We start from the raw sequence: 72,089 nt of genomic DNA, 5'->3' as shown, positions 1-72,089 counted from the left end.
GCTTGTTTACCAGCTCTACTCACAAGTTATGGCAGGCTTAGCCAGCATGGCTAGGTCTATGATCCAGTGTGGTATCTCTGTTTTTTATAAAAAGAAAGGTCATGAAAAAGGTGCTTCTTTTAGATTTGTGCAAATTTTTAAGACCATACTTTATAGATTTGTGCAAATTGTTCTACTATGTTAATATCTATAGAGAGTGTGACAAGTGGCATCACACTAGACCATGTAGTCTTTTTCACACGCATCACTGACCACCTTTCCCCAACTTTTTGTTGTTTGCTTCTTTTTCTATATTAACAAAGTGTTGCTTTATCTTTTGCTTTTTTTTTTCTTAGGGGAAATTTCATTGTACCTCTTACTCTTTGAGCTAATTCGTTAGAACCACTGGAGGTTTGACAAATACCAAAACTACAGTTGCCTAATTCATTGGTTTCAAGTTTACCTTTGGATTAACTTCCAAGAAAAATTTAGAAACATGAATGGATGCTGAGTTAAAAGATGAGAAACCTGAGCAGGCCACATGCTTTTAAAATGTAACAAAGAGACGTGAAGCTATTAAGTTGGTTCTCTCTCTCTCTCTCTCTCTCTCTCTCTCTCTCTCTCTCTCTCTCTCTCTCTCTCTCTCTCTCTCTCTATATATATATATATATATATATATATATATATATATATATATATATATATATATTAACAAAGAGAGAGAGAGAACCAACTTAATAGCTTCACGTCTCTTTGTTACATTTTAAAAGCATATGGCCTGCTCAGGTTTCTCATCATCTATATATATATAGGGCAATGTTTTAGTAGTGGTATCATTATGTACAAAAGAGTTTGGATCTCTTATGTGCAAGTTGTTTTGATCCAAACAGACATCATGAATGGATTCAGCATGTTCAAAATAGCAGAAACCATTTTTTGGATTTTTTAATGAAAGAACACAATTTTATGACTGAGAAAAGTATAGCTTATTGTAGGGTGTCGATTTTTGAAGCCTTATAAAATCCTACCTACTTATCATAATAGGACGATTCAAAAGCCGGTTCTCACTAAGTAAAACATGTAAAAAAACATCATAAAGAACAACCAAAAATATTTAAAAAAATAGACATTTGTAAGTAATAGTGACAATAGCAAATAAAGGCCCATATATATATATATATATATATATATGTGTGTGTGTGTGTGTGTGTGTGTGTGCATGCGCTACTCTCATGATTAAGGAGTTGGAAGTCATAGGGGGAGGTTTTTTTGACCAAATTTAAAACCATGGATGTGTTCAATATAGTAAAAATAGTAGGTGTCGACCCTTGGATTATATTTTTTATTTAAAAATACATTTTTTTCAGGATTGACAATTCAGTATATTGTAGTCCAATGTTTTTTCAACCCCAAAAAAATCTAACATTCATGTCAAAAAAGAATAATGTAAGGGTTGATTTCTACTAAATCCCACATCTGGAGGGTTAGATGTTAAAATAATAATAATAAATTTAAATTTTTCACTAAGGGGTTCCTTAACCATGAGGGTATATATTTGCTATTGTCCATTGTATGTATAATTTACTCAATTCAACTTTTTTGATGTGTTCAAGATAGTTTGTTTGCTAGGGATCACACTATGAATTATCTTTTTTTTTATAAAAATATGATTTTTTTAGTTATAAAATTTGGTACATTGTGAACTAACTGCTGACTTTTAAAGGCAGACAAATCTAAGAATTGGACTTGACAAATTTTAAGTCATAATTGATTGTCCCTTTCAAGTATGGAAGTATTATCTTTATATGATACTAATGGTCATGTGTTGGTTCGTGCATAAATTGCCATGCTTTATTAATAGAAAAGACAACATCAAGTTTAGTAAGAGTAATATATTGAAGGGCAACAACCACACTTCAAGCATAAGCTCACAACTGAATTTGGAATAAGTGACATTGGGAGCAACCGGTGTAATCATTTGTCTAGATTTTGTCACCTAAGTTTTTACCAAAAGATCATAAATATATTTTCTTTGAGATAACATGAGTCCATTTGCAACCTCATTGACTTCAATCCCTAAGAAGAAATGTAATTCTCCAAGGTTTGTTGTAAATACTTACAACTAAAGTTATCAATAAGGTTTTGAACTTCGTTTTTAGAGCTTCCAGTAACTAGTGGTGGCAATCGGGTCGGGTTGGCGGGTCAGCATACCTCAACACAAACCTGACCCATTTATTAAACGGGTCGGTTGTGGCAAACACGAACCCGACCCATTTATTAAATGGGTAACCCGACACGACACGGTTAACTCGTTTAATAAACGGGTCAGGTAAATGGGTTGGTGGGTTAGCGGGTCGGGTTCGAGTAAACGAGTTGGCGGGTCGGGTTTGAGTAAACGGGTAAACGGGTTGGCGGGCAGGTCGGGGTCGGGTAAACGGGTTGGCGGGTCGGATTCGGGTAAACGAGTTGACCCGCCCGCCAAACCCGTTTATTAAACGGGTCAGCCGGGTTGGCAAGTTGGCATACCCCTAACACGAACCCGACCCGTTTAATAAATGGGTTAGGCGGGTCGACCTGTTTATGACACAAACCCGTTTAAGCCAAACCTGACTAAGAAGCGGATTGGCGGGTCATGTCAGATTTTGCCACCCCTACCAGTAACTATAATATCATCCACATACACTAGAACATACATAAGTAGATCTTTAAATCTTTTAATAAACAATGATGAATCGACCTTAGATTTAATAAATTCAAGGCCAAGCGAGTAGTCGCAAAGCCTTTCAAACTAAGCTTGTGTAGCTTGCTTTAGCTCATAAAGAGCTTTAGTAAGTTTGCATATATGATAAGGAAACTTTTTATTCTCAAACCCAAGAGGTTGAGCTATATATACTTTTTCCTTTAAAAATCTATGCAGAAAAATATTTTTTACTTCTAATTGATGAATTTTTCAACAAAACGGGTCTAATAGTGGTTAACTTAATCACCAGAATGAATGTTTCAAAATAGTCAACTCCGTTGATTGCACCCTTTGGCCATGATTCTAACCTTGTAACGAGCAACCCTACCATCAATATAATATTTTATCCAGTTATCTATTTTCACCCAACAATATTATGATCATTATTTGGGAAAACTAACACCCAAGTATGATTTTTGTGCAGGGCCTCTATCTCTTCTCTCATAGCTTGGATTCACTTTGAGTCTAGGAAGGCTTAATTGAGATCATATGGTTCTTTTTCTTATTTAAGTTAACTCACTAGTGAGGGCTTTAGGAATGAAGTGAATGCTAGCAAGGTAAGACTTAGGTTTTCTGGTCCCATCCTGAGACCTATTGATCATGTGATGGATCTAAATGAAAATTTGAGTAGAGAGGTCAACCGCAAGATTTATGTCATCATTTTGGTTTTGAGGGTTTTGAATATTCAACTCAGGTTCTGCAGAAGATTCATGGGATTCGACTTCAACAGTGGGTTCAGTTGACTCGAATCCAACATGCATTTCATGGGATTTGGTTTCAGCAATATGCTTGGCTTGGTTAGGTGAGGCTTGAAATTGATTTTCAGATTTGCCTACTTGATGCTAAAAATTAGGTGTAGGTATTGGAGTAGGTTGTTGTATGAGGGTTACAATAGAATTGGTAGGGGAAGAGATGTCATTTTGGAGCCATAATTTTGTAACTATTCATTCACCTTTTTATCAATATTGGTTCTAGAATCATAACAAATGAAGCCCATATGGCAAGTCTCATACCCACTAAAAACACATGGCCTAGAATTAGAGGGACAACTTTGGCTAATTATATAGGACAAGATGAGGATAGCATGTGCATTGAAACACCTTAATCATAGTGAGGAGACCTTTTGAAAGACAACTCAAATGGAGATTTATTATTTAAATTGAAACTTGGTAACCTATTAATAATGTGTACTGATACTTTTTTTTAATGACACCATTTTGATGCGGTGTATGCGGACATGAAAACCATCATTTAATACCATGTTTTACCAAAATTCAAAAAAAACTTGTACTTAAGAACTCACCACCATCATCACTATGAAATATCTTGATCTCATACCCAATTGCTTTTTCAAATATATTTTTGAAGTTTTCAAAACACCTTTGAGTCTCAGATTTTCTGGTTAAAAGAAAGAATAAAGAAAGTCTTGAATAGTAATCCACTAAGAGAAGATAATAGCTAAAATCCTCTCAAGATAAGCAAGGAGAAGGACCCACAAATCATAATGAATCGATTCAAGATGTGATGCATGAAATTCAACATATTCAAATGGTAACCGATGCATTTTAGCAATCCAACATGTAGAGCAAAAATTAGATAATTGGACCTTCTCAAAAGATATAATATTATTTTTCTTAAGAGTTTTGAAAACCTTATTCCCTAGATGGCCTAAGTGACAATGTCATATATTAGTTGTTACTCATTTTTCCTCTATCAAAATATAATCCTCTTTACCCTTATTATCGTGTTTCTAAGGAGCTTCAGACCACACATATAAACCGCCCCTACTTGATCCTCATTTGAGGATAGTTCCTTTCTGCAAATCCTTTACAGTGAACCAATGAGAAGAAAAATCAAATGTGCAATTGTTATCACAAGTGAACTTGGCCACATACAATAGGTTCTTTTTTATGTTAAGAACTTGCAGGGCATTCTTTAAAATAAAAGAATTCAAATTTTATTTGAGAATGATATTACCAATATTAGTAATAGGCAAATTTGCTTCATTCCCAATTGTGATAGTGTCATTCCCTTGATACTCTTTATTATCAATTATACTTTGATCTTGAGTAGTCATATGATTCATTGCTCCATTGTCAGGATACCAAACATCATCTTGAAAGAAATTTATTGTCATAGCAGTAAAGGCCTTAGGTATGTCATAACATTGATATGTAGTGTGGTTTTTACTACCACACAATTGACATATCACACAACCATCATAAAAAGACTTAGAAGCTTAATTAAATCCATTTTTCTAACCTTGAAAATTATTTTGAAAGTCTCTTCAAAAACCTCAGTCTCTTCTTTTGCGTCCTCAAAAATTATTTTCATTCTTTGAGAGAAAAAAGCAATCAAGGTGGATTTAATTTGATGAGGTTGTTTTGGCATCAACATTTCCAGTCTCTTCTCTGAGGATCATGTCAAACACTTCAACAAAGGATGATAACTTTACTGATAGGCAGACAATAGTAACAAAACTTCTATACTCAACGGGAAGACCATTAAGCATGTACATGATAAGATCTTCATCCTTAATTTCTTCACTAATAGCACTTAATGAATCAACAATAAACTTTACATGGTTGAAATATTCAACTGTGGAGTTTTCATCTTTCTTGACATTTTGAAGGTCTTTTTTTAAATGGAGGGTCCATAGCTTCGATTGAGAAGAGTATGAATGCTCCAAGCCGAGCCAAGCCTCATGAAAAGTAGAGAATCTTATTATTTGTCCAAGAACATGCTCAAAGACAATAACTTTTATCTAATTGAGAGTTATTTGGTTGTCTCTTTTCCAAAGAAAATAGTTTGGATTTGGAGAAGATTACTTACCATAAATAATAAACAGATTCAGAGGTAGGAATGAATCATCAGATTATTTGATTAGATTTTGGCTATACATAACTAATTTTATATGTGAAGGCTATAATAGACAGTTGTGAAATCCAAATTAATGAAAACAAAGCTTGAGAAAGCATTTCATTGAACCACAAGATTGAGAGAGAACAAAAGACTGAAGGATAAACTTGAACCGGCCATGAAAACATGTTTAGAACACTCACAAACAACCCATAAATATTGTGATTGTGAGTGCTCTGATACCATGTAAAGATGGTAAAGAAGCAAAACACTCATAAAACACACGCAATAAGAATACATTTTACGTGAAGTAAAGTCCACAAAATTTCTCAGTTTTATCAGTTCAGAATCAATCTACTGTTATGAATTATGAATATTCAGCAATTCACCCTCTCTTGCAATTATTTAAAAAAATTAAATTGAGAATTTTAGAAAAAATAATTAAATAATAATAAAATAGAATTTAAAAAATAGATTTTTTATGAGAATTTTTATGAGAATTTTGAAGAAAAAATATTAAATAATAATAAATATTAATTTCAGCAAAAATAAAATTGTAATGGTACTTTAATACTACTTGGGTCAAATTTGAGGTCTTTTAGATCTGTTGTTAGCAGACCTGACCCAAATCAAATCCAAACTTGATTTTGGATCCAAGAACCAAGTGATGGATTGGGATCCATTTGGATCTCATCACCTATCAACTCCCTCCTTTTCCTCCTCATTTCCCTCCATCCTCTTTTCTTCTATAAAACCCTCACCAAATCCTCTCACACCCTCTAAAATCCTCACCTAAGGACATCACTATCCTCTAAATCCCTCCTTTATTTTCCTCTCTTTTCTCCTATAAATACCTCCATTTGCAACCGCTTTCTCTCATTGCAATACTTTGTCTCCTCTCTTTTGCAACACCACCTCATCCACCTTGCCCTTACTCCACCAGTACACCTGATTGCACATTGGTGCAATTGAGTGGTTGAACCCCAACTGAGTGGTGCTCAGGTCAAATGAGCCCTTGAGTTTGGTTCCACCTTACTGGCTGGAGAGCAGCCTCCCTCTTGAACTAACACCACCAGTTTTGGTGGTTGTGCGGGACACAACCACTGGCAATCGTTGTTCTCACCAAAGTTTTGCTAGTCTTGCATATTTCGATGTAGGGTAAACTTGCACTAACTCTGGTGTTTATATGATTCTAATGAATGCATGTATTATGTTGAAACTGTGTATTTTCTAATTAAGTTTGTATATTGTTATATACATATAGTGCATGCATGAAATGACCCATACTTTGGAAAATATATGTATGAGCTATGTATATATGACTCAAATCTTGTATGCATGACTCGAGTTACGTAAAAATTTTGTATGCTTGAAGTTTATATATTTCGTACTATAGAACACACATGCTCACGTATGCATACATGAAATTTCATGATCTTATGCTTTGAGGTTCAATTTCTGAGCATATGGATTTTTATGTGATATTATATATGACTATGATATGATATCAATGCATGCAATGATATGCTTCTATATTGAAATATCACATGATGTGATATATGCATGAAATGATGAATGGTATTGTGATTAAAATACAGAAATAAATTATACTATATTTTTGTTGATATTTGATCAATTGATTGTTCGAGCTCAAACAGGTGGCTCATGACCTTTTGTATAGTTAGCTGAATTAATATGTGTGTATCTGATAAGGACGGGGACGGGGATTAGTATTTTGAGATGAGGCAGGGGTGGAGTTCCAAAGTCTCCCCCGCCACGGGGGTGGACCGGGGATGAAGGTTAAATTTTAAAAACGGGGCGGGGGTGGAGACATTGTCCCCCGCCCCGCCCTGGTCCACTGCCATCCCTAGTTCTGCGTTTGCATGTAAATTTCATTCACTGGTGCATGTAAATTTCATTCACCAGTGAGTGCATCTTCCCTGTCCAAAAAGTGCAAGTTGTTGCGATGGATGGATTTACCTAAGATTAAATCTATGGGCCATGACATCATCTTCCATGAAAATGAATAAAGAATGATATCACTATGTAAAAGGCTTTTCACAAGGAGGAGTGGATATATTTTAATTGGCCATGTTTGTTTTTGTTAGTAATTATTAGGTAGATAGAATTTTATTAGTTTCTGAGAAAACTAATCCCTACAGGCTCCAAGGCTTTCTGGTTTGGCTCAATTTGACAGGCTCAGCAGCCCAAGTTCAGACAAACTCACTTTGTGTTGTCTGTAATTGGTATATATATATATATATATATATATATATATATATATATATATATATATATATATATATATATATATATATATATATATATATATATGAGAGAGAGAGAGTGTGTTGTTATTGACTTTCTAGTAATTTTCTCATTTCCATATCATCATCAGCATCATCTAATGCATGCGCATGTAGTGATTTTGTAAGACCGTGATGCCGATGGCCCAATATAGCTGCCTCTTGAAACACAGATAAGGTGATTACTCGATCACCACTATGCAAAAAATGTCACTACATAAGAGAATCTATCCTTTTATTGTTTTTATTATGATTATTATATTTCTAGTTGAAGAGGATAGCCGCTTCCTTTCCACATATTAGCATTCATGTGAGCAATCAATGCGTTCTGAAAATTGAAAAGGCTTCATGCATCTATGATATATGAAGTGTTTGCAAGCAAGGACAAAGAGTGCTTGTTCCCATACCTACTAGGGCTTTGGTAAGGATGACTTATAAAAGTCACCAAGCGGGACATCATGAGTTCAAAGCCTACGGTTTTTTTATGCATTCTCTTGCCCTCAGACCAAAGCTGGGTGTACTTTCTTGTGGCAAAGAGAACATGAGTTTTTTTAGCGGATGAATTCATGAGTGAGGATCAGGTGCAATCACATTGAACACAAAGTGTGCTACTGCACCCACGAGCCCACCATCTTGGGATAAACAAAGATGCTTGTTCCGATCATTAAACCAAAGAAGAAGAAAAAGGTGCTTGTTCCCATCCCCTCTTTTCTCTCGATAAAAAGTTAGTCCATGGTGATTAAACTGAGAGATGTTGATAGGCCACTAACTGTGACAAGATGAGGGGAATATGTATGCTTTTCTCCAAGTGGCAAGAAGACAAAAACACTTTCATAACCAAAATAATGTCTTTTGAAACTTGGCATTTATGATTTGACCAATAAGCAAATCTTACTAGTCAATAACAGCACAGATGCTGATGTTATGTATAAGATTACAAGTGGATGGATTGCATAGAGGGATAGATTGGATGTAATAACATTGGAAATATGGCTCTAATCGAAGGTGGATTGTGGTTTTCCCAACACCCTCTGTTATTTAGGAGCAGTAAGTTGCAGTTTCCACAATACTATTCTTGGTTGTTTGAGAGCAGTAGTATTGCCAAAACAGTGTTCTGGAGATGAAGTTAGCAACTCCAACATCACATTTCAACACAATTTTTTTAATGAAAGATAAAATTTTATTACCAAAAGACCCTAGTTTGTGTGATACACTAATTTGTAGGGTAGCAATTAGCCCTGAAAAAGAACAACATAAGGCTTAAGCCTCCAGTTTCATACTATGAACTACAAAGTTCGCAAAAATAATCAGCTAGCCATTTAGCAGTGATATTTAACATCCCTTTCATTCCTTTAGGCTTATGCATTTTCTTGAACTCTCAGGCACCGTTTCAACACCATTCACAAGAGGATGTTTTTGGCAACTTTATCCCCAATACAACATTTTGATAGTACTATATTTTGGCAACGCCATGTTTTTACAGTGCATGAAATGGTGTTTTTATTCCAATGCAGGGTCTCAAACATAGCCTAAATCAGTGGTGAAGATTCATGCATCAGAAAAACTTTACTGCACATGATGTATTCAACCTAAAAAAACAGGTGGACATGATGAGACAGAGGTCAAACTTCACCATCAACTGATCTTAAATGAAACTCACCTAAACATGGCTGGCTATAAAGACTAAAGTTGGTTTTCCATTGTTAAATAGTTCGTCCTTAAATGCCTTCGATTTTTTTTTGTTATGCCATGGGGCTTTCTTTAGTGGATCAATCATAAATAGTACTGAGTTTAGGGAGGTGTATATATATAATATTGTGTGGTAGCCATCTCATTTTGATGGGCTGAAGGCCCCCCACATTGGATGCAAATTCAACTTGCAAAGTGTAGAATCAGAGAAGAACGAAGACTAACTTACAAAACGTCTCTCAAGGTACTCTAGCCTAAAACGAATTTAGGTCAATGATTAGCTCGTGGCCCATAACTTTTTGCTTATTGGCCCACACAACACTATTCGGTGTTAGTTTTTTTCCTTCCAAGTATGGCTTGAGCATCTAAGTCTATAAGAAATGGTTGCTTTTTCTTGTAGACTATGAATAATAGCAGCTGAAAACGTAGTTGTGTAATCTTGTAACCAAATTTCACAAGATTCAACGCAAAAACAATCACAAGTACTTTTCTTATGTTTCGCTAACCTTAAGAAAGTGTTGTGACTGATTCATCATATTACAGGATCTTGAGAAAATCCATAGGGATGGTAGTGGACTAGGGCGGGGGCGGGGGATAAGGTCTTCACCCTTGCCCCGTTTCAAAATTTTGCCCTCTATCCCCGCCTCCATTCCCGCACGGATTTTGATTTTAATCTTCATTATGCAGCATTCAATGTTTCATGTCCTTCATCCCGGGTTCATATGGGGTGAGAAGGGGTGTAGCTCCGTTTCCTTGGTCCTTCCGCCGCTGCTGCCTTCCAATGTTAGAGAAAGGAGAGGAGAGAAATGGGTGCTCGCGTGGCTATTTAGAGGAAGGAAAGGAAGAAGAGAGGAGCGATTGGAGAAAGAGTTTTATGTTAGGGTTATATATATATATATATATATATATATATATATATATATATATATATATATATATATATATATATAATATGTATAAAAGTATAATAGTAATTTCTTAATGGGGATTGGGGATAGGGCAGGACAAGGTGAGCCGGGGCAAGACTAAGTCCAACCCCGCACATATTTTGATTTTAACTTTCATCCCTGGTCCATTCCCCGTTTCATGTCCTCTATCCTCGGTCCAAACGGGGCAAGGCGGGACGGGGCCCCATTTCTCTCGGTCCACTGTCAAAAAACCATTTTGCTCACTGAGTTCATTTCTATCATTGGCTGAAAACCCATGGTCCTCCTTGCCAATTAGAGAGCACATCCTGCTTTGCCCTCATGGCAAAAGATGTGTCTCTATCTGTTTCAAACTTATTGACACACCCTGTCAATTTAGTGATGTTCACCGGTTACGCCTGCCAGATGAGTTGTGGGCCACAAGAAATCATAGCTTGATATAGCTCAAAATGTAAATACCTGGCATGTGGTTTATATATACATCATCAAATGTACTGAGCATTAGGCTAAGAACTTTTTTCTTCAATCAAACCCAATACGAGCACATCCGGTACACAAGCTAACCAAATCTTTGGGATACTTACATTGATGGAGTTCAAAAGCCCACATCCTAATTCTAAATCTTATAAAAATAGAATCAGGGCTAGTTGAAGCAAAACTTTTGCTCTTTATAATTGTTTTTCCTAAATGTGGTACATAAGGCTGGGTGGTCGTGTCCTGTCCTCAACATGGAGTTTTACCTCACAAGAAGGCGGGCCCATTAAGTGACCTGGTTCTGGGTGAGGGTTCCTTCATCATAAAATATAATAATAATACCAACGGTGCTCCGTTTGTTTGGTAGGAACAGCTAGTTCATGTCACCTTGTGTTGGGAGGTTGCAAGTTCAAATCCCAATGGTATCGTTGTATAACTGGTACGGGTCTGGCCTAACTTCTGCTTGCCTTTCACATAATAATAATAATAATAATAATAATTTTCTCAAATGACAGGTCTATCATGTGTCCAGTGAATAGAAATGTAAATTTGTTGGCATTTCAGCTAAGTAATTTTCTAAAAAAGATTTGCTCTTTATAAAACGTTTTCAAAAAAAGAATGTGTTACTTACACGGTTCACCATTTGAATTAGGCAACTTTTCATATTCTAAACATCTCTCTCTCTCTCTCTCTCTCTCTCTCTCTCTCTCTCTCTCTCTCTATATATATATATATATATATATATATATATATATATATATATATATATATATATATATATATATTGAATCCTTTCCTTCCACACACACCCCACCCCCCCCTCTTTAAAACGTCTAAAATCAAAGGACAATGCCCTCCATCTCTCCTATAGCAAGAATTTCTCTAACTCCCTTCTATATGGGTTACTTCTTAAGTTCACCTTTTAACCATGTAAGCATACTTTCTTTGTTTACCATTTTTCATGCTACAAGTATATTTAAATTACTTTTTTTATTTTTACTCTCTCATGACATTAACGGATAATTTTTTGTTAATGAAAAACTTGTCACTCTCTTCCAACTCAATATGCCTTTTTTCACTTTTTAAGTTTTATTATGGTTTATATGAACCTTTTTTTGGATAAAGCTAGATGGGGTTTGGAAGGCCCCAACCAGATCAGAGTTTTATTACAGGATCAAAATGAAATGTACCATCCACAGCTACATACCACGGAAGCCTATGAGTCCTGTTGCAACTAGATCCACTAGACTACAGTGGCTACCCCAACAATGGAAGAACTGAATCCAAGGACTATCGCTTCTTGTTGACCAATATATGAATCCTTTTTGCTACCATGATATTTATTTGCTTTAATTCTTTTAGTTACATGTTTCAAATTTAAACATATGGTAAGAAAAGTTTTATTTGCTTCATGTTTAAGTGCTTTAAATTAAAATAAAGTATGATTTGTTTTAATCATATACATAATTTCATTCTTTGTTTATGTATTTATCATAAAGATATGAATACAAGAATGATATATCTAGGCCCAGCCATGTGGACAAGCCATCAAATTATTAATAATAATAATTTTCTTTAGATGCTTTTTCTATTGCACAATTCACTACGAGTCCGTTTGTTTCACCCCACAATGAGGGCTGGCAAACAAGCCGAGCTGCTCATGGTTTGGCTCGGTTCGGCTCACCCTGAACTCATTCATATTCGGTTCATGTAGCTGGCGAGCCGACCCCGAGCAGCTCGTTAACCAAAAAGGAGCCGAGCATGAACAAAGGGTTCTCGGCCCTGTTCAGCTCGTGTATACTCGTATGAATATAATATATAGAATGTTAGTGCAATATTTATCACAAAAAGTTTGTTAAGTAATATGATTTTTAACAAGCCAGCTTGTGGCCCGGCTCAGCTGACTTGAACTCAGCTCGTCTATTTATGAACATGGGCGAGCCCGAGCTGACCTAAATAATAAATGAGCCGAGCCTGAACATGATGGGCTCGACTTGTTTACCAGCCCTACCCACAATATGGGAAAGATGCCTCTTTCTCATGAAAGTGTGCATCTTTTTCACGGGGCTAGCTTGAAATAAATGCCTTGAGAAAACTGAAGCATGTGGCCCACTTTATTTCACACGAGAAACACCATGTTCATATGAAATCCGGTCACAATTCTCCCACGTCCCATGGACCCCACTTTCCTACAAGGAAGCATATAACAAACACCTTTTACCCACCCCCCTCCTCCCATCTGTAAAAACCAATTTTAAGCTGGGTTTTGGGCATAAACCAAGTTATACGGTAAAAAAAATCAGGTCTTGTTTCAAAACTTAGTTTTTTTTTTTTAGGAATAATCCAAGGGAAAACTCCCCATCACCCGCCACACTCCGGACCCTTGAGGTGCCCACTGGGGAATACAACGAGCTTCGACCTTGCGGCAAAGGGATGCCACCTGTGGGTTTTGAACTTGTGATATCCCGTTAACTTGATGACCTTTTGCAAGTGGCCCCTACCAGATGAGCGGAGCCCGGGCTTCAAAACTAGTTTTAAGAAAACCCTGCCCCCACAAAGCTTTTCAGCCTGGTTTATCATACTACAGAGCTAGTACAAGTGAATGGTGGAATGCACCCGGGATCAAAGCCAAAAGATGGCCACAGAGATAGTGGTAGTGGTGTCCCCAGAAAGGAAAAGACAACAGATGGTCTCAATTCACAATGAAAAGAAGAGGGCTCTGGTTGTAGATCCAGCAAAGTAAGATGCCTAGCGTAGGAGAGAGAAGAGACTACCTACAAGATGGTCGTTCCATCACTTCAGATGTCTGTAGGAGACAACTTTTCGTGTGGAATATCTTTTGCAGCTTTTGCAAAACTTTCAGTGTCCTCATGTGAATTCTTTTTCTCTTGTGCCCATATTGTTTTCCACGTCTTTTCCCGTTCCAACACAATTTCATGTGTTTTAAAAGAATAACAATACTTGCTCTTGCATGGAATATGACTTGGGTGCTCAAAATTTCACATCCAATTCCAGTCAGAATTGCACCTCCTATGTATCACAATCCTAAATTTGAGATTGCTTAATTTTTCAAAGCGATTCCCTCATCTCATTAAGATTTAAGAGGTCATCTTTGCATGAGAGAGAGAGAGAGAGAGAGCAGCTAGGAGGGGTTTTAGATGGGGAAGAGCTAATGTAATAACAGTGCAGAATTGGCCCTTGAGTTGGGTTTCCTGTGGTTTAATGACTAAGAACTGGCCACTTAATGAACCTGCCCCTGTGAGGCAAACCTCCGGTGAGCCCACGACTAGGGGTGTCAACTGGTAGGGTTTACCCGGACCTGACCTGAACCAAACCCTATAGGGTTCAGGTATGGTGATAAATAATAAGACGCAGGTCTGGACCCAAAGGTCCTATTAATACATGAACCTGGGTATAGTTTGTGAAATTTTATACCAGACCTAGACCCGACCTGAGTTCTGGTTAAGACTCGTAAATTTTGAGATTGCTTGAATTAGACGTGTAGAGATGTACAATGTTGAGATTGGTATCTTGTTTCATTTTTCTTTTATTAGTTTTAGTCTGTTGGGGGTCACCATAGTCTTTTGTTTCTCATTTTTATTGAGTTAGTTCATATGCCTTTTAACGAGGATTTACTTGTTGATTCTCTTCTTTTGAGATTTGGCAAATAAAGTATCAGGCTCATATTAAGTGGACTGCACATTTAGATGATGATGATGAGTATATATATGCAAAAAATTAAAAGTTGTTATCCTTGGCATGTTTGTAATTGGTACAGAGCAAATAGGGCTTTTGTTGTTACTCGGCGGTGTTCTGATTTTTATCATATATGTTATAATCCCAATTTTTTTACAAACTAAATGTCATCTTCTTTGCCTGATACATAAAAATAACAGTTTTTTATTTTAGTTTTTCAAATTTTATCAATATTTAATTAGACTTTCTATTTATTTTTTGAGCTTTTGTATTCAATCAACATCAAACATGGTTCTATGAATGCATGCTTAATTTTAATTAGAATTTTAGTTTTTTTTAAATTAAGGTATATATAAATGATATTTGTTAGGATTTATGATTTTGATTTGGTTCTTTTAAAATAGCATAAATGTTTAGTTAAGATATTATGGGCCTTTTATATATTTTTTTTCAATTACCATTAGGCATGAATCCATGAATAATGAACGCTTGATTTTGGTTAGAATATTAGAAACTTTTTTCATCAATAAGAATTTTGCTAGGATTTAGGTTTTTTATTTATATTGTTCAAGTGACATGAATGTCTAATTAGGGTTTTAAGGGTTTTCTATTTTTTCTTTTCAATTAGCAATTATCATCATTTTATGCTTGATTTCTAGTAGTATTTTAAGGTTTTTTGTTTGTGTAATTTATTTTAGTCTTTCATATAACTATACTTTTATGGAAGTAGCTTGACCATTCAATTATTTTTGCAATGTAGACATTGATTTTATAAAATAGCTATTTACATTTTTTGAAAACATATTATTGATGTAGTTTATTAGTAATTAATTTGTTTTTGCTAATCGACTATGCCCACCCTAGTTTAGATTCATGGCTCCACCCCTAGTTGAAATATGAAATTCAGTTATTTTCTTGTTTTCAGTTATTGCCTTACATTTTCTTAGTTATTACATGTTTTACCTAAATAATTGTATTATGGTAGAATTTTGATGTAAATCGAGTTCCATTTGATTTGCATCAACAAGTATAACTTTGATATTTCTTTTTGCTTTATATTTTCATATATAATGCTTTATATTTTCATAAGAAAGAAATTTATAGTCAGATTTTACCTTTCTCACCAACAAAATTTCAATACCAAACCAAGTTAAGTGGGCCGAGTTCAAGCTAAATTGTTTATAGAAAAAAAATTGATTTATAGTTAAAAGAAATATGATTACTATATAGGGTAACATTAAACTAGTTATGTTTAACATTAGATGAATTCAACCTTATAAAATTATTAAAATACCCTTAAAAGAGTGGTACTTTTGAAAAATACATGGCCACTTTTTTCAGCATTATAAGTCTTTTGAACTTGGAGGAAATTGAAAAGCAAAACATTTTCAAAAAACTAACTTTATGAATCTATCAAATTTGCTTTTTTCACCTAAAAAGTAATCATATATTTAAACAATTGCCTCTCTTTTAATGATATTTTAATTAATTTTATAATATTTTTTACTTTTTAGTGATCTTATGTGAATCAAGTCGAGCTATATATTTATTGTTTATATTCAACTTACCGAGCCTATTTTATGAGTTTAAAAGAGCTTTTTACAAGTCAAACATGAGTTGAACCATGAGCGGCTCAGCTTGTTTTCTAGCCCCATTTTATAGGGTACCAACCCACCATGTCACAGTGACTCGTCTGATATTTAAACAATGACCTATCCTAGCGTGGTGAATTTCTAGTGAGTCATGCTCTTTCAGAAAAAAGGCATTTTGGGCATTAAGAAATTCCCTTAAACTTTCAAGAAAAGACATTGAGAATAAGGGCATTGCCCTCAATGATGTATGTAGTTCTTTCTTTTCCTTTCATATGGAGGGTATATTTTTCCTTAAATACCCTTAACTCAATAAAGATTCACTGAATTGCCATCCCACAGATGCAACTTTAGGGCTCAACTTATCATTAATGCATCACTTTCTTCTGCATAAAAAGTCAAGTTAAACCTCCATATAAAATGGTGAAAACACCTTTCAGACATGTTTGAAAGTGAGAAAAATAATAGGAAAAGTGAGTAAAAATACAAATATTATAAAATTTTCAACGATTCTAAACAAGATAAAGTTTTTTTAAAAAGTTTGATTCTTAATAAGAAAAAATTGACCACTTAGAAAGGTGGAAGGATTGTCCTATCAAAAAATTCATTTGCATTAAAGCAATCATTTATGCACAATACATCTCATTCCATGGGATGTCATAAGAAGATCATTCTTCCTCTTCATCATCTTCCCACTCATCATTATTTCCATCTCTCTCTCTCTCTCTCTCTCTCTCTCTCTCTCTCTCTCTCTCTCTCTCTCTCTCATTTTTCTCACATTTTCTACTTCATTTTTCTTATGCTATACAAATAAGTAAAATTATTTCATTTGAAAAAGTTGTCATATCAAAACTTCTTATAGGCAAATTGTCTTTTTCTATAAAAAATTTTCTTGCTTCCAAACATGATATTCATCAAAAGAATAATGATTTCTCATAACCTGGTATAAAGGACACCAAATTTTTTTATGTCTGTTCTTGGTGACATAAGCAGCCACCGACACATATTGTCTTTATTTTAATATTTAATAAATGATAGGGAGTATCATCAGACGTGTTGGGCATCAAATGGGGTCGGATGTGCCCAGCACATTCACATATTTTTTTAGTGTTTTGGACTATGAGTGATGGTCATGACAGTCGTTAAAGGTCTGGGCAAAAAAATCACATTTAGGATGTTCTAGAAATGCCGCTAAAGGCACTTTTTTTATATAACGATGTTTTCCATCACTAATCTTGCACGATCAATAGTGGAAAAATGTCTGAGTATCATCAAACACTTTAAGTGTTTGATGATACACTCATCTCTTTTAATAAAAATATTTTTTACTATTAAAATATTAAAAATAATTTTTATTATTGAAAATTAACATGTTTGTGTCTTTGTGCTCCATTTTCCAAAGAAGAATTTCAAAATTGTGAGGCAAACCTGTGTCACATCTTTGTATCTTTCTATCTTTGTGACATACCTTATAACTCATCGTTGTAGATGAAGTAATCATTGACTACTAAAAGTAAGAATAATGAAAATGCTTTTGTTCAAAAAATGTAACTTAATCTTCGGCATTGTTCATTGCTACATACAACAATTCTTGTATCTTACATCTAAGGGTATTTTTATTATCAAAAGATCCCAAGAAACTTATCCATCTTACATCATCTGCTAAATTAAGGCATGTTCCAATAAAGTAATGGATATGCCCCTCACATTCTTAGAGAGAAAAGCCCTTGTCTAGTTTCTCTCTTAACCCTTATTTTTTTTCTTTAAAGAAAAAGAGACAAAAAACCAAGAAAAAAGCGAAAGAAAAAATAAACTAGGGATTTCTTTCCCTTTAGTTTCTTTTTTCTACGGTTTCTCTTATTTGAGTAGGTTGCTTTTTGTTCTTGCAAAATAAGACAACGTCTTTGTGTGAGACTTATCATCTCACAAAGCTTTTAAATTTGTAAAACAAATAGCCATCGAATGTTATTCTTGTTTATATGCAAGAATTGTTTGCTTGATTTATATAACATAAATGATATTACCAGTGAAGAATTTCATCCTAAAGATCTTGTCAAACTTCTCTTACAATGTTGCACAATTGACACTATTTACGAGATCTTCTAAAAGTGAATATGAGATCTATGACAAGGCCATGTTATTGCAATGATCCCAACATTTAGAATTGGTCTTTAGATGATTAAGAGATACATCAATAAAGACTAATTTGTTTTTTTTTTTACTTAGAGCCAAGAGTACTAGGATCTAAAAGATGTAGAGGGAACAAATACCTCAGATCTAACATGGTTGGTTGTCCCAAATTTTCATGTGTATTATGCATCAAATCTAGTACCAAGTTGATAAGAGCTAACCATGAGTAGATTTGCAAGAAAAGCGAGAGACAAAGGGAGCGTGCTTATCGCCATATTGAATAAACATCATCATTCAATGGTTGGGTGTCAAGTACAAATCCAAGATTATTTCAGTGATGCAAATAATAAGGTGAAATAGTATCTCCACTAGTGCTTCTAACAGTCAACCATGTCAAAAAAAGAAGAAATTGAAATAGATAATTGATATGTGAAATGATACTTTTCTCAATGATTGATCATATTATCATATAAATTAATAGGACAATAAACTTGTCTTTGCTTTGATACCATGATAAAAACAAAGAACTTCAACAACTAAAAAGTAAACAAGGCAAGCAAGCACATATTTTCTTATCCTTTTCATCCAAACTTTTTTAAGTACATATTCTCTTATCATGGTATTAGAAAAATAAGTTTCTTGCCTGGTTTACATAAATAAGAAAAGACTCGAAAGATTTGTTTACTTGCCTTGCTTACATGAACTTATAAGATAAAAAAAGTAAACAAGGCAAATAAGCACATTTTTTCTTATCCTTCACATCCAAACTTTCATACTTAAGATACCTATAAATCTAAAGGACTCTTACATATCATGACAATTATACATGGTAAAATTTGGTGTCACGGTGGGCAAGATGATCCAAACATAGAGTTGAGTTATAATATTATACAAAGCAAACTTATATCTCATATGGTATAAACACACAATAAAATTGTACCTCCAAAATCTAGAGCTCGACCATGGATAAAGGAATTTCTTTGTTTGGAGGAAAGGAGTAAAAAAGATGGAAACATAACTCTCTCTCTCTCTCTTGGCAACATAATTATTAAAAAAGAAAGTTATAAAAAGCACACTCAACTTTTAATTAAGAACAAATTAAAGGCAATGAGAGAGACCACATTTGCCAAATGTTTCCAAAAATTTCAAAAGCTCGCTTCAAATTTAGGGTTGGTAAAGAAGCCAAGCTTGAGGTATTTAAAACTCAAGTCATGTTTGTGGCAAGTTAACATGTTTACAAAACTACATTCTTTAAAAGCTAAAAGTAATACAATTTGATCTCTAAATTATTTAACTCACTACAAGAATGTTGATCATTATTCACATACAATAAGCATCAGTGACAACTTTTACTAATGGATACTCCAACTCGAGATGTCTCATTTACCAAAACAAACATTGTTTCAAAGCTTGAAAAAAAGTTTTGAAGTTTAGACTGATCGTTTGCAAGCCTAATGCTTCAACCATTCATTGGAACAATACACCAAATAATGTAGATAATTCTGAAATATATTTACTACTACTTAACAACCATTTGTTGAAGCTCCTTTTTTTTTTTGAACTTTTTAGTTAGGTTGGGAAACCAACCCCTCCCCCTTTCAAATCACCAATTGCACATTGGTAGGCCTCTAGTTGATAATACCCTTGATGTCCCCTTTGGCCATTCGAGGGTATACTCAAGTTCAACCTTGTAGCAAGGAGACGTCTCCCGTGATTTTAGAATTATAATCATCCTATGTGAAGTAGTAGACAAAAGGATCGCTCCTAAATCCTACAGAAATTGATACCTTAGTGTAGCTACAAAACTAAAAAACTATGAAAAATATGAACTTAATAAAAAATTAAAAGAAAAACACTAAAAATATCTCACAATTCATTCATCTCTGTCGTTTCTGTCTCTCTACAATGAATATTTATAAAGAAGAGAGGAAAACCATAGATATGGTATTAAATAAGATCTTAAACTAAGATTCAAACTAAATAATTATAAAAAATCAAATAATAAAAATGAATTTGAATTGACCATATGGACCCGGTAGCATCTTGCTCATGCTCCTACATTATTCTCCACGAGTTGAAAAAGGCTTGTCCTCCCGCTTTCATTTTTTTTCAATTCCACTCTACTGCTCAAATCATGCATGTACAATGTACAATAGGAATAATGCTATGCTCCTCAAACCAAGGATAAGAAGCATGACCCACTCAGAGAAGTGTAAAAAACCCAGATATGCTCTTCCCAAACCAACCATAATCATCCATTATGCATATACGTAGAAAGAAATCAAATGACACATCCAATACACGAATACTCCAATGTGAGGTATCCATAACTCCATGCTCCTTATGTAGATGTTGATCCATAATGATATTTTGGATTAGGGAAAAGTTTGGATATGGTTTAAGGAACTTGGGTATAGGGTACTTTTGGATCTGGGTACTAGTTACAATTTGAGGGGATTTATGATACACTAGATCCAATGGGTTTTGGGTATAAGGATATTGGTCTTGGGTATTGTGTAAGATAAGGGAAATCTTACTTTGGTTTGGACATAATTGGGTTTGGTTATCAAGGATTTGAATTTAGATATAAGAAGGTTCACTTTGGATTGGATCTAACAAGTTTTGGTGCAAGTTCAATTTGCCCACTGACGGCAAGCTCGCCCTGCCGCTTAGTGACAAGCACAATCTGGATGGGTTGGGGTTATTCTTACCCAAACACGGGTGGCATACTCCCATCCATCATCGATCGTCCGTAGATGGGCTAGTACCACCCACCAGCCAGTGATGACCTGCGGGAGGCTCGATCGTCAACCATGGCCCCTCCCCAAGCCCTAACAAGTCTGATGGGGGAGGCCCACTCTTACCCTAACACGAGTGAGGTGCTCCTATCCAATGACAAGCTCGGTTTAAACAGGTCTGGGCCCGGTTGAGGGCCAATTTCCACCTTTCGAGGTCGAGTCTGATTCGGTTTTCAACCAGATCAAGCCCAAACCTAGTATTTTGGTCCAATTAATATTGAACTAACTCAAACTTAGCCTAATTGAGCCCGAACAGAGCTCCAACTTGGTTTTGGATCGGGTCAAAACCAAACCTCCTTGATCAGGTTTAAACCAAAACTATTATCCTCCAAACCCAAACCAGACTGTCTTACTCTATTTCGAGTTCGATGACTCATAATCTACCTAATTTGGTCTTGATCCAACTGGATCTTAACTAAGCTCATTATCCAGACCACTTGAACCCCAACTCAAACAATGATCCATACTTAAACCATGCCCAAATCCAGCCTTATTGTTACCAAGCCTAACTCATTTCTACTTCACATCATCCACCTAAGCCTACCCATCCTAAACTCAACTCTCTTGTTGGGCCTTTTCAAGCCCGTAATAACCCACAGGCCTCAAGATCCCAATCAACTAAGATCCAACACAAGCAAACCAACACCTATGAATTCAAAGCAGAGTTTCATGGTCCATTGGATGTAAAAATATTCTTTGATTGGTCCTATGCAATGTGGTTCTACTTTGAGTACCGTTATGTTCTAGAGCATCGTAGGGTTCTCTTGGCAACAAGACGACTTCCAAGTTCAACTCAGGTGTGGTGAGATGAGTTATAGAAATTAAGATTGAGAGAACCAAGGTTTGATAAATGTTCAAACATGAGAGGCAACGTTTGATACAAATGAGGTTCGTACTTAATTCGAACCTACCCATGATTTTTCTAAAGACTCATATTCAATTAAAGAAGATTTGGATGAAGATAATGAGTCCAAATCCATTTTATTGGAACCCTAAAACCCATTTTAGATTTTAAAGTCCATTGACCCAATCATCTGGCAGATGGTTACAGGACAAGGTTTGGCTGGTGGCCAGTCTCACGACCGTCTGGTGGTCGATTGGAAACCAATTAGTGCATTTAAATTCTGCCTTGGTGATCTTTCTGTACATCTCAATCAGATTCGAATCGCGGAAAGGAAGGTAACCAGAGAGCATCACAAATAATATCACCCCACAAGACCAAATGTCAGCTTTTGCCTCCATCATAACCCTTCTTGCTAATTACCTCCGGGGCGACATAAGCTGGAGTTCCACACGTCGTATGGAGTAACCCATCTTGCCGTTTCGATTCTGCAAGAGCGCTCAACCAGAAATCTGAAATCTGAAGGTCACCATTCTCATCCAACTAAAGGTTTTCAGGTCCCCGTGATAAACAGCTCTGCTATGGCAAAAATCCACAGCACCGATCAGCTGTTGGAAATACTTCATGGCCATGTCCTCTTTGAGCCTACCCTTTGCCACCTTATTGAAGAGCTCACCTCCCTTGACGTATTCCATCACAAAATAGATCCTGATTTTGCTCGCCATGACCTCATAGAGCTGAACAATATTTGGGTGTCTCACCAATCTCATCACAGATATCTCTCTTTTGATCTGGTCCATCACCCCCACCCTTATGACCTCTATATCGATCATCTTAATAGCAACGCTTTGCTCTGTTTTTATATTCCTGGCCAAGAATACTTTAGCAAAGGCAACAATCGACCCAATTCATACCTTTGCAACAATACAGTGCCCTTGTTCTCCATCCTTGTCCTCTAACAGGAAAATCTAATCAAGCACACGCTGAATACAGATACTGTCTATATATATATTAATAAAGTTAAAACAACCCTAGAAGGAATTAGCTTTTGAAGTGTTCAATTCCCAGACATTTGGTGGGTTTTTATTACGTTAGAAAAAACATTATTAGGCTCCAAATATCATTTTTTTCATCAAAAACACATTATCCAGGTAATCGACCATGACCAACACATTTATTAGGTCCAAACTGCAAAAAAAACAAGTGTTTTAATTTAGCAGGTACCCATTTCTCTCTCTCTCTATATATATATAGAGAGAGTAGGGGTGGCAAAATCTGACCCGACCCGCCAACCTGCTTCTTAGCCAGGTTAGGGTTTGGCTTAAACGGGTTCGTGTGGGTCGACCCGCCTAACCGTTTTATTAAAAGGGTCGTGTTTGTGTTAAGGGTATGCCAACCCGCCAACCTGTTTAATAAACGGGTTAGGCGGGTGGGTCAACCCGTTTACACGAACCCGTCAACCCACAACCCGAGTCCCACTAAATACACTAACATGAATCCTATTATGGTAATCGGGTCCCATCACCAAGACCGGCAGCTTCTTGAGTGAGATTTCGGCCGATGACAGCCCTGTCGGAACCCTAATCTCTCACCCGAAGCTGACAATGGCGTGCTTCCTCACTGAAAAGGCACTCCTCGCGTGGATCTCGACACCAGAGAATAGGCCATTGATCACGCCAACAAACGATCTTGATGCCACCGTCGCATTGCTCGGCTGCGACCACTCCTCCGTTCTCGCAGAACCCTAGCCGGAGACGATCGGCCGATCCTCAGCCGTTGTTCTCCTCCAAGAGGCCGTTTACCTCCAAACCCTTGCTCGTCTTCCGGTCAAAAAAAGGCGCTGGGATCATCGGAGAATCCGATCGACGGTGATCTGGCTGTCTCCTTGATGAAGAAATCGTTGGCCCGGGGGTTGAACCGGACGAAGAACTTGGGGTTGCGGCCGCCGCGGAGGAGGTCGAACTCGGCGCTCATGGAGAGCGGGGAGGTAGCGGGGGAGCCGAAGGGGCCGATGCTGGTCTTGACGACGAGGCGGAAGGTGTTGGAGGGGTCGTTGAGGCGGTATGAGAGGCGGACGGAGGGACCGACGTCGAAGGCGATTGCGAGGCTCATGCAGAGCTCGGCGGCAGAATCTTCGACCGAGACCCATTTATTAAACGGGTTAACCATGTCGTGTCAGGTTACCCGTTTAATAAATGGGTCGTGTTCATGTTTGCCACATCCGACCCATTTAATAAACGGGTCGTGTTCATGTTGAGGTATGCTGACCGGTCAACCCGTCGACCCGACCCGATTGCCACCCCTAATATAGAGTAATCAGTATGCGGTAAATGGAGTGTGCTAAATGAAACATGCTAATTAAATGAGTTTTTTAACATTTATTGTTTTATTTTTAAATTTTAACTGTACAGAGCTACTTGATTTTATAGGGATCAGCAGTGAGTTTTTATAACGTTCAAAAAATCAATGGTTCAAAATCTTTTTAAAATTTGTAGGCTCTAAATATCTCTTTTTTCATAAAAAACACATGATCGTATGGATTCCTCGTAAGATTATTCATGGCCAACACATAACTGCAAAAAACACCAAAAAAATAGAAAACCCCGTTTAACACTTACCCATTTCTATCTATCTATCTATCTATCTATATATATATATATATATATAGTCTGTGGGCCATGGGAGCTCACAGTCTACTGGGCAGCTGATTGGCCCAGGCATATGTATTCCCGGCTCTGCCGGTGCAGATCCAGGGCTTTGCGTGCTATCATAAATTTCATGCCTATGTACGCGTATGTGCACACGGGTACTTATAAAAACTGTTTGTTGATAACCTGTGCTTGCAATCATGTGTTTGTACGTTTTAAGCAATGTCAGATTGACAGCCAAGTAAGCAGTCCAGTTGGGGTAACGTAAACAGATCTCATGACGCAATAGGTTGGGTCAGTGCCGGGTCAGAGTCAACCTAGACCTGCCTATATAATTAATGATCGGGTTCCTGTTTTGCTGGGTCTTGAAATGGAATCTCAAACCCTGACTCGGGTAATTTTAGTAAAATACTTTTTTTTTTGACAGAAGGAAAATACTTTTATTAAAACTACATATAAAATACTCGGGTCAAGTTCAACCTGAATATTATTTGGGTCAGAATCGGGTCGACCCAAATATTATTGGGGTCAGCATTTTGCATGCCCATACCCAGGAATTCGGGTTCGGGTCAGGTAGAATAACCCTGTAAAAAACGAGCTGTTGACAGCCTACTTATAGCACCAAATCCAGTGAAATTGAATTGAGTAGGGCCCACATTGATGAATTGTGGGCCAGCTACCGTGTGTACTGGATCACTGTGATACTAATTATGACAGTTCTGATAATTGGATCCGGTCACCAAGGATGCACATGAATGAATGCATGTGCGTGTCTCAATTAGGGACGTGAACAGTTCGGATTGAGATCTAATGTGACAAATTTCATGTTCGACTATTTGGATGTTGGCTAAACTAATTCTAATTGGGATTCAGATTTGGATGGTGAATTATCAGATCTGCTTTTTCATATATCTGTCAAGTTCAGAATATATTTGACGGATCCTCTAGCAAAAAATCAAAGTTATATCAGATATGGCCCAAACTTGCTCTAGTCTATACATCGGGGGCTCCCCTCGTCTACAGGAACAGCTAGTTCATGTCACCTTCTGTTGGGCAGGTTGAAAACCCAATGGTATAGTTGTAAAACTGATAGGGGTCGGTCTAACCCCAGCTTGCCTTGCAGAAAAAAAAAAGTTGCTCCAGGGGTGCGCAGGGAGAACTGATCAGGTCATATGTCATATGATGATCACCTGTCATATGCCGATCTTGACCATGGCACCTACATGATGCCACGTGGCCTTCAGCACTGAATTTTTCAAAATCAAAACCACAGACCGGGCTGGGCACATGGCTCAATCCAGGCCTTGAGATCACCAGTCAGGATTGATATATGATGGGGTCATATCATATGACCTGATACACCTTTGTAGGCATTGGATCAAGCAGCCCAGCCAAGCCCATTTGAGTGGAGTTTGGACTGGACACTTGAAGCTTGGAGCCTTGGACCCATCTTGGACAGGCCAGCCCGGCCCGGCCTGTCGGGCCACCCTTTAAAAGGCTTGCGCGGTGCACCGCGTGTATGGCCTGGATTGAAAGTTGGCAGGTGTGCGATCAGGTAAAACGTTTTATGTAAAACATTTAACCTAAAAATGGACACCTGTCTTGTCTTGTGGGTCTGAGAACTTCTTGGGGTTGCAAATAATTTGGAGTTTCAAAATAACACTTTAAAACACCATTTTACGTTATTCGCCCTCCTTTGGGCAACCCCGAACCCATCACACAACAGTATCACATGGTTAATTATTGTTCTGTTTTTCATGCATGCATATATGTCTGTGTAGTGGAGAAACTACATTATTCAAGTGGAAGAGTAAAGCAAAATCAGGACCGTCCCTTTCGCTTTAAGGATGAGAAAAGGAAAAAGATATGTTTGCCACCACCTTCATGATCCTTTGAAAGCCAAGCCATCTTATGATCCTTCACTTTTTGCCATTAATTTTTTCCTATTTTGATAAATCAAAGATCCTATTTTTTCACTGAATTATATATATAAATTCAGTGCAGATTCTTACCATATACTTCAACGAAATAATGGACCACACTTGTTTACCTTTGCTTCTAGTTTTGCTGATTGCAGTTCATGGAATCACAGAGCGAGCCGACGATCTCGGAGCTCTCGAACTCGAGACATGGAACAAAGAGGAAGAAGGAGGAGAGAAGTACGTATCACCAGTGTTGCAGAGCTATGGTGTTGGAAGAACCCTGGTGAATGTCGACAGTATGGGAGCTGTTGGTGATGGGGTCACAGATGACACTGAGGTACCACTATTGAAACTTACTTTTCTAGGCTAATAAACCAATATCCATTTCTAAAAAGAAATGTTGGGACTAAGCCTTCTTGGCACTTGATAATTGATATTACCACCTAACAACAACAATCAAAGGGAGGTCATATTTTTTATGGTTGTAAAACTATTAAGGTGCGTTTGATTGAAAGTGTATCAAGAGATCTGTTAACTGATCCATTATGTGTCCCCAACCAAACACATGACAGCATTCCATGAGCCCCACGGCAACAGAATGTAGGCCCCACTCAAAATGATGTCATGTGATTGGCTGGGGCACATAAGGGATCAATTAAGAGATCTCTTAGGGCACCTTAAACATACCACAGAAAAGGTGAGGTTTCTGCGAAAACATGCACTCCCATGCATTTCTGCAGGGTGCACCATGCCAACACAAACATCGGCTTACTTTCAACGATAACCCCCCCCCCCTCCATTCCCCGTGCCGTCGGCGGCGCAGAGTCCCCCTAGTAGTGTTTGATTACCTCGAATCTCAAAAGGATCTAATGTGGCATGGAGAGGAACTATGCACTCAGATCCAAGATAATCAAATGGTGTCTCTCAGATGATCCTTACTAATCAAATGTTGTATCACAGAGTTTGCTACTGTAGAGTGAGGCCATTTAGGGCTATATAATCAAATGGGTTCCTTATCATAAAAAAACATAAATAAATAAATAAATAAAAGCTATATAACTCAATTAATTCAAACAAACCCTAACTTGGTGAACTGCATCTTACTGAACTTGGATACAAATAACGAGCAGTTTTTACCAACTCAAGAGACCTTGTCTTCACCTGTTCCGGCAGGACTAATAATCTCAAGCCAAACCGACAGGGCTCAGCTTATCTGGTAGGAGCAGCTAATGCACGCCACCTTGTGTTGGGACGTTGCAAGTTCGAATCCTAATGATATTGTTGTGTAACTGGTAGGGGCCTCTGCCTAACCCTAGCTTGCCTTAAAAAAAAAATCTCAAGCCAAGCTTGTGTGGTGCAACTGAACAATACATAATTAAAATCTTTGAATGAACGGGTCTAGTTGATCAAGCCAAAGACCAACTCTTTGGGTGTCCACTTGACTAACTGAAGTCTTGACTTTGTCCAACTCAAGTCTAGACTCACGGCTCGAGCGACTTCAAAGTCGATATGAGCTTTTGACTATAGTACTAACTCTATGGATTTGCTGCATGTTCAAAACAGGCATTTGTGGAAGCGTGGAAGATGGCATGCAACATATCGAACTCTGTGCTACTGGTGCCAGAGAGGAGGACTTACTTGGTCAAAGCAGCGAGGTTTAGAGGGCCGTGTGCTGACAACTTGATTGTTCAGGTAGTTTCCAGAAATCACTTGCCAATTTCCACCTGATTTGCAAATATTTTTAGATGATGGCCACCAAATTGTGTGCATTCCTTAAAAAATCACTCAATTTTTTCACCAGGAAAAAAAGTCATCAGTAGCCCTTACACGTTCTTCAATTTCTAAACAATTCTTCAATTTCTAAACAACCCCTCATTGCCAAACAAGGAGACCAACAACGTGTTTAGAGTTTAAACCAAATGGGGGCTTCTGAAAATTCCAGTTTTAGGTTTCAAACTTGGAGCATACAATTTTGTTTTCTTCATATTACCATATTTCCGGAGTCAATAATTTTATATGAGGAGCCACTGAACTCAATCATTTGTTGTTAGTCTCTATTAAGGTCTACTCCGTAGAGGTACTCAAATTGGTCAATGATCAATTTTTAGGTTTTGTCGTAAACTGGATTGGCTTTTAAAACTTGTAATTTTGTGCAAGAAAATTGGTATTTTTCCTGTTAATTGAAAATGACAAGAAAATAAAGGCAAACCCATGGAGAGTTGATTTAGTTTAGAGAAAGGTAGAACCATGGCCAGATCCTGCTTAAAACGAATCTTGGTGTTGGTTTGGTATGGGTTAAGATCCCACTGGATCTAGCCAGGTCAACCTGGATAGGAGCCAACTTGCATATGTCCAAGACCACCTACAACCAATACTATATATCTCTCTCTTTCTCTCAATAAAAAGAATAAATAAATAGATCTGGACCTGGATCCAACAAGATCTGACCCAAGCTCAATCCACCTACAAATTTTGTATGCTTTTCTGCGACCCATATGCTTCAAAACCCATGGGCTACATCTGTCACAATTGATGCAGTATTAAATGGTTATGATCACGAGCCAATCTAAATTCTGAACATGTTAACAGATTGCAGGAGAAATTGTAGCACCAGATGAGCCCAGTGATTGGGATCCTAAGAACCCTAGAACTTGGATTGTGTTCTCCAGCTTGGAAGGTGTGACTTTTCAAGGTGGAGGCATCATCAATGGTTCAGGCAACAAATGGTGGGGGTCTTCCTGCAAGATCAACAAGACCAACGTAATTCTCTCTCCACTTCTTGCCTTTTTTTATATATAGGCAGTTATTGCCATTTCATTCACTTTAAATGAGCTGTGCACACAGGTCATGTGACACTTTTGAAGCAGGGCTGCCGATAGGTGCACCCAAACCCACCCAAAATAATAATCAATGCCACTTTGGGTTCAGGTTATGTCTTTGGTGGAGAAAATGGAAGCCTAGACCAGACCCATATAAGTATTTAGAATATATCTTTTACACAAAAATACATACGAAAACATACTGGGATGAGTCGGATATCTTAAGATGGGTTCCATTCAACCCGAATAATATTCGAGTTGGAAATCTGACAAATATCAGCACGAATAAAAATATACAATAGATACAAAAGTACATAAAAATGTAAATATTATGAAAAATATTAGAAAAACACCACTGTGGCGGTCGCCCACATGGCCAGCGGGTGGTTGTGAGGGGGTTGAGATGAAGACACCGGATCAAACTTCGCTGGCCGCAGGTGTGTCTATAGATTAAAGGTGGGCCACGTAAGGAATGGTGGTCGTGGGGCCCCACCCGGGGTTTTCCTCACTTCGATAAGGGTTCCTCACAGTGTTGTGAGAGGCGTACTCCTCAGTACCTGAAGGGTACGCTTCAGAGGCGAAGCGCACGCTGAAGGTACTGAGGCGTTGCAGTGATGCGCCTAAGGTAAATATATAAAAAAAATCTGATTATTTGCAGATGGGGTTTCAGCTTTCCAAATCTGATCATTAAACAAAGGTCGTTCTGATGCAGTCGAATACGTATTAATGGTATTATTGGGGTTTCAGCTTTCCAAGGCTCGTTTACCACGGATACTTGAGAGCAAGGTCGTTGTGAGAGGCGTACGCCTCAGAGGCAAAGCGCAGGCTCAACGCCTCGCTTCACCTCATCGCATTTAACAACCTTGGTTCCTCATCATAAAAAAAAATACTAGAAAAACTAGTTTTTGTCACATTAATGTTGTGATAAAAAACACACTATTTTCAAAATAAGAGACATTCTGAGACCATTGTTTTTAGTTGTACTTTGAAAATATTGCGACATTTTCAAAATATTTTCAATCTTTGTAACGCATACCAAATTCAGCCCATGGCCTGGCGTGAAATAAAAATGCACTACAGAGATTTTGAAGGCAGTATTACATAATTTAACATCTGGCAAAATTCCAGATGGAACTAGATTTTAAGGTGTAACTAAGCTCACTTGATTTATTTTCAAAAAAATGGATCGTATTGGGTCGGATCTCTATTTTAGAACCAACATACTTTTCTTGGATGCATATCTTAAAATATGATATGAAAGTGTAACCACATGAAATTTCGTCTTATCTGATTAGATCTTTTTTTTTATTTGGACCTGGATCTAGATTAATACTTTTGTAATAAAATGCTTGTTTCCAGTGTTTAACCTCATCCAGTGTCTACATAGAAGATTTGGATAGAGATTCAACCCTACCTCACCAGATCTCATTCAGATCCAAATTCGGGTTTTGACCTATTGCGTAAAATTTAGATCCATACAGCCACAGTCCAGATTGTGCCAATCTATCAATCACCTTAGTTGTAATAGCTTTTTTGCAGAAGTTCCATCCTCACATTAATTCATTGTACAAGTGGTATCATGGTAAAGTGGGCTTGACTTTTGCATTTGATTCTTAACCACCCCATAACTGCTCTTTTGTAACGGCTTTTAACTTCTAAGAAAGCAATATTTTTTGCTTGGTTTCTCTTTTGCAGCCTTGCAGGCAAGCTCCGACTGTAAGATCTCTCTCTCTCTCTCTCTCTCTCTCTCTCTCTCATCCATGCATGAGCATTGCAATTGAACCATAATGCCTGCTAACTACTGAGGCTTGCCCGGACAGGCATTTACAATTGACATGAGCTCTGCAGTGAGAGTGAGCAACCTAAACTTCAAGAATAGCCAGCAGATCCACTTCACAATCTCGCGTTCCAATGTAATCCGCGTATCGGAAATCGATATCCAGGCTCCAGGCAACAGCCCCAACACTGATGGCATCCATATAAGTGACTCCACCAACATTGTAATCCAAAACACCAAAATTAGAACAGGTTTGTGATATTCAATCAACCAACTATACAATGAAAGTCTATTCACTTCGGCCACGGCAGGGTCACCCAGCTGGTTAGGGCAAGCATCAAGATGTCCAGAGACCTCGAACATCATGAGTTCGATTTTCCCTAGGATCAAAAGTACTCAAGTTCTTACCTGGTCTAGTCTTGGGGATCATGAGAACTGGACCTCATCACCACTCTCATAAAAGCCTCTTTTTCTTCTTTTTCTTTTTGAATTAGTGTGGAGAAATCACTGCTGGTTTGAACAGCCGATTAAGAGTCAAGAGGCATCATATTGACCTGCACTTGAGTCTGTGTCCACAATGTAAAACTCTACGGCGACTCTCCCTCGGACTACCAGGAATGGTTTTCCATTTGGCGTAGGCCTTACAGCAAAGGCACGCACCTTGGGTATCGTACTCTCGACCTCTTTCAACTTGAAAGCCTTAAGACAATCCACCTAGCTCGGTGTTTGAAACCCTTCTGGGCCATTCTCACAAGCCTATATCCAAAAACATGGGGTTTATGACTATGTGAATAACAGTCAAATACACAATATATCCCCACAGACTCAAATAGCTAAATTGTTCATGCCAGCTTTAGAGGCAGCAGATTGCCTGTCTTGATCAAGTTAATCAAAATGAAAGGTGTATCCCAATTTTATTTAAAAGTATTCAATAGAGAAAACAACTATTGTAATCTCACAAGGATGAGGATAAATCATATTGGCTGCTTTCAGGGGATGACTGTATCTCCATTGTCAACGGCACCTCAAATATCAAGATGAAGAACATTGTGTGTGGACCAGGACACGGGATCAGGTACCATTATACTTCCTTAATATATGTCCATGCTCTCAACCAGTTACAAATCTCGATCTAGGGTTTTCTCCAGAAAGGGAAAAATTTGTGAGATTTAGAAAAAAAGGGGGTGCAGATATAGAGAAAATCTCGCAACATATAGAACATTTTAAAACGTACATAAATAAAAACAAATGTATACAATAATGTTAAGATATTCTGTGATTTAATGTGCGTTTGAAGCATTGCATTCAGATGATTCCAGATATTACAACGTGTGCCGGTTTTTGTCATTTGGTTAGAATTAGGAAATGTCTTCTGTTTTTCCCTCTTGTTAGCAAGCTGGCTTTTATCAGTTCCCTGCCGTATCACTAATTTAAAAAAAAAAAGGAATGGAAAAAACAATTGTTAGGGTTGGTAAATAATTAAAGGCAATGAGAGAGACCACATTTGCCAAATGTTTCCAAAAATTTCAAAAGCTCGCTTCAAATTTAGGGTTGGTAAAGAAGCCAAGCTTGAGGTATTTAAAACTCAAGTCATGTTTGTGGCAAGTTAACATGTTTACAAAACTACATTCTTTAAAAGCTAAAAGTAATACAATTTGATCTCTAAATTATTTAACTCACTACAAGAATGTTGATCATTATTCACATACAATAAGCATCAGTGACAACTTTTACTAATGGATACTCCAACTCGAGATGTCTCATTTACCAAAACAAACATTGTTTCAAAGCTTGAAAAAAAGTTTTGAAGTTTAGACTGATCGTTTGCAAGCCTAATGCTTCAACCATTCATTGGAACAATACACCAAATAATGTAGATAATTCTGAAATATATTTACTACTACTTAACAACCATTTGTTGAAGCTCCTTTTTTTTTTTGAACTTTTTAGTTAGGTTGGGAAACCAACCCCTCCCCCTTTCAAATCACCAATTGCACATTGGTAGGCCTCTAGTTGATAATACCCTTGATGTCCCCTTTGGCCATTCGAGGGTATACTCAAGTTCAACCTTGTAGCAAGGAGACGTCTCCCGTGATTTTAGAATTATAATCATCCTATGTGAAGTAGTAGACAAAAGGATCGCTCCTAAATCCTACAGAAATTGATACCTTAGTGTAGCTACAAAACTAAAAAACTATGAAAAATATGAACTTAATAAAAAATTAAAAGAAAAACACTAAAAATATCTCACAATTCATTCATCTCTGTCGTTTCTGTCTCTCTACAATGAATATTTATAAAGAAGAGAGGAAAACCATAGATATGGTATTAAATAAGATCTTAAACTAAGATTCAAACTAAATAATTATAAAAAATCAAATAATAAAAATGAATTTGAATTGACCATATGGACCCGGTAGCATCTTGCTCATGCTCCTACATTATTCTCCACGAGTTGAAAAAGGCTTGTCCTCCCGCTTTCATTTTTTTTCAATTCCACTCTACTGCTCAAATCATGCATGTACAATGTACAATAGGAATAATGCTATGCTCCTCAAACCAAGGATAAGAAGCATGACCCACTCAGAGAAGTGTAAAAAACCCAGATATGCTCTTCCCAAACCAACCATAATCATCCATTATGCATATACGTAGAAAGAAATCAAATGACACATCCAATACACGAATACTCCAATGTGAGGTATCCATAACTCCATGCTCCTTATGTAGATGTTGATCCATAATGATATTTTGGATTAGGGAAAAGTTTGGATATGGTTTAAGGAACTTGGGTATAGGGTACTTTTGGATCTGGGTACTAGTTACAATTTGAGGGGATTTATGATACACTAGATCCAATGGGTTTTGGGTATAAGGATATTGGTCTTGGGTATTGTGTAAGATAAGGGAAATCTTACTTTGGTTTGGACATAATTGGGTTTGGTTATCAAGGATTTGAATTTAGATATAAGAAGGTTCACTTTGGATTGGATCTAACAAGTTTTGGTGCAAGTTCAATTTGCCCACTGACGGCAAGCTCGCCCTGCCGCTTAGTGACAAGCACAATCTGGATGGGTTGGGGTTATTCTTACCCAAACACGGGTGGCATACTCCCATCCATCATCGATCGTCCGTAGATGGGCTAGTACCACCCACCAGCCAGTGATGACCTGCGGGAGGCTCGATCGTCAACCATGGCCCCTCCCCAAGCCCTAACAAGTCTGATGGGGGAGGCCCACTCTTACCCTAACACGAGTGAGGTGCTCCTATCCAATGACAAGCTCGGTTTAAACAGGTCTGGGCCCGGTTGAGGGCCAATTTCCACCTTTCGAGGTCGAGTCTGATTCGGTTTTCAACCAGATCAAGCCCAAACCTAGTATTTTGGTCCAATTAATATTGAACTAACTCAAACTTAGCCTAATTGAGCCCGAACAGAGCTCCAACTTGGTTTTGGATCGGGTCAAAACCAAACCTCCTTGATCAGGTTTAAACCAAAACTATTATCCTCCAAACCCAAACCAGACTGTCTTACTCTATTTCGAGTTCGATGACTCATAATCTACCTAATTTGGTCTTGATCCAACTGGATCTTAACTAAGCTCATTATCCAGACCACTTGAACCCCAACTCAAACAATGATCCATACTTAAACCATGCCCAAATCCAGCCTTATTGTTACCAAGCCTAACTCATTTCTACTTCACATCATCCACCTAAGCCTACCCATCCTAAACTCAACTCTCTTGTTGGGCCTTTTCAAGCCCGTAATAACCCACAGGCCTCAAGATCCCAATCAACTAAGATCCAACACAAGCAAACCAACACCTATGAATTCAAAGCAGAGTTTCATGGTCCATTGGATGTAAAAATATTCTTTGATTGGTCCTATGCAATGTGGTTCTACTTTGAGTACCGTTATGTTCTAGAGCATCGTAGGGTTCTCTTGGCAACAAGACGACTTCCAAGTTCAACTCAGGTGTGGTGAGATGAGTTATAGAAATTAAGATTGAGAGAACCAAGGTTTGATAAATGTTCAAACATGAGAGGCAACGTTTGATACAAATGAGGTTCGTACTTAATTCGAACCTACCCATGATTTTTCTAAAGACTCATATTCAATTAAAGAAGATTTGGATGAAGATAATGAGTCCAAATCCATTTTATTGGAACCCTAAAACCCATTTTAGATTTTAAAGTCCATTGACCCAATCATCTGGCAGATGGTTACAGGACAAGGTTTGGCTGGTGGCCAGTCTCACGACCGTCTGGTGGTCGATTGGAAACCAATTAGTGCATTTAAATTCTGCCTTGGTGATCTTTCTGTACATCTCAATCAGATTCGAATCGCGGAAAGGAAGGTAACCAGAGAGCATCACAAATAATATCACCCCACAAGACCAAATGTCAGCTTTTGCCTCCATCATAACCCTTCTTGCTAATTACCTCCGGGGCGACATAAGCTGGAGTTCCACACGTCGTATGGAGTAACCCATCTTGCCGTTTCGATTCTGCAAGAGCGCTCAACCAGAAATCTGAAATCTGAAGGTCACCATTCTCATCCAACTAAAGGTTTTCAGGTCCCCGTGATAAACAGCTCTGCTATGGCAAAAATCCACAGCACCGATCAGCTGTTGGAAATACTTCATGGCCATGTCCTCTTTGAGCCTACCCTTTGCCACCTTATTGAAGAGCTCACCTCCCTTGACGTATTCCATCACAAAATAGATCCTGATTTTGCTCGCCATGACCTCATAGAGCTGAACAATATTTGGGTGTCTCACCAATCTCATCACAGATATCTCTCTTTTGATCTGGTCCATCACCCCCACCCTTATGACCTCTATATCGATCATCTTAATAGCAACGCTTTGCTCTGTTTTTATATTCCTGGCCAAGAATACTTTAGCAAAGGCAACAATCGACCCAATTCATACCTTTGCAACAATACAGTGCCCTTGTTCTCCATCCTTGTCCTCTAACAGGAAAATCTAATCAAGCACACGCTGAATACAGATACTGTCTATATATATATTAATAAAGTTAAAACAACCCTAGAAGGAATTAGCTTTTGAAGTGTTCAATTCCCAGACATTTGGTGGGTTTTTATTACGTTAGAAAAAACATTATTAGGCTCCAAATATCATTTTTTTCATCAAAAACACATTATCCAGGTAATCGACCATGACCAACACATTTATTAGGTCCAAACTGCAAAAAAAACAAGTGTTTTAATTTAGCAGGTACCCATTTCTCTCTCTCTCTATATATATATAGAGAGAGTAGGGGTGGCAAAATCTGACCCGACCCGCCAACCTGCTTCTTAGCCAGGTTAGGGTTTGGCTTAAACGGGTTCGTGTGGGTCGACCCGCCTAACCGTTTTATTAAAAGGGTCGTGTTTGTGTTAAGGGTATGCCAACCCGCCAACCTGTTTAATAAACGGGTTAGGCGGGTGGGTCAACCCGTTTACACGAACCCGTCAACCCACAACCCGAGTCCCACTAAATACACTAACATGAATCCTATTATGGTAATCGGGTCCCATCACCAAGACCGGCAGCTTCTTGAGTGAGATTTCGGCCGATGACAGCCCTGTCGGAACCCTAATCTCTCACCCGAAGCTGACAATGGCGTGCTTCCTCACTGAAAAGGCACTCCTCGCGTGGATCTCGACACCAGAGAATAGGCCATTGATCACGCCAACAAACGATCTTGATGCCACCGTCGCATTGCTCGGCTGCGACCACTCCTCCGTTCTCGCAGAACCCTAGCCGGAGACGATCGGCCGATCCTCAGCCGTTGTTCTCCTCCAAGAGGCCGTTTACCTCCAAACCCTTGCTCGTCTTCCGGTCAAAAAAAGGCGCTGGGATCATCGGAGAATCCGATCGACGGTGATCTGGCTGTCTCCTTGATGAAGAAATCGTTGGCCCGGGGGTTGAACCGGACGAAGAACTTGGGGTTGCGGCCGCCGCGGAGGAGGTCGAACTCGGCGCTCATGGAGAGCGGGGAGGTAGCGGGGGAGCCGAAGGGGCCGATGCTGGTCTTGACGACGAGGCGGAAGGTGTTGGAGGGGTCGTTGAGGCGGTATGAGAGGCGGACGGAGGGACCGACGTCGAAGGCGATTGCGAGGCTCATGCAGAGCTCGGCGGCAGAATCTTCGACCGAGACCCATTTATTAAACGGGTTAACCATGTCGTGTCAGGTTACCCGTTTAATAAATGGGTCGTGTTCATGTTTGCCACATCCGACCCATTTAATAAACGGGTCGTGTTCATGTTGAGGTATGCTGACCGGTCAACCCGTCGACCCGACCCGATTGCCACCCCTAATATAGAGTAATCAGTATGCGGTAAATGGAGTGTGCTAAATGAAACATGCTAATTAAATGAGTTTTTTAACATTTATTGTTTTATTTTTAAATTTTAACTGTACAGAGCTACTTGATTTTATAGGGATCAGCAGTGAGTTTTTATAACGTTCAAAAAATCAATGGTTCAAAATCTTTTTAAAATTTGTAGGCTCTAAATATCTCTTTTTTCATAAAAAACACATGATCGTATGGATTCCTCGTAAGATTATTCATGGCCAACACATAACTGCAAAAAACACCAAAAAAATAGAAAACCCCGTTTAACACTTACCCATTTCTATCTATCTATCTATCTATCTATATATATATATATATATATAGTCTGTGGGCCATGGGAGCTCACAGTCTACTGGGCAGCTGATTGGCCCAGGCATATGTATTCCCGGCTCTGCCGGTGCAGATCCAGGGCTTTGCGTGCTATCATAAATTTCATGCCTATGTACGCGTATGTGCACACGGGTACTTATAAAAACTGTTTGTTGATAACCTGTGCTTGCAATCATGTGTTTGTACGTTTTAAGCAATGTCAGATTGACAGCCAAGTAAGCAGTCCAGTTGGGGTAACGTAAACAGATCTCATGACGCAATAGGTTGGGTCAGTGCCGGGTCAGAGTCAACCTAGACCTGCCTATATAATTAATGATCGGGTTCCTGTTTTGCTGGGTCTTGAAATGGAATCTCAAACCCTGACTCGGGTAATTTTAGTAAAATACTTTTTTTTTTGACAGAAGGAAAATACTTTTATTAAAACTACATATAAAATACTCGGGTCAAGTTCAACCTGAATATTATTTGGGTCAGAATCGGGTCGACCCAAATATTATTGGGGTCAGCATTTTGCATGCCCATACCCAGGAATTCGGGTTCGGGTCAGGTAGAATAACCCTGTAAAAAACGAGCTGTTGACAGCCTACTTATAGCACCAAATCCAGTGAAATTGAATTGAGTAGGGCCCACATTGATGAATTGTGGGCCAGCTACCGTGTGTACTGGATCACTGTGATACTAATTATGACAGTTCTGATAATTGGATCCGGTCACCAAGGATGCACATGAATGAATGCATGTGCGTGTCTCAATTAGGGACGTGAACAGTTCGGATTGAGATCTAATGTGACAAATTTCATGTTCGACTATTTGGATGTTGGCTAAACTAATTCTAATTGGGATTCAGATTTGGATGGTGAATTATCAGATCTGCTTTTTCATATATCTGTCAAGTTCAGAATATATTTGACGGATCCTCTAGCAAAAAATCAAAGTTATATCAGATATGGCCCAAACTTGCTCTAGTCTATACATCGGGGGCTCCCCTCGTCTACAGGAACAGCTAGTTCATGTCACCTTCTGTTGGGCAGGTTGAAAACCCAATGGTATAGTTGTAAAACTGATAGGGGTCGGTCTAACCCCAGCTTGCCTTGCAGAAAAAAAAAAGTTGCTCCAGGGGTGCGCAGGGAGAACTGATCAGGTCATATGTCATATGATGATCACCTGTCATATGCCGATCTTGACCATGGCACCTACATGATGCCACGTGGCCTTCAGCACTGAATTTTTCAAAATCAAAACCACAGACCGGGCTGGGCACATGGCTCAATCCAGGCCTTGAGATCACCAGTCAGGATTGATATATGATGGGGTCATATCATATGACCTGATACACCTTTGTAGGCATTGGATCAAGCAGCCCAGCCAAGCCCATTTGAGTGGAGTTTGGACTGGACACTTGAAGCTTGGAGCCTTGGACCCATCTTGGACAGGCCAGCCCGGCCCGGCCTGTCGGGCCACCCTTTAAAAGGCTTGCGCGGTGCACCGCGTGTATGGCCTGGATTGAAAGTTGGCAGGTGTGCGATCAGGTAAAACGTTTTATGTAAAACATTTAACCTAAAAATGGACACCTGTCTTGTCTTGTGGGTCTGAGAACTTCTTGGGGTTGCAAATAATTTGGAGTTTCAAAATAACACTTTAAAACACCATTTTACGTTATTCGCCCTCCTTTGGGCAACCCCGAACCCATCACACAACAGTATCACATGGTTAATTATTGTTCTGTTTTTCATGCATGCATATATGTCTGTGTAGTGGAGAAACTACATTATTCAAGTGGAAGAGTAAAGCAAAATCAGGACCGTCCCTTTCGCTTTAAGGATGAGAAAAGGAAAAAGATATGTTTGCCACCACCTTCATGATCCTTTGAAAGCCAAGCCATCTTATGATCCTTCACTTTTTGCCATTAATTTTTTCCTATTTTGATAAATCAAAGATCCTATTTTTTCACTGAATTATATATATAAATTCAGTGCAGATTCTTACCATATACTTCAACGAAATAATGGACCACACTTGTTTACCTTTGCTTCTAGTTTTGCTGATTGCAGTTCATGGAATCACAGAGCGAGCCGACGATCTCGGAGCTCTCGAACTCGAGACATGGAACAAAGAGGAAGAAGGAGGAGAGAAGTACGTATCACCAGTGTTGCAGAGCTATGGTGTTGGAAGAACCCTGGTGAATGTCGACAGTATGGGAGCTGTTGGTGATGGGGTCACAGATGACACTGAGGTACCACTATTGAAACTTACTTTTCTAGGCTAATAAACCAATATCCATTTCTAAAAAGAAATGTTGGGACTAAGCCTTCTTGGCACTTGATAATTGATATTACCACCTAACAACAACAATCAAAGGGAGGTCATATTTTTTATGGTTGTAAAACTATTAAGGTGCGTTTGATTGAAAGTGTATCAAGAGATCTGTTAACTGATCCATTATGTGTCCCCAACCAAACACATGACAGCATTCCATGAGCCCCACGGCAACAGAATGTAGGCCCCACTCAAAATGATGTCATGTGATTGGCTGGGGCACATAAGGGATCAATTAAGAGATCTCTTAGGGCACCTTAAACATACCACAGAAAAGGTGAGGTTTCTGCGAAAACATGCACTCCCATGCATTTCTGCAGGGTGCACCATGCCAACACAAACATCGGCTTACTTTCAACGATAACCCCCCCCCCCTCCATTCCCCGTGCCGTCGGCGGCGCAGAGTCCCCCTAGTAGTGTTTGATTACCTCGAATCTCAAAAGGATCTAATGTGGCATGGAGAGGAACTATGCACTCAGATCCAAGATAATCAAATGGTGTCTCTCAGATGATCCTTACTAATCAAATGTTGTATCACAGAGTTTGCTACTGTAGAGTGAGGCCATTTAGGGCTATATAATCAAATGGGTTCCTTATCATAAAAAAACATAAATAAATAAATAAATAAAAGCTATATAACTCAATTAATTCAAACAAACCCTAACTTGGTGAACTGCATCTTACTGAACTTGGATACAAATAACGAGCAGTTTTTACCAACTCAAGAGACCTTGTCTTCACCTGTTCCGGCAGGACTAATAATCTCAAGCCAAACCGACAGGGCTCAGCTTATCTGGTAGGAGCAGCTAATGCACGCCACCTTGTGTTGGGACGTTGCAAGTTCGAATCCTAATGATATTGTTGTGTAACTGGTAGGGGCCTCTGCCTAACCCTAGCTTGCCTTAAAAAAAAAATCTCAAGCCAAGCTTGTGTGGTGCAACTGAACAATACATAATTAAAATCTTTGAATGAACGGGTCTAGTTGATCAAGCCAAAGACCAACTCTTTGGGTGTCCACTTGACTAACTGAAGTCTTGACTTTGTCCAACTCAAGTCTAGACTCACGGCTCGAGCGACTTCAAAGTCGATATGAGCTTTTGACTATAGTACTAACTCTATGGATTTGCTGCATGTTCAAAACAGGCATTTGTGGAAGCGTGGAAGATGGCATGCAACATATCGAACTCTGTGCTACTGGTGCCAGAGAGGAGGACTTACTTGGTCAAAGCAGCGAGGTTTAGAGGGCCGTGTGCTGACAACTTGATTGTTCAGGTAGTTTCCAGAAATCACTTGCCAATTTCCACCTGATTTGCAAATATTTTTAGATGATGGCCACCAAATTGTGTGCATTCCTTAAAAAATCACTCAATTTTTTCACCAGGAAAAAAAGTCATCAGTAGCCCTTACACGTTCTTCAATTTCTAAACAATTCTTCAATTTCTAAACAACCCCTCATTGCCAAACAAGGAGACCAACAACGTGTTTAGAGTTTAAACCAAATGGGGGCTTCTGAAAATTCCAGTTTTAGGTTTCAAACTTGGAGCATACAATTTTGTTTTCTTCATATTACCATATTTCCGGAGTCAATAATTTTATATGAGGAGCCACTGAACTCAATCATTTGTTGTTAGTCTCTATTAAGGTCTACTCCGTAGAGGTACTCAAATTGGTCAATGATCAATTTTTAGGTTTTGTCGTAAACTGGATTGGCTTTTAAAACTTGTAATTTTGTGCAAGAAAATTGGTATTTTTCCTGTTAATTGAAAATGACAAGAAAATAAAGGCAAACCCATGGAGAGTTGATTTAGTTTAGAGAAAGGTAGAACCATGGCCAGATCCTGCTTAAAACGAATCTTGGTGTTGGTTTGGTATGGGTTAAGATCCCACTGGATCTAGCCAGGTCAACCTGGATAGGAGCCAACTTGCATATGTCCAAGACCACCTACAACCAATACTATATATCTCTCTCTTTCTCTCAATAAAAAGAATAAATAAATAGATCTGGACCTGGATCCAACAAGATCTGACCCAAGCTCAATCCACCTACAAATTTTGTATGCTTTTCTGCGACCCATATGCTTCAAAACCCATGGGCTACATCTGTCACAATTGATGCAGTATTAAATGGTTATGATCACGAGCCAATCTAAATTCTGAACATGTTAACAGATTGCAGGAGAAATTGTAGCACCAGATGAGCCCAGTGATTGGGATCCTAAGAACCCTAGAACTTGGATTGTGTTCTCCAGCTTGGAAGGTGTGACTTTTCAAGGTGGAGGCATCATCAATGGTTCAGGCAACAAATGGTGGGGGTCTTCCTGCAAGATCAACAAGACCAACGTAATTCTCTCTCCACTTCTTGCCTTTTTTTATATATAGGCAGTTATTGCCATTTCATTCACTTTAAATGAGCTGTGCACACAGGTCATGTGACACTTTTGAAGCAGGGCTGCCGATAGGTGCACCCAAACCCACCCAAAATAATAATCAATGCCACTTTGGGTTCAGGTTATGTCTTTGGTGGAGAAAATGGAAGCCTAGACCAGACCCATATAAGTATTTAGAATATATCTTTTACACAAAAATACATACGAAAACATACTGGGATGAGTCGGATATCTTAAGATGGGTTCCATTCAACCCGAATAATATTCGAGTTGGAAATCTGACAAATATCAGCACGAATAAAAATATACAATAGATACAAAAGTACATAAAAATGTAAATATTATGAAAAATATTAGAAAAACACCACTGTGGCGGTCGCCCACATGGCCAGCGGGTGGTTGTGAGGGGGTTGAGATGAAGACACCGGATCAAACTTCGCTGGCCGCAGGTGTGTCTATAGATTAAAGGTGGGCCACGTAAGGAATGGTGGTCGTGGGGCCCCACCCGGGGTTTTCCTCACTTCGATAAGGGTTCCTCACAGTGTTGTGAGAGGCGTACTCCTCAGTACCTGAAGGGTACGCTTCAGAGGCGAAGCGCACGCTGAAGGTACTGAGGCGTTGCAGTGATGCGCCTAAGGTAAATATATAAAAAAAATCTGATTATTTGCAGATGGGGTTTCAGCTTTCCAAATCTGATCATTAAACAAAGGTCGTTCTGATGCAGTCGAATACGTATTAATGGTATTATTGGGGTTTCAGCTTTCCAAGGCTCGTTTACCACGGATACTTGAGAGCAAGGTCGTTGTGAGAGGCGTACGCCTCAGAGGCAAAGCGCAGGCTCAACGCCTCGCTTCACCTCATCGCATTTAACAACCTTGGTTCCTCATCATCAAAAAAAATACTAGAAAAACTAGTTTTTGTCACATTAATGTTGTGATAAAAAACACACTATTTTCAAAATAAGAGACATTCTGAGACCATTGTTTTTAGTTGTACTTTGAAAATATTGCGACATTTTCAAAATATTTTCAATCTTTGTAACGCATACCAAATTCAGCCCATGGCCTGGCGTGAAATAAAAATGCACTACAGAGATTTTGAAGGCAGTATTACATAATTTAACATCTGGCAAAATTCCAGATGGAACTAGATTTTAAGGTGTAACTAAGCTCACTTGATTTATTTTCAAAAAAATGGATCGTATTGGGTCGGATCTCTATTTTAGAACCAACATACTTTTCTTGGATGCATATCTTAAAATATGATATGAAAGTGTAACCACATGAAATTTCGTCTTATCTGATTAGATCTTTTTTTTTATTTGGACCTGGATCTAGATTAATACTTTTGTAATAAAATGCTTGTTTCCAGTGTTTAACCTCATCCAGTGTCTACATAGAAGATTTGGATAGAGATTCAACCCTACCTCACCAGATCTCATTCAGATCCAAATTCGGGTTTTGACCTATTGCGTAAAATTTAGATCCATACAGCCACAGTCCAGATTGTGCCAATCTATCAATCACCTTAGTTGTAATAGCTTTTTTGCAGAAGTTCCATCCTCACATTAATTCATTGTACAAGTGGTATCATGGTAAAGTGGGCTTGACTTTTGCATTTGATTCTTAACCACCCCATAACTGCTCTTTTGTAACGGCTTTTAACTTCTAAGAAAGCAATATTTTTTGCTTGGTTTCTCTTTTGCAGCCTTGCAGGCAAGCTCCGACTGTAAGATCTCTCTCTCTCTCTCTCTCTCTCTCTCTCTCTCATCCATGCATGAGCATTGCAATTGAACCATAATGCCTGCTAACTACTGAGGCTTGCCCGGACAGGCATTTACAATTGACATGAGCTCTGCAGTGAGAGTGAGCAACCTAAACTTCAAGAATAGCCAGCAGATCCACTTCACAATCTCGCGTTCCAATGTAATCCGCGTATCGGAAATCGATATCCAGGCTCCAGGCAACAGCCCCAACACTGATGGCATCCATATAAGTGACTCCACCAACATTGTAATCCAAAACACCAAAATTAGAACAGGTTTGTGATATTCAATCAACCAACTATACAATGAAAGTCTATTCACTTCGGCCACGGCAGGGTCACCCAGCTGGTTAGGGCAAGCATCAAGATGTCCAGAGACCTCGAACATCATGAGTTCGATTTTCCCTAGGATCAAAAGTACTCAAGTTCTTACCTGGTCTAGTCTTGGGGATCATGAGAACTGGACCTCATCACCACTCTCATAAAAGCCTCTTTTTCTTCTTTTTCTTTTTGAATTAGTGTGGAGAAATCACTGCTGGTTTGAACAGCCGATTAAGAGTCAAGAGGCATCATATTGACCTGCACTTGAGTCTGTGTCCACAATGTAAAACTCTACGGCGACTCTCCCTCGGACTACCAGGAATGGTTTTCCATTTGGCGTAGGCCTTACAGCAAAGGCACGCACCTTGGGTATCGTACTCTCGACCTCTTTCAACTTGAAAGCCTTAAGACAATCCACCTAGCTCGGTGTTTGAAACCCTTCTGGGCCATTCTCACAAGCCTATATCCAAAAACATGGGGTTTATGACTATGTGAATAACAGTCAAATACACAATATATCCCCACAGACTCAAATAGCTAAATTGTTCATGCCAGCTTTAGAGGCAGCAGATTGCCTGTCTTGATCAAGTTAATCAAAATGAAAGGTGTATCCCAATTTTATTTAAAAGTATTCAATAGAGAAAACAACTATTGTAATCTCACAAGGATGAGGATAAATCATATTGGCTGCTTTCAGGGGATGACTGTATCTCCATTGTCAACGGCACCTCAAATATCAAGATGAAGAACATTGTGTGTGGACCAGGACACGGGATCAGGTACCATTATACTTCCTTAATATATGTCCATGCTCTCAACCAGTTACAAATCTCGATCTAGGGTTTTCTCCAGAAAGGGAAAAATTTGTGAGATTTAGAAAAAAAGGGGGTGCAGATATAGAGAAAATCTCGCAACATATAGAACATTTTAAAACGTACATAAATAAAAACAAATGTATACAATAATGTTAAGATATTCTGTGATTTAATGTGCGTTTGAAGCATTGCATTCAGATGATTCCAGATATTACAACGTGTGCCGGTTTTTGTCATTTGGTTAGAATTAGGAAATGTCTTCTGTTTTTCCCTCTTGTTAGCAAGCTGGCTTTTATCAGTTCCCTGCCGTATCACTAATTTAAAAAAAAAAAGGAATGGAAAAAACAATTGTTAGATCATAATCAAAAGAGACCGGTCCCCAATTTGGAGGCATGTCCTTCCACAATGAAGCCCAAGCCCAGCTTACCAATGACAGCGAGTTCATTACAAATACGTGCACCAACAAATTATTTTTGTTAAACAGCAGAAACATAAAAGACCAACATAGATTTATACATGTACTATCTATTTGGAAGCATTTGCTTAGTTCAAGGAACTGCTTCCAAAAGGAAATTTTCAGAATATCAACACAAATCATAAACGCACGCACACACACAGGAACAATGACAAATGTCTGCGATATTTTGAAAATAAAACAGCAAAACACACAAAATGGTTGCTGTTTTACATTGCTAAAATATCACAACAGTTTCAAAATATCATGATATTATGTTTTCAATGAAAATATCATGATTTCAACATGATATTTATGTTTTTAATGGCTGTTTACATGAATAAAACTTATTATTTAAATTTTTATGTATTTTGTATTGGTTCTTCCTTTTTACCTTTTTTCTTCATAATTTTTTTTATTAATTCATCTTTCCAATAGTTCGCTAACAAAAACACAAGAAATTTAAAAAAATTCAATTTCTCATGAGAACTTATGTTGTCATTATTTCCCGGCTTTAAACTTTCCTCACTATGGCTGCAAATAAGGGCCTGACCTGAACAAAGTTGCATACCTCATTCCTTATATGCCGCTAACTCTTAACAGATAATTTTAACTTTATTTCACCACAGCATTGGGAGCCTTGGAAAAGACAACTCAACAGCAGCGGTCACTGGTGTGGTTCTGGATACTGCAGTTCTTACAGAGACCACAAATGGTGTCAGGATCAAAACATGGCAGGTAATTAATGTACCACAAGACATTTTTTTTCCAAATCAAATCCAGACCAAGCAATGAAAAGGAGAAACTCCAAAGAATAACTAAGCCCATCTCCAATCTCTGAACACCAACTTAACAAGTTGGAAACTACTACTGAAACTTGACCATTGCCACCATTCTTATGCCTTGGTAACTCACCAAATTGGCTTTGCAACATAAGCCTTGAACAGAGTATCTTAAATTGATATGTGCTTCGCAGTTGTCCTAAAACAAATGATGGTTTCTGAACAGGGAGGATCAGGTTATGTTAGAGCAGTAAGGTTCCAGAATGTTCAGATGAACAATGTTGACAACCCAATCGTCGTAGACCAGTTCTATTGTGATTCATCAACTCCTTGTAAGAACCAGGTGAGTCCATAGCTTGAGCCTAGCTTTTTCATACTGATCGTACAAGTACAATACTAATAACACTTTATGACTGCATTTTCATGCACAAACCTACACAACTAGAAGTCATAACTCGATACACATTTAATGATTTAAACATTCGATACATATAACTCGCTGGCATTTTCTATATACGAGCAGAAGCATGTTTTCTCTAGGGTAGCTCTATAGAAACGATCTTTTTTGAAGAACATGACCTAAGATAACATAGGCAGAGCTTTTCTTCAGAAGTGGTCCTATAATCCTATTTGGCATTAGCCTGTTACCTGTCATGGGGGATGCTAAATGTTAAGATCCCCCAGTCCAATGAGATTATTCTGCTATACTTCAACAGCTCAACTAAAATCAAAGGTAAATAAAAGCTTTAAGCATTTGGGAACACCTGCCACCAAACCAACCCTGTTTGTTTTATATATCTTGGTGGTATAGCACAAGATAACTATAACTACCGTTGGCTAGCCCATAAATCCCACAGATCGACAAGTAATAAATTTTTTCCTTCAACCTGACCAGGCAAATAGCATCCCCCAAAACCTAACCACTAAATGAGATAGCAATTGATGATTTCATTCAACAGCAAGTTGCATTTTACCTGACTTTGACGGTTTTTTGAAAGCCAACCAATCATCTTCATCACTGCGAGAAGATTGTGAGATCCAACATGTCCACCTTGGAATAAAAGAAACTGGTTTACAATATCAAAAATACAGCTTAGCCACAATCACACAAACTGATCCAACAAACTAATGGCTCTAAAATAGCACAGAGAAATATCACTGTTAATGACAAGATAGATACCCGTAAAACATATTTAATGGTATCTAGTATCAAATAATGAAGTTAGCTAGTGATTTGGATATTTAGTTTTTCTGTTTCTATAATGTTCACTCATCATACCTTTCTTACTTGAACTGAACTGACAAAGAAACTATTCTATTTTATACCTAACTACCAGACATCAGCAGTAAGTGTGAGTCAGGTGATGTATATAAACATCAGTGGAACTTCGAGAACCCCAAATGCTATCAAGTTTGCATGCAGTGACACCGTACCATGCAGCAAACTCTTTCTGGCTAACATCTATCTTGAGAGAAACAACGGTACAGCAGAGACCTTCTGCAACAGTGTCAATGGATTCAAATATGGGCTTGTCATTCCATCTGTTGATTGCCTACAAGGCCATGACAAGAGCCACAGCCATGATAGTTCAGATGAAGATACAAGGAGAGCCCCTCAGATCATCCATTCAGAGTTATAATTAACTTCCCAGCAAACACCAAAATGTATGAGATACAAATTCAAGGAACCTGCTTTTTGTAGCATCATACTGGACCATGAGTTTCAGGGAATGATGGCTGCTAATGTAACAGAGCAACTATTGCATAAACAGTTGAACTGAGGTTTCATAAGCCTGATTTGAGTAATATCAGGAATCATAAGCAAGGAGACTGGCATCAGAACCTAAGAAATCCAAAACAATATGTAACTAAGAAACTAGCCGCAATGAAGAAACATAAGTATCAGAAAGTTCACTGACATCATAATGACGAAATTCATACATAGAAGGGGCAGTTTTCATCCTAATCAAGGCTTTCAACACCTGCTACTCCCAGACTAGGAAAATTCTTCAGTCTTCATTTCCAACTATTAGCATGATATATTATGCAGTAGCACAATAGGATAATTTTGTCATGTCAGAAACCTGCTTTTCATATGCTGTTACTCTTTTTCCACCGATACAAGTCTATAAGTACGTAAGATATTTAAGTAGAAGTTGGAATTATGCGTAAATAAACAAATACTTTGTGTACTCTAAGAAACGACCAATAGAAAAAGATGCAAGAGATTGATTGCCAAAGCTTTTATTTCTGATAAATATTGATTAGGTCTCAAAGCTTAATTGTGATGGGTTCTACAATTGAATGCACAGGCTATCTTTGGCAGATACATGAGCCGAGAAAGTTTCCCTGACCATACATCAACCAATCATATATACAAATAGCTAAAAGAAAATAAGGTAGGGTTTCCTAAAAACAAAATGGTTCTGGAAACTTAGTTGGAATCTTCCAAATAGTTGAAGCCCTATTACCCCAATTCTATGTCACATCAATATGGCTGCAGATGCAGGGATATGGCCATTTCGGTGGAGTTTTCCACTGAAAGTAGTATAAAAAGCGGATACATTGTAGGAGTAACAATGGAAAATCTGTCATATAGCACCAATTCTACATCCTCTACAACAGAATTATGGCAAATAAACAAAAAGACTCAACAACTCTGAATAGAAAGTCGAAAATGACTAACAGAAAACCCTCAATGTTAGCTACTATTCTCATTCTCATATAAACACTTTTTGCTTAGAAAGAAATAAAGGCAAGTGGGAGCCTTTGGTGAATTTGAAAAGACAGACAATTTGCAAAAACTGTGCCACAACAAGTAACTGCATAAACTGGCCCAATCATGTACAATGGAGTCCAGTTTGACACCATGCCAGTCAGACTACAGACTAGTAGGATGAATGCCTAGATAGACAAATCCAAAATATCTTTGGATGACCTGAAACCAATTTGCAAATCAATCCACTGTATGAAGGAGTATTTTCTTGTCTTCTTCCTGAGTTTGAACGAATCCCTAAAAAGGGGAACTATATTAAAAAAAAGAAAAAAACTCTAATACTTCTGAACAACCAGGATCTGCATGGAAGACCCTCAAAATCAATGGACGACTCAATGATAATACCGATTGACAAACAGATGCAAAATGGCTTCCTGATTTCCGGAAAGGAGAAGCCAATGGTGACATTTTCAACCACCACTAGATGTATTTGAAATCCACTTAGGCTTTCCTAATTCTTCAGAGGCATCAAGAAAGTTCTCTGATCCTACCTACACAAGAGAACCACCTAACAAGATCTCTTGAATGTTGATTTTGATGACCCAAGTCTTTAACAGTGTTTGAACAGTCAACAAACAAAGGCACTCCTCAAGCGGACATGATTCAACTAAGTTTACCAAGAATTGATAAACATGATTACTGACTTCAAAATGAAGAAAAAAAATAGAGGCAAAAAAAAGTGCCAAACGTGAGGACTCTTGGAATAAGGATGTAAAGTTTGAGGAAAAAAGTGATTGCTTAAGATACCGTGTCAGCTTATTCATAATTCACAAATCTGAATTGCATGTCACAATCTACAAATTAAGGTGGTACATGCACTCATATCATGTCGGCAATGCACTCCAGTGTTTAAAAAAATCACTTGATACCAAATTAGCTGGAAAAAAGCAAATTGATGCCATCCATTAAGGTGCTCATAATTGCCAATCAGTGCCAGCTGAAAGGGGAGTTGAATCAGTCAAAAGTAAGTGTATCAAGGGAAACCATCTGAAAAGGCATGCTTCCACTGGCTTTCTGCTACAGCAAGGGTGAATACTGGTAGATGGATCCAACCAGGACGATGCCTAATCCCATTGATTTCTGGCATCTGGTAATAACAGCCATCCTACACAGCCAAGATGTAAAACCATGCGAAACTCCAACCACTCAGCCATGTTTGCAGAAAATTTTTGGTAGAATCCATCTCTCACAGAGTGGTGCCAGCAGCCTTTTCTACAAGAACATTTCCTAGTAAACCAGAGTGGAAAGATGGTGCAGTTTGAAAATAAAAGTAAAAATCAAAGTTGAATATGAGAATAGAATAACAAGACAATTAGGTTCAACATTGCGTTCAAGATTAACAATAATACATGTTTGATTCAAAAGGCTACATACAAATGGTTAAGGTTCAAACATACCTCAACAGACAATGCCCTACATGTAAAATCACCAAGGGCTATCAATCAGTATTTTGAAACATGCAATAAAGGCTGGTTGGTTTCCTTAACTTCAAATGACATATATGATACAATAATGCTGTGCATTCGATGCACTGTTGCATTGGATAGTTAGAAAGCAAGGAATGGACACTGCTTCCGGGCATGTTCTGGAATCAGCTTCACCAGCAGCTTCAATGTCACACCTTTGAGCTCTACGCACATCACTCATGTTAGAGAGAGAGAGAGAACCTTGGGGTTTAAAATTAAACAATGGTGGCAATGGACAACCATTAGGGAGACGAGTATTCGGATCACGAAGCTCATCAAAAAATGGATGTATGCAGGCCTCTAACTGCACCCAAAGTGTTCATAACGAAAATTTAGCAATAAATTCAAATCATAAGAGAGGAATGATATTAGTTTCTCATCACAGAAGCAAAGTTAAACAGTTATATAGAGTTCGACTTCTAACAATTTTCTTAAAATATTGACTAATGTTTTTTGTCAATGAAGTACAGAATGAAGAATAACTACAAATTCTTGAGAAGATCGCCAGTTTTGTATACAAAACAACACAAAATAATTATCAATCACAGCTCCAGTTTTACTTTTTTTTTTGAAAGGAGCTCCAGTTTTACATAATATCCTGGAACTTTCAAGAGAACTTGAATTTTCAGAATAACTGGAAATAACAGGAAATTCTTAAAGAAGATGATTTTGTCCCTGACAACTCAAAACATGCAAAAATATGAACAACAAAATAATATAAGGCATCAAAAAATCTACACAAGTTACTATTGAATGACTGTGAATCTATTTTTAACATTCAATATGGTTCTTAACTTCCTCATTGAAGAGCAATAAATCACCTTAACAATCTCAAACTAAGAAAATCTAATACAATTTGACCCCATGATAGCCTATTTTTTCACAATTAAAGTGACACACACAAGCTGAGACACATGCAGCAATTGAGATTGTGGACGTAGCACAAAAGAAAATTAGAAAAAGAATAAACTCACAGCAGTGCAACGCAGATTTGGTGAATATTGAAGAAAACTTGAGACAAGATCTGCGGATTCTAGCGGCACGCACGCGCTTGTGGAATAACTGATATGGATGCTTAACAGAGAGGAGTAAGTTAAAGTTCAGATAAGAGACTCTTAAAAAAAACAGCTACAAATAAAAACTTTGCTAGCTTCAACCAGAATGCCATCGTGCCAAAGGAAAGACAAAGTAAAATAATAGAGACTTGATCAACCATTATTCTGACCTTGTGCCAAGGATGAGCTTTGATTTGCGGGAATTTGAATTCAGTATAATTTGGGTTCATACACTTTATTTCTTCTCTGGTAGGCGTACCAAGAACCTACAAATTGGTGATGGTAAATGAAAGTTATATTAATTTTTCCCAAGGTTAACCTAGATATTTCCAATATGGATGAAATTTAAGGATGGTTTCACCTTGATTATTTCCACTAGCTGGTCCACTCCACTCTCTCCAGGGAACAGAGGCTGTCAGAAAGAAACAGTATCAGGATATTGAAACCGTGGAAAGTCAAATTAAATCCAACCAAATTGAAAATATGGTGAGCCAAACTGTGACTATAATCCCACAATGAAAGTCTAGACGAGAAACCAATGTATGTCGGGTGTGATTTTTCTTTTGATGCCATATATTTGGAACCATTAATCCTAACAAAAGAAGGTACAAACCTGCCCAATCAGCAGCTCTGCTAGAACACAACCAACAGACAACATTTCCATTGCAGAAGTATACTCTGTAGCCCCAAGAATGAGTTCAGGTGCATGATAGTAGCGAGAACAAATGTATGATATATTTGATTCTCCTTTGACCTTCAAAATTGTACCCAAAAGTTAATGAAACGTAAAAATTACTCATAGAAACAAGAGAAAAACAGATACCAAAATTGGCAAAATTGTAATGAAATCAAAGCGTGCACAAGAAGTATGCCTCTAATGGGCTACAAAGAGTAGAACGTGTACACAAAAGCAAAAAGGCACTAATGGGCTAACAATAATTCACAAAGGGCTAAATTGGTTTTTAGGAAATCTGGTCAAATTATCAAATATAAGTTTGTAACCAATCTTGGCCTGAATCCAAGTAAACCCTGACCATATTTGTGTCATATCTGATCCAAAATAAAATATATACTATCTGAAACCAACAATATGAGTCGAATGCGGCCCAGACTCTGGTAAACCAACAATTTGTTTGGATTAAAACTAGAACGAATCTCAGTACTGTTGGGATTAAAACTAAAACCGATTTCAATAGTGACCGCCCATCAACCAGCACCTCCAAATATAGGACTTTTGAGGGTCGCTCAATCCCGGCATCAACTCAACTTTGTTATTGCACATTCTCAATGATGCTGAAATAGCGATGTCTCTTGGACCCAGCCTATCTTCCTGGCTTGTTCGACTGTTTTGGCTAGGATGAGGGTCAATATCTCATCGCCCTTTTTCATATTAATAAAATATGAGTTTATCGTTTCTCTCTAAAAAAAATAGTGTTCTGGGTTAAAACTAGGGCCCATTTGGATTAGGCCCTGTCAACATGTTAGACTTGCAGTGGACCTGCTAGGATCCGAATCCCAATCCCAATCCCGGTACGACTTTCTGATAATAATGCTGGGTAACATAAGCAGAGCCAGATCCTGATCCAGATATAGATGACATATGCCAGACCTGGTAAAATATTTAAACTTTTTTTTATTTTTAAATTTACGGTGAAAAATCTTGATTGTAAGTTGGGTTAGTCCCAAGTTTCGTATGAACTTTCACAAGCTAGACCAGGGTCCCCATCATTTCTCTTCTCTGATTTAATTTTAGTCAGGTGATCACCAATGAGTATTTGGTGAAAAAGGGTGTGACTTTTAGAAATATGCACCGAAGCATGCCTTTTCTCATGAAAAGGCTTTCCCACCCTCACCTTGGGAAAGCTTTTTCTTACAAAAAGGCTTCTCGTGGGAAAACATGGAGTCCGTGGCTGTCCCGGAGGGGCTGATTGTACTTCACTCTATGCGCGAAAACACCCTGTTTCTTATGAAAAACGACTAGGTATGTCAACGGATTGGATATATCAGATGTCCGAACCGATTCTGAATCCTATTATTAATTGGATTGGGAACCTATTTAAGATTTCATAACTGAATCCAACGGATATCTGATTCTGGCAGAATTCCAAATCTGATTACATGTATTTTTTGGTATTCGGTATTAGTTTTTTCTATCTGAATCCAAATCCGAACCCAATTAGCCAATATCTGATTAGTCGGATTTGGTGTTGGCTACATTCGACCTGAATCCGTTTACCAACCATGTTGGTCATGGTTGGTTTGGACACCATTCATCTTGAGATGAATAGCATTAAGGGGCTCCCTCTGGTCTCCTTCAGAATCCAAACCAAATAGCAATTGGATTCGGGTATGGGTATATAAAACGTACACCAAAACCCATGTTGGTCATCCACTTTTCCTCTTTGGTCTTCCCCAACGTTCCCACTCTGCACTACTTCGTCTCACCAGTCACCGTGAAACCCTTTCCCCAGTTGGGGCGTTGTAGCCTTGCACGGTTAGAAGAGCAAAAGAAGAAGAAGAAGAAGAAGAAAAGGGGGAAAGGTGGGTATCCTCAATTACAAACTTCATTCTCTTTCATCAAACTCTTCTCTGTCTGATTTCTCAAACCAAACTCACCCAATCCGAACCAATTCATGAGCCATCCAAACACCAGCTTTCCCTATCTTAGATCGTTTCAGGAATTTCTCATCATTTCCCGTGAACTATGAACAATCTACATCATGGGATCCCTGCAAAACCCGAAAATTATGAAACCCAGTTTGCCCAAGACGAGGAAATTGCACGTATGTTGCTCCAAATGGTTATTTAGTTCAATTGCTTGTCAGGTGGATTGTTCAGATTCTTTGTTTGTTCATTCAACCGTTTGTTATATTTCGTTCGATGATCGGTAAGAGTTTTCATTAATTCGGGCGAGAACGAGAAGCAAATGAAGAGAGGGAGGGCCGCGGTGGTCGTTCTCGGCGATCTGGGGCGTAGCCCTCGAATGCAGTATCATTCTCTGTCTCTCGCTTGCCAGGTTTGTTCTTCCCTCTGTTTTTAGTGAGTTGTGTTTTTATTTTCTCATTTATTTGTTTATGTAAGTTTATTGCTGCTATTCTTATTGATTATGATATTGTATTCAAGGAAAAGAAAGAAAATAATGAATCAGGAGGTGGGAAAGCTTGTGTTATCTTTTCGACGTCAAGTAAAATTGATGCTTAGGATACATTTTTAAGTGTTGGTACGATTTGAATTTGATTTGTTGGTTTCTTAATGATTCTGTAGGCTGGTTTGGAGGTTGATATAGTTGCTTATGGAGGTAATTTCTGCGCCGCTGTGTTGTTTTATAGTTCGTTTTGTCTGTTGGTTAAATGAATGCTTTGGCTGGTTGTTGAAGTATATTGTTATTGTTCTGTATGCATATCTTAAGTAGCGCTTCAAATGATCCAGGAGTTCAAAATGTCAGTTAAAAAGGGGGGTGGGTGCGTTGGTTCGATTTAGATGTGCTTTTACTTTCCCTATTAGTTTGTATATGTGAAAGCAGTTCTCATGCATATGATCATCTTTTTCTGTATATAATATGGAAATGCGGTCATCTAACTTCTGGCTTTCCTTATGGTGGTGTTAAATATATGGACAGGCAGTGATCCACACCGTGCTCTTTTGGAGAATCCATCTATTCACATTCACAAAATGGTATTGGTCTATTAATATATTTATCTGTCATTTTAGAAAGTTTGTTACAGTCGCACAATTCGAGTCTCTTTTCTTTTGACAGAAGCAAACCTTCCAGCGGGGCTTCCCAAAAGTTTTGTACTTACTGATGCTTCCTCTAAAGGCATTAATTCAGTTTGTGATGCTGCTTTGGTTTGTTTGTATCAAAATTCCTTCCCCAGATGTCTTCATTGTGCAGGTGAGTGTCTTAATGCTTTACATGTTATGGCTATTATGCCATTATTCAGTGACTTCCATTCTTTATACAGTAGCAGTTATTAGCTGCGAACTTCTATGGCATAATTTTCTTGCACTTGCATTCTACAAAAATGAATCTAGTCCTAATAGTTGAGCTTTTGTATGCTTGTCCATGGAGTAGTTTTGGGACACCCAAATCTTCTTCATTTTGCTGTTTGAACTTTGGACACAGTGATTGCTATTTAAATTAGTTTTCTTGTTCCTGAAATAATATGGGAATTATTTGGAATGCCCCTTTACTCTTGAAACTTTTAAAAGCATACCTTGTCACGTTGCAGTAATTAAAGAAAGTATTTTCTGATGTCAAGGCAATGATTGCAGATGGCTTAGTTTATATGCAGCCAAAGCAAATGGAATATGCAATGTCATTGATCTTAGTGTCATACTCAAATGCTTGATTTATGACTCTGCCACATGTATCCATGAATTCTTATTTTGTTTATCCTGAAAATTGTTTGATCTTATGGTCAAGTAGAAAGCAACAGCCTATTTCTCGATCTAATGTAGAGGCTGACTGCTATGCTATGTCTGCAATCATTACTGGACCATCCTAGGGTAGACATTTCTTGTCATCATTGCATCAGAAAATTAGTAGAGCTCTTTTACTTGGTGATTTTGGTATCTATATCTTTGAATCAAGATTAGAATGGAAAGGTTGAACTTATGAAGATGGATCAGTGCTTCATTCATGAAAAAGTGGAAGACTGGGGGAATCAAGCCTGTCAAATATTCACTAGCAGATTGCACATTTGCTTACTTTTGTTGCTCCTCTTGGCAGCTTGTACCCTGCTTTTCTTCCTTTTCATTTTATTTTCCGTTAGATCTCAAAATCATGATCATAATCCATTTATTTATAGTATTGGTGACTTTTCTTGACACATGTTGGAGCACAAACCATATTTTGGTAAATTGCAACATGCATCAGTTGAGTTAGTCAATACTTCTTCTCCATACCTGCTGCTAGAACTATTATCAGATGTTAGCCATTCATTTATGCAGTGCATGCTTTGACATATTTTGGGTAATATCTCGATGCTTGCTGGTGAAGCTCAGTTATTTACTTTCTCAATCTTGACTCTCAGTTGTCATTGTTGCCTTATCCTTGCTGTGTATTCACATGTTCAACTTGTAATTAACTGGCATAGAGATTATCCCATTAACAGAACTAATAGGATTTTGATTTGTTGAGGTTCACTTTTCTTCTACTTAATATTATGTAATGGTTGGTTGCATCTTTGCAATCAGTATTTTTATGCTATATTTTCTTTCAAATTTGTAGAACCCACCTTCAGTTCCAACCTTGATTGTTGTGAAATTTGCTAGCTGGTTACGGCGGTCCGCATATGTGGTGCACTGGCACAACTTTGGATACACTCTGCTGGGCTTGTCTTTAGGGAGAAACCATGTCTTGGTGAAGATTTATCATTGGTATCTCATCAATCTCAACCATAAAGCTCTTTGTAGCTTTATAGAAGTGTCTAGAATTATTGTTATTATCCACATCTCAATTATTGTATCTGTCCTTTCAATTGTCAAGGTTTGAGATGCATTATGGGAGGATGTCCCATGGGTCCTTGTGTGTCACAAAAGCAATGCAGCATGAATTAGCTCAGAATTGGGGGATCTGGTAATTTCTTTTTAAGCATTTTTTGACTGAATTATGAGTCACATTTGTGTCACATGGCTACTTCATGATTACTCCTGTACCATGTCACTCTACACACAATCCTTACTAGAAAACCACATGAAAATAGATCTGTTTCATATAGGGATGCCCCAAACTTTCTCAAATGATCTATATATATTTTCCATGTTGAAATTATTTTTTGGATTTTTCCCTAGAGCAACAGCTCTTTATGATCAACCTCCTGAATTTTTTCGTCCTGCTACACTACAAGAAAAACATGAGGTGAGTCTTTTCTTTTTGCCTGCCCTTATCTGAAAACACATGCCACAAGTGAAGTGCTGTGGTATGATGTCAGAGCATTTATAGTTGTTTTGTAGATTGCAAAAGGATATCAATCATCCGCATGGCATCCATGATGTTAAAATGTAAAACTGTACATATATGTATATATAATAATATTATATTATTATATATATATATAAATACATTTTTAATTTCTTTCTTTTCTGTATTTTTTTTCCTTTATTTTTATTTTTTGTCTTTATGTCATCTAGTTCAGTTTGAACTAGAATGACTGTTGCTAGTCAAGTCCTGTCCAGACTTGACTAGCAATAGAGCTGTTGGACTGACACAGTCCAACAGCTCTTAATAGAGCTGTTGGACTGTGCCCAACAGCTCTATTGAGTCCTCTTTCAACTGTGTATATAAAGGGGTGCAGCCCCTCTTGTATTTCACTCCAATGCTTCTTAAGCAATTGGTTTTTCATATCAATAAAGAATACATTTTTATTTTTATTTTGTTTCCAGTTATACCCTTTTTAAGGGTTATGCTTTAGTGTCATTCTTGACACTTGCTCTTGTTAATCAAAGCTCGTGTTTCGAAGATCCCCATTTCATTTCATGGTATCAGAGCCAAGGAAGTACTAAATCTTGAGGAAAAGCTGCCTCGGTTTCCGTGCCCGTTTGCAAAAGTGTTCGCCACTTGAAGAGAAGTGTTTTATCACTTCATTGGAGAAGATTTCACATCTTGTTGTATTGTTTTTTTTTTCTTTCTTTCTCATTTTCCTTCTTGTTTCTCTTCTATCCCTATTCTTTCTCTCCTTGTAATCGATGGATGACAATGATAAAGTCACCATCATGCCTATGAAACTAAGCGATACGAACTATGTAACATGGGCTTCAATCATGAAGCACCATATATGGGGAAAAGGCTTATGGGGGATTGTGGATGGTTCCGATTCGGAACCTAAGCTATCTCTTACTAAAAATGAGGGAGATAAAGACGTCCCTCTATCGGAAGAAGAGAAAATCACGGCTATTGCCTCATACGAGAAGAAATGGAAAGAATGGAGAATATCTCATGCGAAGATAATGTCATGGCTTATCAATAGCGTTGACATTAAAAAATGCTCAAGTCTTGCCAAATTTGATCATGCCGATAAGGCATGGGAATACCTTAAGAATATGTATTCCCTTAAAGATATTGCACACGTGTGCAACCTCCAAGAAAAAGTTCGAATGATGACACAAGGAGACAAAACTATTCGTGAATATTACAATGGGTTGTCCGAACTTTGGGAAGAACTTTCCCTTTTAGAACCAAAGTGGCATTGTGTCGAAGACATCGAGCTTCGTCAGAAACAACTCGATGTTGAACATTTTTACCAGTTTATCACTGGATTAAGGCCGAAATTTGAAACCACTAAATCGGCCCTACTTCACCGGGGAAAAATTCCTTCTATTGTTGAAACTATTGAAGAGTTAACAATGGAAGAAAATCGTCTCCGGAAAGGTTCTTTAAAAATTGAAGATGATTCCGTTTTAGCCGTGTCTAGACCAGGGAATCATGTTCGATCATATAGGCCTCCTCACTTTAACCGACAAAATGGTGACTATGATAAGAAGAAAGTTATTTGTCATCACTGTCATGAACCGGGACACTACAGGCCACAATGTCCCAAACTTAAGGAGCTGAGAGAAAAAAGAGCTGCAATTGCTGGATCGGAGCCTAAAGATCAGGATGCACCAGTTTCCCTGGCCCAACTAATGGAGATCCTTCAGCCTCTCATCAAAGGTGCCTCTTCCTCATCTGAAGCTTCAACCGGCGCAGCAGCCTCATCTTTTTCTGATTTAGGTAAAATTTCTTGGCTTCTTGACTCTGGTGCATCTTTTCATATGACCCCAAATAATCAAAGTCTATCCAAATGTGTTAAAAATAAAACAAGTGTGTCAAAGGTCTTTACTGCTGATGGGACTTCTCTTGAAATAGAAAGAATAGGAGATTTTGAAAAAATTTATAAAACAAAAAATTTTTTTATTCCAGAAATTAGACATGTTCCCAAATTAAATTTAAATCTTTTATCTGTATCTCAAATTTCTGATTATGGGTGTAATATTTCTTTTTTTTCTCATGGTTGTTGGGTACAGGATCGCCAGTCAGGCAAGCTGATTGGGGAAGGCCATAGAGAAGGAGGACTCTATTACATGGATTTTTTGGAAATGCCGAAGAAAGCTTTTTGTTATAATATTCAAAAAATAGAGTTGGAACTGTGGCATAAGAGACTTGGTCACCCACATATAGCCAAAATCCAACATTTTCCAAATCTAGGGAAATTTTGTAACTCTGAATCATTTGATTGTAAAGATTGTATTCTCGGCAAAATGAAAAGATTACCATTTCAGAACAGAACCTTTTTCTCTTCAAGACCACTTGAATTAATACACTCGGATGTTTGGGGTCCTGCACCAGTAATTTCTAAAGGAGGATTTGTTTACTATGTTATTTTTGTCGATGATTTCTCCCGACATACGTGGATGTACTTTCTCAAACATAAGTCTGAAGTATTTTCATACTTTCAAACTTTTCATAATATGGTTAAAAACAAATTTCAAAATGATATTACTATTTTTCGCACAGATTCAGGGGGAGAGTTTTTATCCACAGATTTTCAAAATTATCTTAAATTGCATGGCATCACACATCAAAGATCTTGTCCTTATACACCTCAACAAAATGGACTGGCAGAACGAAAACATCGCTATATTATAGAAACCACTAGAACTTTATTAATAGCAAATCAAGTCCCTAAAGACTTTTGGGCAGAAGCTGCCTTAACTGCCACCTATCTCATTAATAGGATGCCATCTTCTTCGTTACAAAATATCACTCCCATTGAAAAACTTATGAACATTTCTCCAGACTACTCTAGATTAAGAATATTTGGGTGCAAATGTTTCATATTTACTGACAAAAATGATAAACTTTCCCCTCGTGCGATTCCCTGTGCCTTTTTAGGATATGCTGAAAACCAGAAAGGTTATAGATGTTTTGACTTCAAAAATAATAAACTATATGTGTCTAGAAATGTTTCCTTTCTTGAAAAGGAGAGCTTCTTTGATTTTAGAAAATTAAAAGACGTCACTGAGTACTCCTTTTTGCTAGATCTAACATCAACATCTGATGAATATGACCTTGACTGTAACTTTGATGATGATCAAAGAATTATTGATCTTAATGTTGAAAATGAAGAAGTTCATAGAGATACTAGTATTCAATATTCCAGGCGACAAGAGTCTAATACTCCATGTGCACTTGAGAAATATTCTAACATTCCAACTAGACAATCATCCCGGATCTCGAGGCCTCCAGAAAAGTTTGTATCATACGAGTCTTTCTCACCCACATATAGGGCAGTTATTGCATTAATTCACTCATATGAAGAACCATCCACATATTTTCAAGCAAAAAATGATATCAAATGGATAGAAGCCATGAAAGTTGAATTAGATGCACTTGAAAAGGCTTCTACATGGAATATTCAAGATCTTCCTCCAGGGAAGAAAACTATAGGATGTCGATGGGTTTATAAAATTAAAACCAAGAGTGATGGTACTCTTGAAAGATATAAAGCCCGTTTAGTAGCCAAAGGTTATGCCCAAGAATATGGGATTGATTATGAAGAAACCTTTGCTCCGGTGGCTCGTATGACTACTGTCCGAACCTTAATTGCCTTAGCTTCTATCAAAAAATGGTCTATTTTTCAAATGGATGTCAAAAATGCTTTTTTAAATGGAAAGCTAGTTGAAGAAGTATATATGGAACCCCCTCCTGGTCTAAGTATTCCTAAGGGTAAAGTCCTTCGCTTAGAAAAAGCTCTTTATGGACTTAAACAAGCACCAAAAGCTTGGTATGATAGGTTTAGTCGTGTTATGATTGATATTGGTTTTCAATTCTGTTTAACTGACACTGCTTTGTTTATTAAGAATTCTGATGCAGGGATCATTGTGCTTCTTCTCTATGTGGATGATATGATCATCACCGGAAGCGATAAACAGGGAGTTGAAACAATCAAAACACTTCTTAAATCTCATTTTGAAATGACTGATTTTGGCTTGTTGAGATATTTTTTAGGCATTGAAGTTGCTTATTCTCCTAGAGGATATTTATTATCTCAGACTAAATTTGCTTTTGATATTGTTTTCAGGTCTGGTATTACTGATGATAAGAAAGTTGACACTCCAGAAGTTGTTAATGTTAAAATGAAGATTGATGATGGAGAACTTCTTGCAGACCCTACTCCTTACAGACAGCTTGTCGGGGCACTTTCCTATCTATCCATTACCAGACCAGATATAGCACATGTTGTTCATACAGCAAGTCAATTTCAACATGCTCCTACTTCTGTTCATATGGGAGCAGTCATGCGTATTATCAGATACATCAAGTCCTCTCTTTCACGAGGACTTTTCTTATCTTCCTCCTCTTCTCTTGATTTAATTGCATATACTGATGCTGATTGGGGAGGTGATCCCAATAACAGACACTCAACCACTGGCTTTTGTGTCTTTTTAGGGGAATCATTAATCTCGTGGAGGTGTAAAAAGCAGCAGAAGGTATCTCTCTCATCCACCGAAGCTGAATACAGAGCCATGGCAACCACGACCATGGAAGTAGTTTGGCTCCGACGACTGCTTGCTGACATGGGAGTTGAAGCAACAAAGGCTTCACAAATGTGTTGTGACAACAAAAGTGCGATCTACATTGCCAGTAACAGAACATTCCACGAACGCACCAAACACATCGAAATGGATTGTCACTACGTCAGAGAGGAATATCTACACGGGATAATTGATCTGCCATATGTCACTTCAGAATATCAGTTAGCAGACCTCTTTACAAAGCCTCTCGCTGCTCCCCGATTTCACTTTCTCTTAGACAAACTTTCGCTCATTGTACCGTAAGTTTGAGGGGGAGTGTTAAAATGTAAAACTGTACATATATGTATATATAATAATATTATATTATTATATATATATATAAATACATTTTTAATTTCTTTCTTTTCTGTATTTTTTTTCCTTTATTTTTATTTTTTGTCTTTATGTCATCTAGTTCAGTTTGAACTAGAATGACTGTTGCTAGTCAAGTCCTGTCCAGACTTGACTAGCAATAGAGCTGTTGGACTGTGCCCAACAGCTCTATTGAGTCCTCTTTCAACTGTGTATATAAAGGGGTGCAGCCCCTCTTGTATTTCACTCCAATGCTTCTTAAGCAATTGGTTTTTCATATCAATAAAGAATACATTTTTATTTTTATTTTGTTTCCAGTTATACCCTTTTTAAGGGTTATGCTTTAGTGTCATTCTTGACACTTGCTCTTGTTAATCAAAGCTCGTGTTTCGAAGATCCCCATTTCATTTCACATGATTGTGTCACTGCAGATAATATCGGTAGGTAAAGAGTAGTAATTGTTATTTATGACAGAATTTCACATGACCCAATGCTTTTTTCTCACAATATATGTCATGTTTTTTCCAAATTGTATAGTTGATGGAGTTGAATGTGCATCAAGTGAGGTGTCTAATTCTTCTATAGTATGTACCAGCTTTACTGCCTTGAACAGTGATGGCATCTATTTGAATTGGAACAGACCAGCCCTCATCATAAGCAACACCAGTTGGTGAGATATTTCAAGTCATCCTAAATTATGGTATATGTTGGTGATAAATAAGAATTTTATGTTACCTTTAAAACTTGGGCAACCATTTTATCTGTGAATTGTTTTCATGAATGTTATTCTTAATGTTAGTTGGTGGTGTACTCATAATTCTTCAAGTTAGGCCAGTTTTCTAATTTATTTATTTCAATTGAGTACAAAACAATGATACTTCATTTGTGATTTTGATGCTTTATATAGTCCCTTGGGTTGCCTCTTGTGTTTTTTTTTTCCGTCCTGCTTTTAATGCCTTTCATTTATGAAATGTCTACTTCAGTTGAACTCCCACTGAAATCTTTAGTATCCCAATGCTGTGGACTTATTAACAGGACTCCAGATGAGGATTTCAGTATGCTTTTAGAAGCAGCAGTGATGTATGATAGGCGTGTGGCTGCAATCCTGAACGAGCATGATTCTATGGAAAATGAAGAAGTATGGAGGGTTATTTCCCAAGGAAAAGAATATTTGTACCCTAGATTACTGTTTATCATTACTGGTAAGCATCATTTAATGTTGTGACTTACCATAGATTACTGTTGATCGTTACTGGTAAGCAGCATTTAATGTTGGTATTTACCCTATATTATTGTTGATCATTACTGGTAAACAGCATCTATTGTTGGGATTTACCTTAGATTACTGTTTATCATTACTAGTAAGCAGCATTTCATGTTTGGATTAGGTACTTCCTATCCTTTTATGCCTAATTTGGTAAATTATCTGAATACCTTCATGCTCCTGTAAGGGAAAGGCCCAGAAAGAGAGAAGTACGAAGAGAAGATTAGGAAGTTACATCTGAAGCATGTGGCATTTCGTACAATGTGGCTATTAGCTGAGGATTATCCATTGCTGCTTGGTAATCATTCATTTGCAGCTACACATTTTGAACTTTCAAGTCCCAACCTGATATAGTTTTCTCTGGCTACTGCTTTGGGTAGGTTCAGCAGATTTGGGTGTCTGCTTGCATACTTCCTCATCAGGCTTGGATCTCCCAATGAAGGTAGTCGATTAATGTTGGTGTAGCAAAGGCCACTGTCTTCCATGAAGATGTATATCTAAATATTCACTCACTTTGCTGATCTCTGGTGAATATTTTCATGCATGTGACTGATGTTTAGGTTGTGGATATGTTTGGATGTGGGCTACCAGTTTGTGCTGTATCCTATTCATGGTATGTTAATTGCAACTGTGTTATTTAAACTCTTTTTTACATAAGTTGATGGTTTTATACATTTTTTTGTGATTTTTCCTCAAATTGATTTTCTTAAATGTGAGTCTCTCATTTCTTGATTGCATGTATCAAGGAACTTGTCAGAGTTGAAAAAATGGCCTCCTTTTTTCAGCATCTTCTGAGCTGGCTGATGAACTCCTGGTAAGTTTGAGTCAAGTGATCTGCATTTTTCTTAATCTGGCACATGTTTTTATGCACTGATTTCCTGCAGGCTTATGTATCTCATGATCATCTGAATTAAAAAAAAAAGAGATTGTGCACTTTTCTATGTAGTTGACAATGTTGTGTTTGTGATATTTAATGGATGAGGTGAATCTAAGATTTGATTCTAGTGCAATTTGTCATAAACTTATGTGATTGTCCAGATAGCATGATATTAGACCCCATGGCGAAAACCCATGCTGTTCTTAAGACTTGTGCTCTCTCTCTCTCTCTCTCTCTCTCTCTCTCTCTCTCTCTCTCTCTCTCTCTCTCTCTCTCTCTCTCTCTCTCTCTCTCTCTCTCTCTCATGCACGTGCACCCCTTGAACATATGGTGGTTAATGGTCATGTTTTTCATTAATACCTTCATTCAGATTTATTAGTTCGGAACAGTTGTTGAATAATGTGAAAAAGGAGAACCACAGAATAAGCTATAAATTTTATATTTATGTGAACAAAGAATCGTGAAAACAAGTTGTGCCTTGGAAATATTGTTTTCATCTTTTAGCCAGTCAACTCTGAATTTTTTAGTGGATGCATCTAATTAGTGGCAGCAGTGTTTGGCAAATTGGGCTCATTTGAGTGTTTGAAAATAATTAGATTGTCTAAAGTCTCTAAACAAAAAAGTTTGACTTCGGATCGGATTGAACTAGGGCTCTCTATTGAATTCCTTCTATCAAGCCTGTTAAGGACATTGGAAAAATCATCACTAAGTAAAAAAAAATTCTATGAAAGCAAAAACAACTATCATTGGTTCTCAAAGTTTTAAATGGATGATAAGAAAATGGGTTAGTTATGTTCCATTTGAATCATAGATATTAACTTGAATGCAATTTTTGGGGTGGGAGGTGTTTGGCCGTGAGGGAAAGGAAAAGAAAACATAGAGATGATTATCAAAAACAAACTGAGATGGATAATCTCGACTAAGGATGTGATTGGGAATTTTGAATGGATTTGAGATCTTGACACTGGGTCTTTTTCTGATTTATTCTTTTTGTTTTTGGACCCACTAATATCCTTTTGCAATGTTCCGACACAAGCATTGGGCTGTTCACTATTCCTCTGCACACTTTTGAGATGTTGCAACTGTCAAGAGAGATAAGTATTTAGTCTGTCTGAAGAAAGGTGTAGCTGTTTTTCCTTAGATTAGTGGTGCAAAGTTTGGAAAGAGGTAGCCAATTTGAAGAAATCTAAAAACTAAATTTTGTATTTTATCTGCAAGATTTACATCTTATTTTTCATGCTCACTCAAGAGGCCAGTGAGTTGCTTTGAGATACAACATTTGGAGTGATACTTGGTAACATCTATATTTTATATCTTTTTTATATGTTTTAAACGTGTATTTACAATATCCTGTTCAGTAGTTTACAGCAATGCTTGTGCATGTGTTTTCATCTTTAACCTAATTTAATTATCATGTGTTTACTTTTGCACTTGCCTTCAGCTTTGTGGATGTCCAGATATTTACCTCAATGATTAGAAAATTCCTTCTATGTATTGTGATTAAAATATTACTTGGCGTTTGTTATTTTTTTGTTTCAATAATGTCTCACATTTATTTTAGAGTTCAACTTCCATACTCATGTTTGTACTAAATCGCAAATTGGAGAGGATGTCTGTAGTTAAACTTGCATTATAGAATACATGTATGTTTAGCTTATTCAATGCCATGATGAGCTTCCTAGCTTCCTACTTTTTTCTATTTCAAGTAAATAATCCAACTAAAACTGTGCGGATGCTGTTTAAAGGATTTCCAGATAGTTGTAATGCTCTAATCCCATTAAGGAATGGTGTATTAGAGATGGGGTCTTCTGCTAAGTGGACTACAGAGTGGAGAGAGCATGCCATGCCTCCCATAACCAGGGTAAATTTGTGGCCTAATTCATCATGGAACTTGATTTAGGCTATCTTTTGCTAGTGATTCAACATGAATGTCTATTTATTAATGCCTTTTTTCATGCATCCCAGTATTTGACTATTCCAATGCATGCATATTACTGTCCTTAAGGCAGGAATGTGAACTAATGCCTGCGTGCAGGCATTTTCAAAACATGCAGCTTTATAGGTGTACAATGACCTTTTCACTTACAGGCTTATATAGCCCATGCTTTTTTGTGTGGCATGTTTGTCATTTTGTCATCACACCTGGACATTGGAATGCTAAAACCATGTAAACATTTTTAAGTGATTCTTCAGACTAAATTTGCTTTTCCTTAATGGTTATTGAAGGTGATTGGTGAATAGAAAGACAAAGTTTGACATGCGGTTGGTCGTTGAGTAAGGAACTGTTTCGGTTGCTGATGCGTGATAGCAGATCTAGAACTGTTGGTGTTTCTTGGTTACAGAATCAAGGGATGAGCATTCATAAAGAAGCTGAATTTATGAGAAAACAACCATCATCACATTTATGTTGACAGTGATGAATTTCTTTGGGCTTGACATTGACTACGGTACAGAAGTCATTAGCTCCTTTTAATTTATTATTTGATGATTTAGTTTTGACCATCCTCTCTCTCTCTCTCTCTCTCTCTCTCTCTCTCTCTCTCTCTCTCTCTCTCTCTCTCTCTCTCTCTCAGGTTCCTTTGTAAAGGGCTATGTACTGTTATCAAGTTGTGATTTTAGATCTGTCTATGCAATGAAAACATCTAAATCACTTGTTGCTAAGCATGTTGGATATCAAGGCTGTGTTTGCATTCGGACAGTTATTCTGCATGTTTCCCTCTCCAGTGTTTCTCAGGCAGATCATCAAGGTTGAAAGTTCAAGCAAGTAAACCGAAACTGTTATACGTGGTATTTTGAGTTCCGTTGCATTGGCTACGAGTTTCTAGGAGATTTGCAGCCCGAGTGTGGTGATTTAAACTTCATAGAAATTTCAAATAAAAGGTGTGTGAACACAAAAGTGGATGTATCTTAAAAGTGTTTTAGTAAAATTAATAGCCATCAGAAAAAAGAAATTTTTGCAGCAGAGACAGAGTTGAGAAAGGGAACGAAAGAGATCTTCAATCTTTTTCTTTTGAAAGGCAAGCTGGGGTTAGGTAGACCCCCACCAGTTACTATTCAACCTATCATTGGGTTTTGAACTTGCAACGTTCCACCACAAGGAGACGTGCACAAACAGCTCCTACCAATCACGTGGAGGCCCCGTTGGTAGGAGACCTTCAATCTTAGACTATAAAAAGCTTATGATTTTATATTATGGCAAATTTATTAGAATGATGTAAAACCACCTCATAAGGATATCGTGATGAGGTTTTTTTTTTTTCTAAGCACCAAAATTTATGGTGTTATTGGTTGTGTAATGTGCGTTAACTATAAACCAAAAAACCTTGAACAGCACACAAATTTGTCTAAAAAATGTTCCTTTTTTTGTTCTTTATTTGGTTCTCCTTTCCTTGAATAGAAAACTAAGGAAAATACAGTTCTATCTGAGCCGAAAGGGACTGGGTTTTTTCGACAGAGAAAACCGGGGGTTAGGCAGACCCCTACCAGTTACACAATCATATACCATTGGGATTCAAACTTGCAATGTCCCAACACAAGGTGACTTGCACTAACTGCTCCTGCCAGACAAGTGGAGCCCCCTTTGATGAAAGAGCCACTGTTATGGACCCACAGACACGCATCGAAACACGGGAGACAAGCATCTCGTACATTCTCCAAAATCCATGGAAATGAAATCCGACTCAGGGGTGAGACTTTGGTTTCCACAGAAAGCAACCCCACTGTCATACATAGCAAACTTGGCAGTATTTTTGTTATAGAATTCAAGCTTACTGAATCAGTTTCAGGCTTAGTTGTGTTAGAATCTCCACCTGTACCGGTATCGAGAGAGAGAGAGAGAGAGAGAAATGAAGAAGAGAAGCAAGAGGGGGTCTGCGGCTGTCACGATTTCCGTTGAAAGGAATCGTGACCTAAAACTCATATTAATACTTAATGTACAATATGGGTTTGGATCCATTATAATATCTAGACCCGAAGAAAAGAAACAAAAGTAACAATAGTAACGTACATACAATAGGTGGATGTGGGTCGGGTCTGGAGTCTTGATATCCAGACCTGAGACCCATACATCTAAACACATTTTTCACCCCCCCTCAAGTTGATCATGGTTTTGAACCATGAACAACTTGTCTTTAAGCATCCAAAAATGATTTTTTGTCAGGCCCTTTGTAAATATGTCTGCAACTTGTCTTTCAGTGTTGACAAACTCAGGCTCAATCTCTTTTTCTTCAACTTTTTGTCTTACAAAATGTTGGTCAATCTCAATATGCTTAGCACGACTGTGGTGAACTGGATTGAATGACATGTTGAGAGCACTTTGATTGTCACACAACAAGGTAGAGCGAGCAATCGTTTCTCCCACTTCAGTTAGGAGATGCCTGACCCATGTGGCTTCGACAGCATGGATCTATACTCAGCCTCAGTGCTTGATCTAGCAACAGCCTTTTGTTTTCTACTGCTCCAAGAGACTAAATTCCTTTCAATAAAGACACAATATCCTTATGTAGATCTTCGTTCATCGGGATCCTCTGCCCAGTCTGCATCACAGTATACAGTAAGTTCGCGCTCATTCTTGCCCAATGACTGCGGTGAATATATCAATCCGTCTCCAACGATCCCTTTCAGATATCTAAGTATCCTCTTAACTGCTTCCATATGTCCAGTATGTGGTGCATGCATAAACTGAGACACTTGATTGACTTAATAAACAGTATCGGGTCGAGTGAATGTGAGATACTACAACATTCCTATTATACTGCGATACCTGGTGGGGTCGTCACACAAATCTCCATCATGAGCATTGAGTTTTTGGTGAAGCACACTTAGAGTTCCTAGAGGTTTGCAGTCTTTCATGCCTGCCTTGCTGAGAACATCCACGGTATACTTGTATTGAGTAAGTGTCAAGTCATGAGCCTGGTTATCAACTTCTACACCAAGAAAATAACGCAGGACACCAAGATCTTTCATTTTGAATCTCTGACCTAGTAAGTTTTTTACTTCTTTGATGTGAGCTTCAGAGTTTTCTATGATGACAATATCATCAACATAAATTAATAGTAGAGTGGTCACATTCTGACTCCAAAAAATACATAGTGAGTGGTCCAATACGGAATGAGAAAATCCATGTTTTTGAATCTCAAGCGAAAAGTTATCAAACCAAGAGTGAGATGCTTGCTTTAGACCATAAATAGCTCTACTTAGCCTACACACATGAGTTTTGCAATTTTGTTCTTGATATTCAGGGGGTTGTTCCATATAGACTTCCTCCTTCAAATCCCCATGCAAGAATGTATTTTTCACATCAAGCTAACTCAACTTTCATCCATGTTCAACAGTCAGGGAAAGAATAATTCGAATTGTTTCCATTCTCACCACCGGACTGAAGGTCTCATCATAGTCTTGCCATGCTTCTTGAGTGAATCCTTTTGCTACAAGTCTTGCCTTGTATCGTTCAATAGTTCCATCTGGCTTGTACTTTATTTTGTAGACCCATTTGCATTCGACAACATTTTTGTCAGGTGGTCTAGGAACAACTTCCCAGGTTCCACATTCATGCAATGCCCGCATTTCATTATTCATGGCTTCTACCCATTTGGTAGAAGTGGTTGCCTGATAGTACATAATGGGTTCATCTTCCTTATTGAGTGCAGTTAAAAAGAGCTAAAAATCCAAGGAGAAGTTGTTATAGCTAACCCACCTGTCAATAGGATGTCGTATGCGATTTGATTTTCTGACTTCAAGAGTGTGAGAGGCAATAGGATTGGTGACAGAGACATGATCTGGATGATTTGATGCTTTCGGTCTCTGTCTAGAATAGGAAATGCCTTTGTATCTGCCTGGTATGAATAATGGTGTTTTCTCCTCATTCTGTGATCTCGATGTCTCAGTGTTCTCAAACGTCTCTTCTTCTCATTGCACACAATCTGAAGAACATGCTTCATTGGAACTAGCAAAAAGTTCTGAACTCAGCCAAGGATAGTAAACTTCAATTGTGTTGGGGAATGTATCTGTTGTGTCGGTACCATGATCAAAAATTTTCTCATCAAAGACAACATTTCTTGAGATTCTGATGTGTTTGTTGGTTGGATCATAACACCTATATCATTTGTAGTCATCTGCGTATCCCACAAACCTACACTTCTGAGCCTTATCCTAAAACATGTTTCTCAGGGACTGGTCAATATGCACATAACAAACACATCCGAAGACAAGCAGATCGTGATAATTAGGGTGAGCTCCAAAAAGACAGTAGTAAGGAGACTTATTTTTCAGAACAACCATAGCCAGTTTATTTATCACATGAACAGCAGAATGAAAAGCTTTTGTTCATAGGTTGATGGGAAGGTTATTGTCATGAAGCATACTCATAGCACTTTCAACGATATGCCTATGTTTTCGCTTAGCAATCCCATTTTGTTGTGGGGTGTGTGGACAGGACACCCTTCTTCCTATTTCGTTATTTTAAAGAAAAGAAATAAAATCACGAGATGAGAACTCCCCACCTCCATCACATTGAAAAAATTGGATAGACTCAGAAAAATGATTTTTAACCAAGGAAAGAAAATTTTGAAACAAAAGGAAGACTTCTGACTTATTTTTTATGAAATATATCCAAGTGTATCGAGAATAGTTATCAACAAAGATCTGGTAGTATCTGCTCCTAGATCCAGAAATAATTGGGGCAGGTCCCCATACATCAGAACAAATTATCTCAAAAGGTTTTAAAGCTCTCTTATTAATGGAATGAAAAGGCAATACATGACTTTTGCATGAAAGACAACTGGAACACTTCTGACTTCTTTCATTCCCATTGAGACTTTCTTTTGGAATGAGATTATTAGAGACAAGTTTATCAATAAAATGACTCCCACAATGTCTTAATTGACTATGCCATAAGAAAGGCTTATTATATTCAGAAATACTAAAAACATTGACAGAAGAGGATGAACACGTCTCTAATGAAGACTTCGAATCCAGATGAACAGGGCAAACAGAATGACATGGAGCTTCTTCAAAGACATACATATTGCCTCGTCTCTTTCCTTCAGCGAATGTTTTCCT

At 37.9% G+C, this 72,089-nt stretch overlaps 3 protein-coding genes and 3 pseudogenes across 5 annotated transcripts; 3 read left to right on the top strand and 3 right to left on the bottom strand.

Moving 5' to 3' along the window:
• Nucleotides 1-22,197: 22,197 nt before the first annotated feature.
• Nucleotides 22,198-22,973, bottom strand: LOC149833942 (CBL-interacting protein kinase 18-like; annotated as a pseudogene).
• Nucleotides 22,974-26,706: 3,733 nt separating this feature from the next.
• Nucleotides 26,707-32,329, top strand: LOC149833941 (putative polygalacturonase At1g80170). The gene is made up of 6 exons (XM_090009238.1): nt 26,707-26,934; nt 28,161-28,289; nt 29,187-29,357; nt 31,112-31,132; nt 31,237-31,444; nt 32,187-32,329. The coding sequence occupies exons 1-6, from the start codon at nt 26,707-26,709 to the stop codon at nt 32,327-32,329; spliced, it is 900 nt and encodes a 299-aa protein (XP_089865364.1).
• Nucleotides 32,330-34,154: 1,825 nt separating this feature from the next.
• On the bottom strand, nt 34,155-36,159 carry LOC149833940 (CBL-interacting protein kinase 18-like; annotated as a pseudogene).
• Nucleotides 36,160-39,892: 3,733 nt separating this feature from the next.
• LOC149833939 (putative polygalacturonase At1g80170) lies at nt 39,893-48,366 on the top strand. The gene is made up of 9 exons (XM_090009237.1): nt 39,893-40,120; nt 41,347-41,475; nt 42,373-42,543; nt 44,298-44,318; nt 44,423-44,630; nt 45,373-45,454; nt 46,574-46,682; nt 46,953-47,069; nt 48,064-48,366. Exons 1-9 carry the CDS (start codon nt 39,893-39,895, stop codon nt 48,364-48,366), a joined length of 1,368 nt encoding a protein of 455 aa, XP_089865363.1.
• Nucleotides 48,367-50,826: 2,460 nt separating this feature from the next.
• On the bottom strand, nt 50,827-54,275 carry LOC149833938 (shaggy-related protein kinase delta-like; annotated as a pseudogene). The gene is made up of 6 exons (XR_016432425.1): nt 54,264-54,275; nt 52,637-52,777; nt 52,385-52,435; nt 52,194-52,289; nt 51,943-52,030; nt 50,827-51,272 (listed from the first exon to the last, which is right to left on the bottom strand). The product of XR_016432425.1 is annotated as a shaggy-related protein kinase delta-like (transcript).
• Nucleotides 54,276-54,436: 161 nt separating this feature from the next.
• LOC149833937 (UDP-glycosyltransferase TURAN-like) lies at nt 54,437-67,691 on the top strand. 2 transcript variants are annotated; one of them, XM_090011123.1, is made up of 14 exons: nt 54,437-54,564; nt 54,849-55,039; nt 55,288-55,321; nt 55,643-55,698; nt 55,781-55,915; nt 57,254-57,402; nt 57,512-57,601; nt 63,485-63,559; nt 63,925-64,091; nt 64,341-64,451; nt 64,534-64,595; nt 64,714-64,766; nt 64,900-64,967; nt 67,257-67,691. In XM_090011123.1, exons 2-13 carry the CDS (start codon nt 54,950-54,952, stop codon nt 64,946-64,948), a joined length of 1,071 nt encoding a protein of 356 aa, XP_089867249.1. In that variant the 5' UTR covers nt 54,437-54,564; nt 54,849-54,949; the 3' UTR covers nt 64,949-64,967; nt 67,257-67,691. The 2 variants fall into 2 exon arrangements, with proteins under 2 accessions (XP_089867249.1, XP_089867250.1); XM_090011124.1 differs by lacking the exon at nt 63,485-63,559.
• Nucleotides 67,692-72,089: the final 4,398 nt, after the last annotated feature.

Source organism: Nuphar pumila, chromosome 6 (assembly GCF_984573655.1).
Source record: "Nuphar pumila chromosome 6, dmNupPumi1.hap1.1, whole genome shotgun sequence".
In the NCBI taxonomy this organism is placed as follows: Eukaryota; Viridiplantae; Streptophyta; class Magnoliopsida; order Nymphaeales; family Nymphaeaceae; genus Nuphar; species Nuphar pumila.
This window is presented reverse-complemented; position numbering and strand designations above follow the sequence as displayed.

Excerpts from the sequence above, each read along its gene's own strand:
- LOC149833941 (XM_090009238.1), top strand. The coding sequence starts at position 26,707 with ATGGACCACACTTGTTTACCTTTGCTTCTAGTTTTGCTGATTGCAGTT. Across the intron at positions 29,358-31,111 it reads GCAAGATCAACAAGACCAAC|CCTTGCAGGCAAGCTCCGAC; the intron begins GTAATTCTCTCT and ends TCTCTTTTGCAG. Across the intron at positions 31,133-31,236 it reads CTTGCAGGCAAGCTCCGACT|GCATTTACAATTGACATGAG; the intron begins GTAAGATCTCTC and ends TTGCCCGGACAG.
- LOC149833939 (XM_090009237.1), top strand. The coding sequence starts at position 39,893 with ATGGACCACACTTGTTTACCTTTGCTTCTAGTTTTGCTGATTGCAGTT. Across the intron at positions 42,544-44,297 it reads GCAAGATCAACAAGACCAAC|CCTTGCAGGCAAGCTCCGAC; the intron begins GTAATTCTCTCT and ends TCTCTTTTGCAG. Across the intron at positions 45,455-46,573 it reads GGACCAGGACACGGGATCAG|CATTGGGAGCCTTGGAAAAG; the intron begins GTACCATTATAC and ends ATTTCACCACAG.
- LOC149833937 (XM_090011123.1), top strand. The coding sequence starts at position 54,950 with ATGAAGAGAGGGAGGGCCGCGGTGGTCGTTCTCGGCGATCTGGGGCGT. Across the intron at positions 55,916-57,253 it reads CAGATGTCTTCATTGTGCAG|AACCCACCTTCAGTTCCAAC; the intron begins GTGAGTGTCTTA and ends TCAAATTTGTAG. Across the intron at positions 64,596-64,713 it reads GCTTGGATCTCCCAATGAAG|GTTGTGGATATGTTTGGATG; the intron begins GTAGTCGATTAA and ends ACTGATGTTTAG.